This window comes from Coptis chinensis, chromosome 6 (genome assembly GCF_015680905.1).
Source record: "Coptis chinensis isolate HL-2020 chromosome 6, ASM1568090v1, whole genome shotgun sequence".
Taxonomy (NCBI): domain Eukaryota; kingdom Viridiplantae; phylum Streptophyta; class Magnoliopsida; order Ranunculales; family Ranunculaceae; genus Coptis; species Coptis chinensis.
In genome coordinates, this window is record NC_141461.1 from 91551067 (window position 1) to 91623155 (window position 72089).

A 72089-nucleotide genomic window follows, 5' to 3' on the forward strand; every position below is an offset into this window, starting at 1 on the left:
GCTTGCCGCCAATGCCTTCTAGGATCTCATCGTGAATGCCATGTCACCGTTTGTGAGGCTCTTGGAGCAAATGTTGCAGAGGTGTCCCATGCTGTTGGGAAGGACACAAGGATCGGACCCAAGTTTCTAAATGCTAGTGTTAGGTTTGGAGGTTTATGCTTTTAGAAGGATATCCTAATGGTCTCCTTGAGGTAGATAACTATTGGAAACAAGTTGTTAAGATCAATGACTATCGGAAATTGGATCGGTGAGATCGGTGATGAACCCAACCAATCAATCATGAAATTGGATCGGTGATGAACCCAACCAATCATGAAATTGGATAGGTGATGAGAGAACCCGGTCGGGTCCGGTCGGGTTTTGAGTTTTGAGTTTTGAGTGCTAAAGTGTGGGTTCGACTTCGGCGAAGAAGATGAGGGTTGGCTCAATAACATTATCGAGATCTGCTAAATCAAAAATCTAACGGTCACATGATTTAGATTGTAATATCCAATCATATCTTGACATGTGTCCAACAAATTATACAACTAGTGATCACGGACATCGCGACCAAGGGTATTACGGTCATATCAAAATAATTAGCAGATTGACCACGGTCACTGTGGTGTTGGTGAAATATCAAGAACCAAAACTAGGACTAAACCCTAATATTCAAGCTTTTCTGGACCAAACCCTAATAAACCCACTATTGTTAGGACCAAAGTCTAAATACCCCTTTCATTAACCCTTTCTATTTCACCAAAAATTCATTATCCATCTATTAACCATAAATAAATAATCCTACCTAGATGATGAGTATGAGAAATAGGATGAAGTTCAGAAGAATGAAGAGAAAAACCTTGTCACAAATCAAAATCAGTTACCTGCTTCAGAAGAAAAGAAAAAGAAAAATAGAAATATATTTCCAAAAATAAAAAGAAATATCAAAATTAGAATTCCCCCCAAAAATCAAATCAAATGGGAATACAAAAGCTTGAAAAATCCAAGTATGGAAACCCATGTTAGAAGCAGGAAAGAAAATAAGGATTTCTCTAGTATAAATATCTCGAAGACCTTATTCTCTCATACTTATCATTTTTTGAATTTTCTATTCCATTTTCTTCTACACTACCTCCTAAGCCCCATAACACCTAATAAATACCTCTAGCTCAATTAGGAGTAGGATAGTGTGATAATAAGTAGTAGTTTGGATTTGCTTCGACCTCGGCCTCCTCGATTGTCATTGAGTATGTGAGGAAATGTGTGCCCACTTGCTGCAATGGAGATAGCAAAACATGAGTGAAAAATAAGAGAGAAATTATGTTTTGACACATACACCGAGAACTTACTTAAAGACGCTATCCAAAGGATCCGAAACGCCCCGCTTGTACATTTCATTATAAGATCACTGCATCCATGCTCATGCATTAGATGTTTTGATTATTGTATGTATATTAACTTGAATTTCGAAAGAATTAAATCCTTGTTTCCCCCGCTAGTGAGGTGTATAGATATCTGGGAATAATTAAGGAAACAAGCCTTTGTTACTGAGTCGTTGTAGTATAAATGAAGTTTGTGAGTATCTTCTCTAGAAAACTCTCACGAGGCTATAACTCGTCTACTAGGGAATTCCTAGTGGTTCAAGGCCTTGTTGCATCTGATCAATCTGTGCAGCGCTGCGAAATGAGAATTAGTTTAGGACAACACATTTTTGACCACTTATCATTTTAATGTCTCTTCTTTGCTTGAGGACAAGCAAAGTGTTGTTTGGGGGTGGTGTGATAAGCACCCAAAACTGTAATATTAAACCCCGAGAGACATAGCATTTTGGTCGATTATGTGTTTAATAATCATGTAATAATTGTATTTTCGTACTTTTGCAGGTTTCCTCAGTTAACATGAATATAATGATAAAACATGCATCGAAGTACGGGAATACTAGAATATTTGAAGTTTTTCACTCAACCCAGTGAAGCCCAACAAAGCCTGACTAGAGCAGAAGTTTCCAAAAGAACAAAATCAGTGCAGAACGGGTCCACATATAAAGAAGCAACAAACTTCCCAAGCTCACATTTGATAAATCTGGATGCCGGCGTTGGCTAGTGAATCTGCCAGGCGACCCGAGTATGAACTTAACTCTACTCAAAAAGAAAGTTGTAAAAATGCCAAAATTAAGCGCCGCATCGAATGGACACACTAAGTGGACCCACTCTGACGGGCCCAAAGGCATGACGAAGTCGGCAGATAGGCGGTGGCAAGTGATAGTCACAATTTTGTGCCACCTTACGTAAAGGAAAAGACAAATATCAATTCAATGTTTGAATTGAAATGAGCAATGGAACAAAAGCAAAACACAAAAGGACAAAACATTAAATGAAAGTTTTGTTTCATAAACAAAACTTTGGATCAAATTAATTCACATGCAGACAAAACTTTGTATTTCAAAGTTTTGAATCTCTCAATTGAGAAACGGACGAAACCTAATTAAAGGCTTCACGAGAGATCAGCCTATATATATGTAAAGGGGTCTTCAATATTCCTCCTTCAGCATTTTCATGTTTTAGCCTCCGCTTAGCAGTTAGTTAGTTTTCATTCCAACACTTACATTCCGTCCTTTTTATTTCAGCAGCTTAAATATTGTAAGTCATTTATTCTTAATAATAGTCATTTCTTTTCAAGTTTAATTCATGTCCTGCATTTATTTATTTAATGTATACAGCAAGTTTAATTATTCCTTCAATGACCATGAGCTAATCCCCCCCCCCTCAGGGGGAGGGTTATACTGCTCGTGTGAGAATCCGGATTGACTCTTTAATATTCTAGAATCACTGCTTAGGAATTAGGTGTAGATTAGACATCCGGTCCCAAAATGACTAAGACTGTACAATTTTGGAGTGCTGGTGCTTCAGATCAATCTCGTGCGTGACCCAAAATGTCTCGCGCGTGACTCTATGGTGTCAGACAGCTCTCCAATTTATCCAGCTGATGTAGAATCGAGCCAGGAGCTAAAATGATATTCCAGAGATGAAATATTAGTTCAACTCCTCATGCTAGTGTGATGCGGCTCAGAGATGTGCGCGTTTCGCTAGGGATCAATACTCGACGTCATCTCGGGTTTGTCTATGAACTTCGAGGCAATTAGAAGTTTGTAGTGATGTGGTAATATAAACTGTTAAAAATGATTCTTGCATGAGTATGATTAACCCTCTCCCTGTTTCTCTATTTTGTTTATTCACCGTTAGTAAATTACTGCATTACCGTTAATTTAATTAAACCAACTAAAAAACCTAAAATCCTACTCACCAAAAGTTGTAATTCCAGTTGTGAACCTTTCCGAGCCCTAAGGTTTGGACGATCCCTTACTCGACCTATCCTACCAAACCCACGTGAGTAAGGTAACTTGACTGAACGGACGACTATATGGACTTTGGACTTTGGAGTTTGGTCTTCGGACTTCGGACTGTGGACCTCGGACTTAACCAAGAAAACCAATATCGTGAAATCAGCGTTTTATCACTAAGCTCTTTAAACCTCTAACAAAATTTCTAAGGTCTTTTTCTGTACAACCAATATTTTCTATTCCACCCGCTTCCATTGAAAGAATACTAATTTGTTGGTTTATAGGTATATTAGCAGATGATAAAAGATTGGACAATGACTTTTTTGTATCAGATACACCACGGTGAGATCTTAATAGATGTACTTTATGAGGGGTCGAAAGTGAATGGTTGTGGACCTCGATAAATTGGCTGACACTGTAACCCGACTTCAATTTATTCTTCAAAACTGACAATTTTACCGTGCAACCCTCACGAACAATCCCCCTTTTCTTTTCTCTCTCATTTTCTCGTTTAGGTTTTCCCTCTTTGAAACAACAATACTCCTTCCTAGTTATTTCATTGCTTTCTTTATCCCTTTTAGTAGAATTACTTCGTATTCTAAATCCAACCACTTTTGCATAATTGTTGTAAAATTCATAATCTTCATCCAAAGAGTGAAATTCTTGTCCTATTTTCAGTTTGCAATCTTCCTTTACTTCAGGCATATAAACCATATCAGACTGTTCTTCTTCATTTGAGTCTAAATGTTCAAACTCCATATCCATTCAATAGATGCTACACATGCATAATAATTTCAAAATATGAGCAAAATTATAATTAGTTGGCATTTAATAATAATTTTTGAGAAATTAAATGTATATATAAATTGAACATACCACTTCAATATGTTGAAAACGAAATATAATTAATTAGCATTTAATAATAAATATTTGAGAAAAAAAAAACCCATGGAAAAAATTGAGCGCACCAGTGTACTGATGCTGAAAAGCAAATATTGTCTAGCGTTGGCTAATTTGTTCCACGTTGGAACACTCTTAAAAAGTGGAAAAAGTGTGGTGGTGATATTGAGGTGAGAGTGTAAAGGTGGGGTAGGAAGTTGAGAAGTGTAGATAAAATAATTAAAAGAGAGAGAGAGGAGAGAGGAGAGAGGAGAGAGAAGCAAAATTGGAGAGAGAGTGTGTGGGGTCAAACAAAATTAATAAAGTAGTGAAATAAAGTGTTGGCTAATTTGTTCCACCGTTGGAACACTCTTAAAAAGTGGAAAAAGTGTGGTGGTGATATTGAGGTGAGATTGTAAAGGTGGGGTAGGAAGTTGAGAAGTGTAGATAAAAGAATTAGGCGTGAGAAGCAAAATTGGAGAGAGAGTGTGTGGGGTCAAACAAAATTAATAAAGTGGTGAAATAAAGTGGAAAGAGAGGAGAGAGTTGAGTTCACATGAAATAAAGTGGAGAAAGAGAGAAAAGAGAGAGAGAGAGAGAGAGAGAGAGAGAGAGAGAGAGAGGTCACGTGAATTTGTTTGGTCCTGAAGTTTTTTTATCCGGGAAGTCCTGACTAGAGCAAAACTATATATATATATATATATATATATATATATATATATATATATATATATATATATATATATATATTTTTTTTTTTTTTTTTTTTTTTTGTCAATGTAGAATTTGTAAAAAAAATGTCGATGATTGGTGGTTGTGCAATTGGAAAGAATGTGTAGAAACAAGTTGAAATGTGGAAATGGTTCTAATTTTTGTGTGTGTGTTTTTTTTTTCAATAAAAAGAAGTGTTTTGCCACAGTTCAAAGCAGTGAGCAGTGGTTGTGCAATTGGAAAGAATGTGTAGAAACAAGTTGAAATGTGGAAATGGTTCTAATTTGTGTGTGTGTGTGTTTTTTTTTTCAATAAAAAGAAGTGTTTTGCCACAGTTCAAAGCAGTGAGCAGTGGTGAACATAGTATACCCCATAGCCTATGCATCAGCTTATTGAAGGCAAAACTTAACTTTTGCTACAAAACCTTCCACAACTCAAGGTTGATGCTATAGCTACAACCACAGATTTTGCCACGACAATGACCAATGCGACCACCTTGGCTATTGGTTGGCTTTAAGCACCGCCATTGACTGCGGGCAGACCATTGCCGAGTGTCGACAATCAATTCAAGAAGCCCACGGTTGTGCGACAGACTTTGACCATGCTAGCTAAAAACCTGTTTTCTTGTAATATAGAGTCATTGGCTAGTGTTTTCTTTTGAATAAGTTTTGGGGTTGGGGGCAAACTGATAAGTGCTCAAAAGTAATGATTTATATCCCCAATTATGTGTATGCTAGTCTCCACTTTATATTTAAATGTTCTAATATGATGCAATTTGAGTTTTTGCAAGTCAAAGAACCTAAATGTGAAATTTGGAAGGAAAAAAAAATCAAACAAGTCAAAAAAGAGTCATTAGGAATTACAACTAAAGGCATAGGGCAAAAACGTCATATTTGTCTCCAACAGTGTCAAGCCTAATGGGACTCTAAAAGAGGATAATAATTGAGTTAGAAGAGTATTAAATCTGATCTCATAGCCTTCATTTTGAATTCATGGGATCGGAATAAGAGATCAACATGGAAAAGAATTCAGAGTTTCACAAGAATTAGAAAACTGAAAGCTGTCAGAAGTTGCAACTTGGGAAATAGCATGCACGAAAAAGTGGGCCACGTCTGACTTTTGTGCAACCAAATCCAACTTTTCCAGGATTTCTTCTAGAAATATTCTAGAGAGTTTGACACCAAATAAATATATGCTTCGCATCTCTATCCAGACGAACTTGTAAGCCAATATATAATGCACAAAAACCCTGGTTTTATATCATCTCGGAAATTTAGTTTTTGCATCTTAGATCTGGAATTAAGAGAGAATAAAGTTCAGACCTTTTTCACTATTACCATCAATAAAGATTATTCTTTTTCATATTATGTTCATAGCATAGTATGAGGAGCTAATATCCCTTCTCTTGGGAGGGGAGATGAAATATTTTTCTTATGTTTTAGTTTAGTTATTCTTCTATCATGTTCTAGTGTAAATCCCCCATTGAGTTTCTTCTTATTCATTCATTGATCTAACGCTCCTAGCGGAGGTTAGGAGGCCTTAGGGTAATTCATGATTGTGTAGAGCCAAATACCACAAACATTATATTCTTTTCTTTTAGTTTTTAGTGTTCTAGTGTGATGATTAAATTCTTTATGACACCTCAATTAGTTGTAAGGCTACTTCCTGGACGTGTCAAGTAGTTGCTGTAAAAATTTCAAAATTTTTGGACTTGTTTTGCTTGCTGCAACCCTTCCACCGTTAATCTCCTATTAGCGGTTTCATAATTAGCATTAATAGTTAGTCTCATATATTTTAATAATATAATTTAGTTAATTAAGTGTATATTAGATTTGTTTATATAGTTTCATTGTCTAGTGCATGAAAACTTGGTTTCGTGATTCACCTCGCAAACGTTTAATTAGAAGAGCAAGTTCATGCAACAATCTTCCCATTTTGGATTTTGAGGAGACCACACCGTTGAACTCAGGGTCCGATTTTGAACCTGACACACACACACACACACACACACCAATATATATAATAGACTTAGTTACACCACATACACCATCTACACAATCTCCAATATCACATAGCATATTCAACGACAAGTAGAGAATACACGGAGAGTGACATTAGGCGCAATGGTGATCAAAGAACTCTTAGCACTTTGTTCCAACCTATCACGCTTTAACCACCGAACTGTATAATGATGCCCGATAATAACAATAACTATGAGATTAAGCCCACCATTCTTAATATGTTGCCAAGATATTATGGCAAAACAAATGAAGAACCGTATAATCATCTAAGTAAATTTTTGAGCATATTAAGTACTTTTAAAGCACCTCATCTTTCCCCTGAAGAAACTAGATTAAGGTTGTTCTGGCCTCTTGACTTTTGAGGATGCCGCACTACATTGGTATAGATCCCTACCCTTTAATTCTATAACTACTTGGGAGCAACTATCACAAAAGTTTATGAAACAATATTACCGATTACGTAAAACTAAAGCCATGCAATTGCCTATTTCAACCTTCAAAGGAAAACCTAATGAAGAGTTTCATACAACATGGAATAGATTTAATGATTTACTTGTCCGTTGTCCACATCATGGTTTTGACAAACTTAATATAGTGCATTACTTTATAAAAGGTATTTCACCTATGAACCGTCAATTAATTGAATTAATGAATGGAGGAATATTTACTAGTCTTACTCCTGATGAAGCCTACACCTTTTTGCAAAACTTTTCTGAGAGTTCTAAGGATTGGGCCAATGGTGGTGACCATGAGGACATGGCAAGAGTAGATGGGGGGGTGAGCTTTAAGAAACCTAGTATGTATGAGGTTAAAAACGAACTTAATGAGACACTTGAAGCTGCCATTGCTAGTTTATCCACAGACATTCAAACCTTAAACATACAAGAATTTTATTCATTCATTTTAAACCCTCCAAGGAATAATCAGCCTCAACAAACAATGAGCGTCAATCAATTTTGTGAAAGTTGCCTTACTACAGATCATGACACCTCAGTTTTCCCTATGTTTGTTGTTCAAGGCACCGATGATGTTTGCGCTTTTAATACATTTAAAAGACCTATGCCAAATAACTTTAGTAATAACAACTATAACCCAGATCTTAGAAACAACTCAAACAATTCATGGAGACAGAATATGCCTCCACAACAAAACCAATATGGATCCCACGGTTATCAAGGGAACAATAGACATCAATATATGAATAGAGGCACATTCTCCACAATATTACCCACAACAACAACAACAATAACAACCAAACATGAATGAGAAATTAGCCCCATGGCTAATTACCAAACCCAAACCATTACCACATATGAAACGAAGACAATAAGAGCTTTGACCACCAAAACCGAGAATGAATTCAAAAGAATTGACCAAAATTCAATGTTATGGCTTAACAAGTAACACAAAAAAATTCTCAGGTAACTCAACAAATAACTCAATAGATGAGCCAACAATTCAATAAGATACTAGCTAGTCTAGCAGATAGACTCAATGGAACCTTACCAAGTCAACCTGAACAAAACCCAAAATGAAGAAATATTTACCAAGTTGAAACCACCCCTACATCCGCACCCACAGAGGTAGTTAACTCGATATCCACCCTTAGGTCAGGAAAGAAAGTAGATAATAAAGTTGATCGATGCCGATTCTGATACATTAGAGAAGACAACCGAGAAAGAAAACCAAACGGAAAGTGAGAAACCTAAAGAAAAGAAAATTGAGAAAATTCCACCCGCACCATTCTCATCTAGGTTAAAGGATAACAAAAAAGAAGCACAATATAATGAGATCATGAATATTTTTAAAGATTTACATATCAACATTCCTCTTCTAAGCTCAATTAAACAAATACCTTCGTATGCTAAATTTATAAAGGACCTGGTGAAGAAGAAAACAAATATTCCTAAGGACGCTTTTATTGCACAAAGTTGTATATTTTTTTTACAAAACCAAGCTGTGGTAAAGCATATGGACCCCGGTAGTCCGGCCTATAGTTACGTGTAGAATAGGATAGGACTACACTGATAAAGCGATTTAGGTGCCAGTGCTCATCTGCAAGTCAAAGTGTCTAATTCAATTGCAAACTGGAGTACTAAAAGGAAGGACCTACTGAATTTATTACCATACTCAGTTTATATACAACTAGAGTTAAAAGACTTGAAACCAACAAATGTTAGACTGCAATTACCTAATAGATCCATTAAGATTCCACAAGGGATAATAGAGGACGTGATTATTAAGGTTTCTGATTTTTACTACCCCGTCGAATTTATAGTTCTTGACACCTTACCTACAAACGGAAACCAAATTCCTATCATTTTGGGTAGACCTTTCTTAGTTACAGCAGAAGATTTAATTAATTGTAGGAATGGAAACATGCGATTCTAACAACTTCTGTGGATTATCGTCTTTTACCAGAAGCTCATTGCCGAAACTTTTCACTTTATATTCATAAAGCAATTTGGAAAGAAAACCTGATAGGCTTTTTCATTTCAAGGCTGATCAAGAAAATCATTATAGTTTCTTTGTAAGGGCTACACTCAGAATTTCCTTGAGCATATTTGATTTCAAAGTAATTGCAAATCTTTGTTGGTATTTGTTAGAGCAGTATGTTATTTGATTAAAATCAAAACTTTAATCCTTAGCATACTTTATTTTAACGTTGATGGCCAGATAAATTAGTCAAGAACATGTGCAAGTTCAAATGTTATTTGGTGCAACGTTTTTTGTGTCAGTGGCTAACATTCCATATCATACCTTAGTCTTGTTCTTTACAAATAAAAATTCACCGTCTTTGTATAACACGTGCAACGCAAGTGCCTAGTTTATATAACACGGATAAGAAGTATTCTGTACTTGTGGCTTTAAAATCATTTTGCAATATCCAACGTATCCTAAATGTCGATAAAATCATATGGAGCTTCTCAGTTGACGCGCATCAGGAGTCAGGACCACTAAGCTATGAAGAGTTGTAGACAACAATTGAATAGAGTTTAAGTAATAACGGTGTGTCATATTGAAAGCTACTCCACTGTTTTCATTTTCCAGAATGTTAGACTTGGACACGAAAAGTCTAGGAGTGATTTCTTCTTCCTCTCATTTTCTTCTTGTTATCTGGAACGTAGGACATTGGTATGAATTTGGCCAAATTCATTTTGGAAGAGTCCGCCCACTCACTGCTTTAGGAGTAAGAATGTAACTCTCATCGGTTTGTTCCACAAGTGAATGGACTTTGGATTTGGGTTGCTCCATTCTCTTCATTGGTGGTCATTGTCACTGTAACAACGCACTGTAAAGTAACAGACTACATATTGGAATTTATTATCTTCTTCAATACAGAGGAAGGAAAATAACAATTATATTTGTAATTTTTCATTTTGTGGAAAGAACTAAAAATGGATGTGAAAAAATAATTGTGAAAAAAAAAATGATTTCGAGAGAATGAATCTTGGAATTGGTTAGTTATTTATTAACTATAGTTAATCAATAATTGAAGAGTACACATAGGTGGAGATATGATAGAGAGAGTAATCTGATGGAGATGTGCTGGAGACTTTTCGCTCATTGTCGTCGAGTGAAATTTTTCTCGTAGAAGGTGCTCACAATGCTGTAAGAAGACTTGACATTCAAACATGTTTCCTAGGTTCGTTTGGTTGTTTTTCTTAGCCAGTAGCATTGCAACTGCCTTAGAAGATCATGGTTTTAATTACAACGGCTTCAAAAATGCTAATTTGAGCCTGGATGGCCTAGCGGTGATCACAGGGAGCGGCCTCTTGAGGCTAACCAACAACACCAAGCAAATGACAGGTCATGCCTTCCATCCGAAACCATTTCAGTTCAAGAACCTGTCATCAAATGGTAGCACTCTTTCCTTCTCTACTACTTTTGTGTTTGCAATCGTCCCCAAATATAGTGATGTAAGTGGTCACGGTATTTCCTTTGTTATTGCACCATCAAGAAGCCTAACAGGAGCTCTACCAAGCCAATATCTTGGCCTTTTCAATGAGACCAGTAATGGAAATCCATCCAATCATGTTGTTGCTGTGGAGCTTGATACTATCTATAGCTCAGAGTTTGGTGACATAAATGATAACCATGTTGGTATTGATCTAAATAACTTAAGGTCAGCCATATCTGCTCCTGCAAAGTACTATCTCGATCGTACTGGTGACAATTACAAGAATCTAAGCCTAATTAGTGGCCAACAGAAGCAAGTCTGGATTGAGTATGATGGATTGGAAAAAAAACTCAATGTTACAATTGCTCCAATTAAGCTACCTAAACCTCAAATTCCACTTCTGTCTTTCTCACATAATCTTTCATCCATCATCTTAGACTCCATGTACGTGGGATTCTCATCGTCAACAGGCACAATTCTAACATCACATTACATCCTAGGATGGAGTTTCCAGATGAACGGGCAAGCACAGGAACTCGATCTATCACGACTTCCCAAGCTCCCTCGAGTAGGACCTAAGAAGCAGTCCAAGGCTTTGACGATTGGACTACCTATCATTATACCCGTTTTTGTGGCAACCATCATTTCTATCACATTCTTTGTGATAAGAAGGAAGAGAAAGTATGCGGAACTATTCGAAGATTGGGAGCTTAGTTCTGGATCTCATAGGTTCTCATACAAAGATCTCTACATTGCTACTAAGGGATTTAGGGACAAGGAGCTCCTCGGTATTGGTGGCTTTGGTAGAGTTTATAAAGGCGTATTACCCTCTTCGAAAATTGAAGTTGCAGTAAAGAGAGTCTCCCATGAATCCAAACAAGGGATTAAGGAGTTCATTGCAGAGATAGTAAGTATTGGCCAGCTTAGGCATCGAAATTTGGTGCAACTTCTTGGATACTGCAGGCGAAAAGGTGAGCTACTCTTGGTCTATGACTTTATGCCTCATGGAAGTCTAGACAAGTTCCTCTTTGTACAATGAGTTCAAGGCTTAACTGGAGCCAAAGATTTCGGGTCATCAAAGGTGTAGCCTCTGGGCTAGTTTATTTGCACGAAGAGTGGGAACAGGTTGTGATTCATAGGGATGTCAAGGCTAGCAATGTGCTAATTGATGGTGAATTTAATGGAAGGTTAGGTGATTTTGGGCTTGCAAGATTATATGACCATGGAACAAATCCTCAAACGACTTCGTATTGTGGGGACGCTCGGCTATCTCGCACCTGAGATGACTCGAACTGGGAAGGGAACCACGAGCACAGATGTTTTTTCGCCTTTGGAGCTGTTCTTCTCGAAGTTGCATGCGGAAGGAGGCCAATAGAGCTGCGAGCATCTGATGCGAAGACAATTCTGGTGGACTGGGTGGTTTCTTGTTGGAGTAGAGGGACAATTCTTGAGACTGCTGACCCAAATTTGGGAAGTGATTACATTACGGAGGAAATGGAGTTGGTGCTGAAGCTTGGTTTGCTTTGTTCTCACAGCGTACCCGCAGCTAGACCAAGCATGAGGCAAGTAGTGCAATTTTTGAACAAAGACGTTCCTCTTCTGGAGTTATCGTCGTTTGGTTTTATTGCCGGTTCTCTAACATCTGGACAGGAAGGTTTTGATGAATTTGTTTCGTCATCATACCCTTCTTCGGATCTAATAAATTATCTGGGATCATCTTCAGTTGCAGAATCACTCCTCTCATCTGGTGGTTGATGCTTCTATACAGTACAATTTAGAAACACAATGTCCTTTGCAGTGCTTAGTTCATTTGGTGCAGGCTATGAATTATTAACTATCCATGTTTTGAAGTCAACAAGATGCACTTAAAAACAAGTTAAGCGAGGATTAATATAGTCGGCTAATGAATAGTGAGATCTGAGGCCTGATGTTAGTCTTGTGCAATAGTGAAATCAGGGAACGTAGCAGATTGTATAGAGCAATTGATTGGTGTTCTCCACTAGTTCTGTAAACAAGTAGTAGTTTTAGTTTGATGAAAAACTTTATTTCTATTATCAGGTTGATTATAGGCATCTTTATTTTTTAAATATACTCTCTAAATTAATAAGATAAATTTGCTTAAAAATTCTTTTATGTTGTGTAATTATTGAAGATCTTGTGTTTAGCTTCCCATACCAAGTCTACTGTGAGTCTCTATGAAGTTAATTTTGTTCTAGCTCACGTTTGCTTTCATCGAATACTGGTCAAGGAAATTATTCTCGGATAAGGGCAGATCTTTCCCTAGGTTCCAAGTGTTATATCCTGCCATTCATGCAAATCAATTATCCTATTAACTTCTATCTGCTTTAGAGTTTTTAAACATGTGTATACATTCTTTACAGGAAGGGAAATATATATTCAGGTACGCCCATGAAAAATGACAGGAGCAAAATTCTGTACTCTGGCATGATAAATTAGAGAGAGAGATTGACTGAAGAGAATATTTACTTAATGATTATATGAAGATTACAATATGTTTATATAGAGATCAATACAAGAATCTAAAATAGGAAGTAAAACTTAAAACAGTTCTAAAACAGTCGGTGGGTTTCTAATCAATACGCTAGTGCGCTTCGTGTAAAAGCGAGTCGCTACCGCGGTGTCTCTTGTCCATAGAGGCCGAATTCGTGTGTAAAACGCAGTCGCTAGTGGCTGTGTCATCTTGTCCATGAGGCTGTCGCTTTGTCGAGCCCTTGGTAGCTCTCCTCTATGACTGCGAGGAACTTCTAATACTCCCCCTCAAGTTGGAGAGTGAATATCAAGAACTCCCAACTTGCGAATTAATCTCAGAAAGGTGTCCTTGCCGCCGAGAGGTTTAGTGAAGGCGCCGACCACCTGATCCGAGGATGGAACGAGCGTAGGAGATAGTAACTTGGTCCGTATCTTGTCGCGTAAGAAATGACAAATTCAATTCAATGTGCTTCGTTCGTTCATGAAAACTGGATTTTGAGAGAGATGAAGGGTCGCTTGATTATCCGCGAGAACATGTTCATCGGAGAAGAATGAGAGATGCCTAAGTCGAGAGAAGATACTTCAACCATTGAAGTTCACATGCCGAGTAGCCATGGAACGATATTCGGCTTCGTGAGAAAGAACGTGATACTGATTACTCTGTTTCTTTGTTTTCCGGATATAGGGCTAGAACCAAGAAAAGTGCAATAACCACTAGTAGAACGACGAAGTGACCGGGCAGCCAAAATGTCCAATCAATAAACCGAGAGATGTGTAAAGAACTATTAGCGGATAAGAGAATCCCTTTGTTGATCGAACCTTTAAGATAGCGGAGTATACGATGAGCGGCATCTAGATGTGGAGTCCGGTGGGGACCGCATGAAACGGCTGAGAGATAATTAACAGAATAAGTGATATCCGGACGGTAACCGGAGATATATAAAGAGCGCCAATCAAAGCGACGATAGGCGGTAGGATCCTCAAGTAATGTGCCATTATCGGTATGGAGGTTGATATTTTGTTCCATAGGGAACTTCGAAATACGACCACCCGGTGGTACCATTAATCGATAGAATGTCTAAAAGACATTTCGCGGTAAGAAAATAATCCTTCTTTGGAACGAGCAACCTCGATACCCAAGAAATATTTTAGACGTCCCAAGTCCTTGATATAGAACTTTGCTTCTAAAAATTTCTTCAAGTTCGAATGAGAGATGGATTGTTGCTGTGTGATCGAATGTCATCCACATATACAAGGACAAATGTAGAATCATAACCACAAATATTAGTGAATAGAGAATAGTCGGACTTAGACCGAAAGTGAAGCCGGCGATGATAAGAGTGGTAGATAGTTTGGCAAACCATTGTCGAAAGCCCGCTTGAGTCCATATAAGGACTTATTGAGGCTTACATATCCCGTTCTCCCTGTTTGGCCTTAATCCGAGGAGGTAATGTCATATAAAATGGTTTCATCCAAATCGCCTTGGAGAAAGGCATTGTGGACATCCAACTGATGAAGAGTCCAATGTCTGATAGCAGCAATGGAGAGAAGTAATCGAACGGTGACTAATTTTGCAACGGGTGCAAAAGTGTCATGATAGTCTTGGCCTTCAATCTGATTGTAACCCTTGGCAACAAGACGAGCTTTGTAACGTTCAATAGAACCATCTGAATGATATTTAATCTTGAACACCCATTTACAACCAATAGGCTTATGATGAAAAGATGACGGAACAAGAGTCCATGTGTTATTTTGTTCCAAAGCTGCAATTTCAGCAGCCATAGCAGCTCTCCATTCTGGAATTTTGACAGCTTGAGAAAAGGATGTAGGAACGACTGAAGAAGACACTTTAGACAAAAAAGCTTTATGACAAGGAGAAAAGTTAGTGTCAGAAACATAAAAGGCCATAAGGTATGGAGTGGAAGACCGTGTTACCTTAGAGTCCGATTGGAGGAGATTGGCCGAACGAGGGACTGTATGTGCCTTGGTGAGAGTAGGACAGTGATAATCTTGAATGAGGAGTGGTGGTGGTTGTCGCATTCTAGTAGATCGAGTTGGGGCAGGAGGATTGAGATGGGATGGCTGAGGATCTTCCAAAAGGGGGTGGCGGATTTGGAGGAGTGGGAGTTTGAGCTTGGTAGGTAGCGCTCCATCCATTGAAATTACATGAGATGATTGAATGTCGAAGGTTTCATTGTCCAGGATAGGTAAAGGGAAAACAGGAAGATGTGATGGGGGGGGGGGGGTTGGAGGGGGGGAGATAAATGTTGATAGGGGAATACAGTTTCATAGAAAATCACGTCACGTGAAGTGTAAATTTTCTTGGAAGATAAATCATAAATGCGATAGCCTTTTTGAGCGTAAGGGTAACCAATGAAGATGCCAGGTTTTCCGCGATGATCAAACTTATTTTTAATGGAAGTGTTGTGAGCAAAACATAAACAACCAAAAACACGAAGATGGGCAAGAGTGGGAGGTGATGTAAATAGAAGCTCATGAGGTGATTTGTCTTTTAATAAGGTGCTAGGAATTTTGTTAATGAGATAGCCTGCGGTGAGAATGCATTCACCCACCCCAGAAGGATAGTGGGAGGTGGGCTTGAAAACGTAATGCTCGTGCAACATTGAGTAAGTGACGATGTTTTCTTTCAACAACAGCGTTTTGTTGGGGAGTAGCAACACAGCTACGTTGGTGAATTACCCCATGTTTTGAAAAGAATTGTTGCATGTTGTGGGATATAAATTCAGAGCCATTATCGGAACGAAGGACTTGGATTTCATGAAAATGGTCATCAATGTTGCTATGGCCAGATATGAGTGAATGTATTGTAGAATGAAATTGAGTATGAACCATGGCAAAAAAAGATTGTAAATGCATGGCCATTTCAGATTTGACAGTCATAAGATAAATCCATGTAGCACGACTAAAATCATCGACAATAGTTAAGAAAAAACGAGCATTAGAATATGATGGTAAATGAAAAGGACCCCAAATGTCACAATGAATCATTTGAAAAGGTCTAATGGTTTTTATTGAACTATGAGAAAAAGATAAACGAGTTTGCTTAGCTTGCGGACATCTGATTTAAAGTAGCATTATTTGAACTAGAAATGAAAGGAAACTGCTTAGCTAAAATCTGCAAAGGCGTGGAAGATAGATGTCCTAGGCGATAATGCCATAAATTATTTGTGGAGGAGTTGTGGGATGAGCAAACTGAAGCTAGTTGGAGATGGTAGAGTCCCCCATTAAGCCGTCCCAATCCAATCTTCTTCTTCGTTAACTGGTCCTGAAAAAGGCAAGAATCATTAGTGAACGTGACAGAGATAGGGTGAGACTTGACTAGTTCACTAATGGAGAGCAAATTAAAATGAAAGGTGGGAACAAACAGAACGTTGTCAAGGCGCAAAAGGGGGGAGAGAATAACACTACCAACATGAGTAATTAAATGGTCTGTTCCATCCGGAAGTTTAAGAGTAGAATGTGTTAAACAAGTATGATAATGAGAAAATAGATGTAATGAAGAACAGACATGATTGGTAGCACCAGAGTCAATGATCCATATGGATTTAGAAAAACGAGAGAGATATACACCGGGTGTGCTTGTGAAGAGGTACTACTGAATCAAACAAAAACCGAAGTTGGTTGTATTGTGCTATGGAAAAAGCGGGAGAATTGAGTCCAGTAGCAACCCTAATTAGCTTCTGGCGAGGCTTGGGTGGATAACCGTGCGGTTGTAGCATGTACCAATATGATGTCCAACTTCGGTTACAATGGTTGCAGAATGGACGAGGCGCTGCGTCTGCTGGGGCTTGTATCTGGAGTGCGCGCTTCCGAAAGTGTGGCGAACCACCGTTCCTTCTTTGTGGAGGTTTAGACAAACCTGATTTGAAGAAAAGCCAGTTAGTCTTCTCAAAATGAGTACTCAATTTGGGCAAAGCCAGCAGCCCTGGAGCGAAGGAAGAGAGAGTGCATGGATCTCTTGTTGCTTCTCCTCTTGTCGGATTAAAGAATAAATCTTAGACATACGAGGAAAAGGATCCATCAAAAGAATTTGATCAGGGATGGATTGAAAACGGGCATCTAGGCCTTGCATGAATTTCATAGAACGACCGTCTTCAACCTTTTTGGCAAAAATAGATGCATGACCACAAGTACAAGCGGGGCATAGTAGATAAAGAACTTAATTCATCCCGAGAAAGATTTAAAGTAAAGTAAAATAAAAGGATACCGGACGATTGTCTTGCTTGAGAAAGAGTGACGAAATCCTTCGGGTTGAAAAACCTTGGGTGCATTAGTTTGTGAAAAACGATCACCTAGATCTTTCCAAATTTCGGATCGCGAGTCGGCATAGAGGATGCTACCACGGATATCCGAGAATGTAACAGAATTGAGAATCTAGGAAGCAACAAGGTCATCACATCGCGACCACTTGGATTTTTCTTTGGGAGTGCTGGGAGGAGTAACAGAACCATCGATGAAACCAAACTTATTCTTTGCTCGAAGGGCTCTAGAGATAGACCGTAACCAAGTTGGATAATTGTCCCCTGATAACAGAGGAGATACGAGAATAGCCGTGGGACTATCTGAGTGGTGAACATAGAAAGGGTCATTAGAATCTGTAATAGAGTCATTATTTGGAGTACGTAGAATCCATTGAGAATTGAAAAGAGGCGGAAACTGATAGAGTTTAGGATTAGGGTTTGGATCAATATTAGGCTGATACCATGATAAATTAGAGAGAGAGAGATTGACTGGAGAGAATATTTACTTAATGATTATATGAAGATTACAAGATGTTTATATAAAGACCAATACAAGAATCTAAAATAGGAAGTAAAACTTAAAACAGTTCTAAAACAGTCGGTGGGTTTCTAATCAATACGCGAGGCGCGGTCGCGCTCGTGTAAGGCACGAGTCGCTGTGTCTACTGTCCATAGGGCGCGGGTCGGCCTTCGTGTAAAAGCCTCGCTGTCTGTGTCCATCAGGCTGAGGCCATGAGGCTTTCGTCGAGTCGAGCGCGCGCTCTCCTCTATGACTGCAAGGAACTTCTAATATGGCAGTACGATGAATTCCAACCAACAGGAAGAAATTAATAATCGTACAAAACTACAAACTACCAAGTGAATGATTATTTATGAATTTGTATACGAGTAACAGCTTAGCTGTCGCCTGGTCTTCAAGAACATAGTCGCTCCTTCAACAGTTGAAACAGCCACCACAAGTTCAACTTCATAACGATTACATTATCAACCTGATAATCGAAATAGGAAAAGGTAAACCATTTCAAATTCGTTGATTGAAATCAAAATTAAAGTTGAGAATGTCGGTAAAAGTATAAAGATGGGCAATCATTTAACAGAAATAATATTATTGGTATCAGCAGACAATTAACATGTCCAAAGCAAAATATTTATCCTAAACATCCAAAAATATATATGAACATGCGTGAAACTTTAAGGATCAGCGCTTAGCAATAAAATTTCCTCTCACAACCTAGAAAAGAAGAAGAATTTCAAGCAACCAAATATTTATTAGTCTAACTTTCCTTCATCACTTTCTGGTATTGAGCAATTCTTCTCTGTAAATCATCCTACAAAGAGTTCAATGATCATGGCATTTTACCCATCAAGTACGTGTTTTACATAAGAAAAAGTGCATAGGGATGAAAAGCCATGAACACGAAGTCTCTGGAGGTAGATGGAACACCATGAAAAATTGAAAGGGATCTAGTAAATGACAACAACTAATAATTATTCATACAACAGGGTGAATTCTTTGGAACTATATATAGGCAGGCAGGCAGCCCACTTTATACTGGATCAATGAATCTTACACCTCGTACAAAATCGCGCCATATTTCAAACTGGGTAAGATAATAACTACAATTCAATGATTGAATGTATCTGGTCACTCTTACACTATATATACCAACAGCAAATTGGGATCTAATATAAATGTAATATAATGCTTATGAACTATTTTGTATGTACTTGTGGCTTTAGAATCATTTTGCAATATCATTAGCAACAACGTATCCTAAATGTCGATAAAATCATATGGAGCTTCTCAGTTGGCGCACATCAGGACCATTAAACTATGAAGAGTTGTAGACTCTGAGTGAAAAAATGTGTAAGCAATAACGGTGTGTCATATTGAAAGCTACTCCACTGTTTTCATTCTCTAGATTTGATTTCTGGTGAAAATTAACAAGAACGGACAGGGTCATGGTCCTCAACTCCCATTTTCTACTATTTAAGAAAGCCAACTTCAACATCCCTTTTAGGGATTCTGAAAAAGAAAAACCTAATCTGATACATGGCTTAGAGACTTAATCAAAGTGCAAGATGGCGATTTGCTGCTCAAGAGAAAACAGGGAACTGTACTTGGCCAGTTGGGCTATTACAATTATATTGCTTCAAACATATATATAGGGGGTCTCTGCCTCTTTGGTACATAGGTTACAGTTCATCAGCTTCAACAATTGTGTTGCTGTAATCGTTCAATCGCTTACTTGCTCTAGATCACTTCACTCTTTTATAACAAGTATGTTTTCTAACCTGTATACAATTTACACAAGAGTGCCTTTGCGCCAAAGGACCCGCACCACACCCATTTGATCATGAATACCTTGTAGGCCTACTTCTTGTAGGTAATTGAATTGTATTGTAGGACTAACCTGCTCGATAATCATTACAGAAACGAAATCCAAAAAATCTTTAAGAGTCTCAATCATTAGAACTAAATAATTTATCAAATGGGAATTTGATGAGTCACTCGATTCTTCAAGATTTGGTCAGATGTACAGGAAGGTTCGTATATGACACTTACTAAGTCCAGATTGAATCTTTAGAAGTCTTCTAAAATAGAAAACTCGAATACATCTTCTAAATCTGGATTGTTTTATTTAAACTTTGTTTTCTAGGAAGTTTTACTTGACTTATTACTGCTTCTAAGCTAAGCAGTTGCAGTTTAATGGTTTTCCATGTTTCATAAAAGTCAACATCATAGTGTATCATTTTACTGAGTATCTTGGAAACTGACGAAATGCTTGGAATTTAGTTATTTAAAAAGGTGCTTATAATTCTGTAAGAGGACATGACATTCAAACATGTTTCCTATGCTCGTTTGGTTGTTTTTCTTATCCACTAGCTTTGCGGCTGCCTTAGAAGATTCTGGTTTTATTCACGACGGCTTCAAAGATGCTAATTTGAGCCTGGATGGCCTAGCGGAGATCACAGGAAACGGCCTCTTGAGGCTAACCAACAACACCAAGCAACAGAAAGGTCATGCTTTCTATCCGAAACCATTTCAGTTCCTATCATCAAATGGTAGCACTTTTTCCTTCTCTAGTACATTTGTGTTTGCGATTGTCCCCATGTATCGTGATTTAAGTGGTCACGGTATTTGCTTTGTTGTTGCACCATCGAGAAGCCTACCAGGAGCGCTTCCAAGCCAATATCTTGGCCTTTTCAATGACACCAATAATGGGGATCCATCCAATCATGTTGTTGCTGTGGAGCTTGATACTATCTATAGCTCAGAGTTTGGTGACATAAATGATAACCATGTTGGTATTGATCTAAATAACTTAAGGTCAGCCATATCTGGTCCTGCAAAGTACTATCTCGATCGTACTGGTGGCAATTACAAGAATCTAAGCCTACTTAGTGGCCAACAGATGCAAGTCTGGATCGAGTATGATGGATTGGAAAAAAAACTCAATGTTACAATTGCTCCAATTAAGGTACCTAAACCCCAAATTTCACTCTTGTCTTTGTCGTATGATCTTTCTGTTGGAGTTATCCCTCACATGAGGAGAGAAAACAGAGCTGGAGAGAAACGGGCTTAATTCGCATCGCGACATGTCGAAGCGCGCCAGATCGATAGAATTCGCCCAGCCTTCGAAGTTCGATATGCTAGAACCAACCATAGCTCATATGAAGCGCGACGCCTCGGAACTCGATCGTTGAGCGCCACAGCTGACCACCCGTCGAGTCTAATTTCGTGGGCCTTTGCTACAGTACCCGCGAAATTTGGTTTTTGGATATAAAACCAAAATCAAGGTTTTGGAAAACCAAGTCAGAAGGATTGGAATCCAGACCAAAACAAAGAGAGAGAAACCCAATCTTGAAAGCTATCAAGATTGAGAGATAACCTTTACAGAGATACAACCCTGTAAAGAGATAAGAGTGATCTAGTAAGGTGAGAGACTGAAATAAGATATTGTAATCTTCCTTCCCACTTTATAAATAACTGGCTCTTGTGGAAGTATGCATCATTGGCCGAACCACGGTAAATCTTTGTGTTGTGGTTTGCTTTTACTGCTTTACATTATTATCTGTTGTTAATAGTTGTTTAGCGAGTTGGGCATGTTAGTATAGATTGTAGTTGATATTTAGATTTTGTCCGGAGTTGAATTGTGTTCAAATACAAGTTATCTGTGTAGTGGGGAATCGATTGGTATTGGTATAATCCCCAACAAGTGGTATCGAGCCAAGTTAGAATAGCTTTAGGGTGTTATCCGAATCTTGGTCGGAAGGTGTTTGACCTAAATTCACGAGAGAAGATTTGAGGTTAAATAACTTGTAGAGATGGACCATTCCGTGAACACTTTCGTATGATGAGTCCGAATAGGAAGAACTACAATCATCCGAAAGCCAAGATGGAAGACTTGCTATACCGCAAGGACTTGGCACTTCCCATTGAGAATGAGGAGAGTAAAACCGAAAAAAGGCCCGATGAAATTTTGAGAAAAAGCTTGACGAAAAGCGATTGGATACATTCGACAAAGGATTGGCGATGATTATCTTTCACCATGTGTCCCGAGAGACTTCTGACGCCCCGTCACCGCGGAAGAAACTTCGAAGACACATGAGAGGAAGTCGGGTGGAAACAAAGTGCTAGTCGTTAAGAAGTTTGCAAACACGAAAGTACCAAGAAGGTTCTTCAATGTCCGAAAGCATCTTAATGAAGTACGAATATCATCAATCGGATGCATTTGATGAAGATCAATTTGGGAGACGAAGTTGAGGCTTTGTCTCTATTAGCTCTACCCGAAAGTTGGGAGACATTAGCGGTTTCCTACATGGAGCAACCAAGGATGGAATTGTTACCATGGAAATGGCTACCATGTCTTTGTTGAATGAGGAGACTAGAAGGAGTGGAAGAAGCGTCCTCCTCACCGGAGATCCTTTCACGAGAAACGGGGAGAGGTCGAAACGAGAAAAACCATCTCGCTCTGGGGGTGATGATGACGTAAATAAATCTAGGGGTGAAGCTAGAACTTCTAAGGCGAGAGGCAATGTTACTATTGTGCCACCAAAGGCCACTTCGTGATATGAGTCGCGAACAATCGCTAAGGATGAAAAGAATAACCGCGTGTACATGAAGACATGGTGCGAGGAACGAAACACAAAAGCGAGATACTACCGCGACTAGTCGATGACCTAGTGAATTGTGTCGATTGTGGTGTGTGCTTTGCCTTAGTACCTCATGTCGGGATACATAGTGGGTGATAGATCACGAGGATCATCTATCACGTCACACCGCCGCCGGGGGATTCTTCACTACCTACACCTACGTGGTGAATATGGTGAAGTGAGGATGGGTAACGATGGTGTCTCAAGATTATAGGCATTGGAGATGTTCATATAGAAACCAATGTCGGCTACACCTTGACACTCAAGGATGTAAGACATGTCCCCGACATACGGTTAAGCCTAATTTCGGCCGGGAAATTAGATGATGATGGCTTTGTAAACTCGTTTGGTAGCGGGGTATGGAAACCGAGCAAAGGTTCCATTGAAGCAGCCTAGAGAAAAGAAAACTCTCTTTTACAAAACACAGGCTAGTTTGTGCGTAAAAGCGAATAATCTTGTGAAGAAGAAGCTTCATCCGAACCGGGGTACGCCTGAGGCGGTCACACGGGCATAAAAGGGATGGAAGTTCTTGCTAAGTAAAAGGCCGCGCCGCACATTAAAGGTACACATTTAAATACATGTACTCATTGTTTGGTAGGAAAGCAACACGGTGTCTTTCCAAAGATTCCCGTCTCACGAAAGACACCGCCCTTGAACTAGTGCACTGCACTTATGTGGTCCTATGAGAGTAAAGTCCCACCAGGGAGTTTCGTACTTCTTGACATTCATTGATGATCGTCAAGAAAGATATGGGCCTATAGTCCTGAGACCAAGGATGAAGTACTTGGCGTGTTTGAGAAATTCCATAGCATGGTGGAAAGAGAGATGGGAAGTTGTTGAAGTGTATCGCCGGATAATGGGGGAAAGTACATTGGGCCATTTGAAGAGTATTGCCATAGTCATGGGATTCGCCATGAGCGGTCGTTCCCAAGACACCGCAAATGTAATGGAATAGCGAGAGAATGAACCATACCATTGTAGAGGAGGATGAGATGCATGCTATCTCACTCTAAGCTACCTAAAGCTTACTTGGGTAGAAGCAATGCGCATAACCGCATGTGATCAACCTATCGCCGCAAAGCCTCCGGAATAGTGATTATCCGGAGAGTATGGTCGTCGGAGATATTGATTATGGATACTTGAGGTATTTGGGTGCGGGGCATTTGTGCATATTCCGGCGATGATGAGATCCAAGCTTGATGACAAAGCCAAGCGGTGCATTTTTCCGGGTTATGGAGATGAAAAGTTTGGTTACAAACTCTATGATCCGATTAACAAGAAGGTAATCCGAAGTCGAGATGTTGTGTTCTTAGAAGACCAAACCATAGCAGACTTTGAGGAGGGTGAGAAGCCGAGGCTTTCACCAATGATCTTGTTGATTGAACCGGAAGTTCCTACCGTGGAACGTCTGAATGCATTGAGAATCGAGAGAACCATGAGTTTGAAGCTCATGATGAGAATCCTATTGCTCGTGATGGGATAGAACCTATTGGTATAGAAGATGCGATGAGATGCATGAACCACCACCGAGAAAGCGAAGTGCAACCTCCCCGAGGCACCGGCAGATGAGGCAAGGAGGTCCGACAGAGGGAGACTAGCTTCAACGGTATCCACCACATAATGCGTCGTCGCTACTATCGGATGGTGGAGAACCTATGTACAATCAAGAGGCACTTGAAGCGTACGCACAAAAGAAAAGTGGTTGAAGGCCATGCGATGACGAGATGGATTCTTTGCATAAGAATCACACTTATGAATTAGTTGAGAAACCCACAGGGAGAAAAGTTCTCAAGAATAAGTGGATATACAAAGTCAAGCATGAGGAGAACAATCCTCACCCAAGGCATAAAGCTTCGCCTTGTTGTGAAGGGATTCGGTCAAAGGAAAGGGATTGACTTTGATGAGATTTTCTCTCCCTGTAGTGAAGATGACTTCTATCCGGTGGTATTGGGTATGGCCGCAAGTATGAACCTAGAGGTTGAGCAGCTAGATGTTAAGACGGCTTTTCTTCATGGAGACCTTGAAGAAGATGTCTACATGGACCCGACCCGAGGGTTTGAGGTCAAAAGCGCAAAGAGCACCTAGTATGCAAGTGATAAAAAGAGCTTGTATGGGTTGAAGCAAGCACCGGTGACGATGGTACATAAAGTTTGACTCCCTTTATGGCGAAGCAAGGATACAAAAGTCTACTTAGATCATTGTGTGTTTGTTCGAGATTTCCGGATGGGGATTTCATAGTGCTATTCTTTGTATGTGGATGATATGTTGATAGTTGGCCCAAACATCAACAAGATATCCAAGCTGAAGAAAGACTTGAGTAAGTCCTTTGAGATGAAGGATTTGGGTCAAGCTAAAAAGCGATACTTGGGATCGCGGATCACCGTGACGAAAAGAGTGGGAAGTTCGCGGCTTCTCAAGAAAGCTACATTGAAAGGTGTTGAAGAGATTTAACATGGATCAAGCCGAAGCCGGTCCAGTTTGTCCGCTTGGTGGCCAGTTCGCATAACCAAAGAGATGTGTCCTAAGGGTGAGCATGAGCAGAGTCGATGGAAAAGATTCCTTATGCATCCGCATTAGGCGCTTTAATGTATGTCATGGTGTGTACTAGGACGGATATTGCTTTTAGCGCCGTTGGGTCGTAGCGATTTCACAAATCCGGTAAAGAACATTGGGAAGGTGTTAAGTGGATATTGAGATATCTCCAAGGCACTTCCAAATCATGTTTGTGCTTTGGTGGAAGTAAGCCCTTACTTGAAGGCTACACTGATGCAGACATGGCAGGTGATGTTGACTCGATGAAGTCCACTTCCGGTTATCTGGTTACTTTTGCAGGGGGAGCAGTTTCTTGGCAATCTAAGTTGCAAAAGTGTGTTGCCCTCTCCACTACAGAAGCCGAGTATATTGCAGCCACTGAGTGTTGCAAAGAGATGCTATGGATGAAGAGATTCTTCGACGAACTAGGGCTAAAGCAGAAACAGTTTGTAGTTCTATGTGACAGTCAGAGCGCCATCCACTTGAGCAAGAATCCGAGTTTTCATTCTAGATCCAAGCACATACACGTGCGTTATCATTGGATTAGAGAAGTACTCGAAGACAAGCATTTGTGTATCGAGAAGATCCATACCGACAAGAACGGGTCGGATATGATAACCAAAGTCTTACCGAAAGGTAAGTTCGATATTTGTTGTGCTACCACCGGAATGGTAGCAGACTCCTCCTGTTGATTTGGCAATTGCATGGAGGTATCCCCCCTCACTGTTCGGGAGGGGGAGATTGTTGGAGTTATCCCTCACATGAGGAGAGAAAACAGAGCTGGAGAGAAACGGGCTTAATTCGCATCGCGACATGTCGGAAGCCAGCCGCGGATAAAAGCACCACCGGCCAGTTCCATATATGCTAAGCGACCGCCATACTCCAAGATTGAAGCCACGCCAGTGTCTAATTTCGTGGGCCTTTGCTACAGTACCCGCGAAATTTGGTTTTTGGATATAAAACCAAAATCAAGGTTTTGGAAAACCAAGTCAGAAGGATTGGAATCCATACCAAAACAAAGAGAGAGAAACCCAATCTTGAAAGCTATCAAGATTTAGAGATAACCTTTACAGAGATACAACCCTGTAAAGAGATAAGAGTGATCTAGTAAGGTGAGAGACTGAAAGGAGAGATTGTAATCTTCCTTCCCACTTTATAAAGAACTGGCTCTTGTGGAAGTAGGCATTATTGGCCGAACCACGGTAAATCTTTGTGTTGTGGTTTGCTTTTACAGAGTTTGGGCCTAAAGCCCACAGTTCCAATTTAATTATGGATAAAAGACACCTGATTTTTTATTTATGTGTAAAGCCCATCCGGTTGACTTTTGAGTTAGATTACCACTTTGCCCTTTAAGACAAAACAAATAACGCCAAATATAAAACCCAGCTTAACTTTCTCATGTGAACTTTGTCTTTAAATTTTGTGAAATTTCAATCGGAAATTTTGTCCTTAAAATTTCCTATTGATTTCTCTCTCAAAATTTCTCCAAAACACTGCAACATGGATGTCTATTAATATTATAACAATCACTGTCAACTCCCACTGCAACATGAATATTACATTGTCAACTATACTGCAACATGGATGTTGCACTATCTATTACTACTGCAACAACCACTGCAACATGAATGTTGCACTGTCAACTATACTGCAACGTAGATGTTGCATTGTCTATTACTACTTCAACAACTACTGCAACATGAATATTGTATTGTCAACTCTACAACAACATGGATATTGCACTGTCTATTACTATTGCAACAACCATTATCAACTCTCACTGCGATATAGATGTTGCACTATTAATTCTTCTACAACAACATGGATGTTGCACTGACTATTACTACTGCAAGAATCACCACTGGCAACTCCTACTGCAACATAAATGTTGCACTGGCAACTCTACTACAACATGAATGTTGCACTATCAACTCTAATGCAACGTGAATGTTGCACTGTCTATTACTATTGCAATAACCACTATGAACTCCCACTGCAACATGGATGTTGCACTAACAACTCTACTACAAGATGAATGTTACACTGTCAACTCAACTGCAACATGGATGTTGCATTGTCTATTACTACTGCAACAACCACTGTGAAACTCACACTACATACAAGTCATTTTATTATACTCACACTAATGGACATACTTAGTAGAAAGTTTGTCGCTGAGATATGGATTAAAACGGTGACAGAATCAGTTGCAGTATTAAGGGATCCAAACATGAGACATTCTACAAATGACAATTTGTGCATGAGGAAGGTACTTGTAACAAAGCGTGGTATTAGAAAAGCAAATTATCTGGCTCTATATATATATTAACAATTAACGTCTAGACATAGCTTTCAGAACTGAAAAGGTTTAAGCAACAAAGTCAGGCAAGCTAACGATTATAGATATCCAAGGAACATTGTATAATTCATCTACTCATGCATACTCTATATAACTCGTTGATATATAAGTACTTCATGCATATCGATTATAAATTAATTATATGGTCTGCTTTGTACTATGCACCACCTAAGTGGATGACTAATATTGCACACCTAAAAAGCATCTTCCTTTACTAAACTTTCCAAAACACAAAAGTAATACTTCCACACCTAACTCAAATTCAACTGCAACACTCATTTGACAGCACGAATTCGATTCACACTTGAGTATTCTAACATTTACATCTTTAAAGTGATCAATCTCAAACAAATTCAAATGCAAAGCTCAATTGAATGCAAAACACCTAAATGTCAATTTGATAAAATACAAAGTAAATTGGACAACGTTAACTTCCACCCTCTGTAATTTTGACACACACAAGAAACACAAGAGTGAGTGGTGGAGAAAGCATTATCGATTGATGAATTAATTTGGGAAAGAGAGGAAGATGTTGATGTTGGTTATTAGGAGAAGGATTTTGTTCTCGAAATGGAATGACCTCTACCTTTCCATGATCAGACAATGGTCTCCGTCTACTTCTTCATCGTCTTCTCTATCTTCTATTTTCTTCCGGATCTATTGAGAGGAACTACTAACTCACGATAGAATAGAAGAAATGTTAAAACAGACATTAAAAAAACTAAAGAAGATGAGGTAGTTGGGTCAATGCCCTTATCCTACAACTTAATGTATCGGACCCTTTTAAATCATAACTAAAATAACCGGGTGAGCTTTAGCCGTAATTGCCAAAGTCAATGTCTTTTAAGCTAATTAATTATGGATTCAGGGTTTTAAACCTAGTTTTATGTTGCTTTTACTGCTTTACATTATTATCTGTTGTTAATAGTTGTTTAGCGAGTTGGGCATGTTAGTATAGGTTGTAGTTGATATTTAGATTTTGTCCGGAGTTGAATTGTGTTCAAATACAAATTATCTGTGTAGTGGGGAATCGATTGGTATTGGTATAATCCCCAACACTTTCATCCATCATCTTAGACTCCGTGTATTTGGGCTTCTCATCGTCTACAGGCTCAGTTTTAACATCACATTACATACTAGGATGGAGCTTTCAGATGAATGGGCAAGCTCAAGCATTTGACCTATCTCGGCTCCCTAAGCTCCCTCCAGTAGGACCTCAGGAGCAATCCAAGATTTTGACAATTGGATTGCCAGTAAGTCTTGCAGTTCTTTTGTTAACCGTGGCGTCTATCACATTTATTGTGATAAGATGGAAGAAAAATTACGCTGAACTATTCGAGGATTGGGAACTTAAATACCGACCACATAGGTTTTCATACAAAGATCTATACGTAGCTACAAAAGGATTCAGAGATAAGGAGCTCCTAGGCGTCGGTGGCTTTGGTCGAGTCTATAAAGGTATACTGCCCACTTCCAAAATCGAAGTTGCAGTGAAGCGAGTCTCACATGAATCAAAACAAGGGATTAAAGAGTTTATCGCAGAGATAGTAAGTATTGGCCAGCTTAGACATCGGAACATAGTACAACTTCTTGGATATTGCCGGCGAAAAGGTGAGCTCCTTTTGGTCTATGATTATATGCCTAATGGGAGTCTAGACAACTTCCTGTTCTGTCCATCAAGTTCAAGGCTCAATTGGAGACAAAGATTTCAAATCATCAAAGGTGTAGCCTCTGGGCTAGTTTATCTGCACGAAGAGTGGGAGCAGGTTGTGATTCATAGAGATGTCAAAGTGAGTAATGTGCTAGTAGATTGTGAATGGAATGGAAGATTGGGAGATTTCGGGCTTGCGCGTTTGTATGACCACGGAACAAATCCTCTGACCACACATGTGGTAGGGACACTTGGTTATATTGCACCAGAAATGAATAAAACAGGAAAGGCGACAACGAGCACTGATGTTTTTTCTTTTGGAGCTTTTCTGCTTGAAGTTGCATGTGGGAGGAGGCCAATAGAACCGCAAGAACCAGATGAGAGTATAGCTCTGGTGGACAGGGTCGTTTCTTGTTGGAACAGAGGGGTAATCCTTGAGACTACTGATCCAAGTTTGCAAAGTGATTATGTAACACAAAAAGTGGAGTTGGTATTGAAACTTGGTTTGCTTTGTTCTCACCCGATACCCACAGCTAGGCCAAGCATGAGACAGGTAGGGCAGTATTTGGAGAAAGATATGCCTCTACCGCAATTATCCTCTCTTAGTTTTAGTTCTGGAGGTCTAGTACCTGTACATGGTACTGAAGGTGATGACGATTTTGTCATCTCATCTCATTCTTCTCTAGATAGATCGTCATCCGTAGCAGATTCGCTCCTCTCAGGTGGTCGTTGACCACTATACAACTCGGAAAATATAGTATGCTGGGGGATCTTAGTCCAATCTGCTGCCACATATAACCGTCCGGTTTCCGTAACATGTACCTCAAACAAAATGACAAATGACTGATCTTACATCAGTTTTTTCTCAAAATTATTTTCTCCTTCAATATAGTTTTTATTTTCTTTAGAATGCATTTTGCATATATGTTCGGCAAATCTCGTGGAGCATACTTCGAAACTAAACCACCAAAACGATTCATATGATCAACATCTTTGCATACCGATCACCATCAAGTTGTCCAATACATTAACCATACATGTCTGGTTAACTGAGTGATTGTTCTGCTATGCCAAAAACAGGGAATCTAGCAGATACTAAACAACAACTGATAGGTGTTGTTCTTTTGGGAAGAGGGGGTTCCAACTTAGGTGAATTTGTATCTATTCTGATGTTAGTTAATAGTAGGAGTCTGGTATCAAACCATTGAGAGTCGACCATAAGATCTGCTCCTCCTTTCTCAGGATATGCCAAAGCCTACGTGTACCCACAAGAATAGGTGGAGCTAATATTTCAAGTTCTAACATCATTAGAATATTTCAAGTTCTAACTGCGTCAATTCTCATCATTTAATTGGTTGATCAGTGTTCATTGATTTAAAAGCATTTGAGGCATACGCCTCAAGGCGAGGGCATACCTAAAATGCCCTAAATGCATTGAGCAAGTCATTTGTGCACTGGAAGCGTATTCTTGAAGCGTACGCCTCAGTAGTGAGGGGTAAGCCTCCATCGCAAAAAAAATTAGACCATAATATCTTTTTTGATTTTTGATTTTTATATTTTTAGTGTAAGTGGACATCAACTTTAAAATTGTGAACTTCATTCTTTATCATCTTCTCTATTTATTTTCCATTTTAAGAGTGGAACTATCAACCTTAGACCAATAGAACTATAGAAGTCACCATTTTACAACTGAACTAATCAAAGTAAAATAAATTCAACCTCATAACTCAAAATGAACATGAGAAGTGCAAAAGATTAAAAAACTCCATTTCAAACGTCTCTGCTGAAGACTTCTAAAGCAGCAACACTGTCCCAAACGTCCATAGCTACCTGGACAATAAAACTTTAAACAATTACACTCTAACCGTATAGTAAGAGCTTAGCAATAGCATTTTGTCGTCTCTTACAAATCAAATGAAGAAAAACAATAAAATACTTAGCTCAAACTTTTCTTCATCCATTTCTGTGTTCAACCTGTGATTCTTTGCCTCGTTGAGAATCATCCTACAAAGAATTCATTGTTCATGGCTTTTCACCTGTCATGTGTTTTGCATAATAAAACCGTATACAGATGAAAAGCCATTAACACGAGTTCTTTGGAGGTCGAAGGAACACCATGAAAAAGATCTCGCTACACACATTATCTTTTTCTAGTACTATACGCACAAAGAGGATGAATACCTTGGGGCTATATATAGGCAGTAAAATGCTGGATGAATGAATCTGACACCCTGTACAAAATCATAAATTCGATCATACCCAGTTACCCACTATTCAAACAAGGAGAGACAAGTTACCAAAAAAAACAAGGAAAGACCATACCTATAAGATATTGGTTCAAAGGTAGGTTTTGCACCATGCAAATTCGGAAATATCGTAAGTGTAGATCAGTGTCAACATATTTCGTACATACTGAATTACTGATTACCGTTTTTGTGTAAACTGTTTAAAATAAATGAATCTTGCCATATCGCGTGAACATTTGTAATTGTCCCCCCAAACTTTTTCAGCGAACATTGACAGTGTCAAGTCTCACAAATGTCTGTCGGATTTTAGAGTCTCAATGAAATTGAAATTATTCGTCCATTTCATGTCTCCAGAGTCCAGATAGTGAATCAACATTAGAAACTACCAGGGTAACTAATATTCTAGTCTATATAGCAAATTCCAATTTCGTGCGGACTAATTCCATCCTCGTCCTCAAAACGCTTCTGTTGCACGCTTTTTTTTTACTTCAAAGTACGGGTAAGAAAATCACAACGTGCGAAGCTCAAACTAGATACCTCTGACAATTTGCTTAATACACAGAAACTGCTCATACAGATTTACAATTTAAATCGCAACTCTAAAGGTCGATTTTGGAAATTAGTTTGTTCCACATATACAGTCCTACATTGGGCATTAAATCCCTTCATCATACTAAATAAGATCCTAGGACACATTCATCATTGTAAGGTTTGTTTCCTTCTTGAAGCACTTAAAAAGCATAGAGATAACTGTTTCCTGGCCTTAGCTATCACGTACTCACCATGTACTGCTGGCGTCCAGAATAACTATCGCGTCTGCGTCTGGCGGTTAACTGTTTTCACCTATCCAATTTTACATAACTAATTGATATAGTGTACAGGTGAAAACTCAGAACAACGAGCTCTTAGCTCTTTGAAGGTCAAAGGATCGTACAACGTACGATACTAGAAAAAAAACGTACGTTACTAGAAATTAACAAAAACGTTAGTGTATGCAGCAGGATGAATTCCCAGGGACTATATATTAAGAGTACTGAATAGATGAATCTGACACCTAATACAAAGAGGACACCACAAGCACATATGGAAGATCATTACCGCAAATTAAATTGAAGGATTAATCTGGTAACACAGACAAACATCATACCATCCTTGGGAAAACTACAATTGTCATTTAATATGAAACGTTTTTTTTTTTTTAAGATTTAATATGAAACTTGATTACACTGAAAACTGCCAATAGTAGAGACGCACAATGAAAATGTAAGATCACAGATTCACAGCCAATATTCTATTGAAAGGGGTGTGGGATGAGACATCGACAAACTGGTATCCCTAGAAATAAGGTTCTTTAACAGCGGATCAAACTGAACTGATGAATTCAAACTGCAACTCTCCTCTTCCATAGATACTTGAGAATAAAGAAAAAAATTACTTCAATCTCGCTACGATGAACAATTCTCCAGGTCGCACAATCGCTATGATAAAGCCATGTATATACATTATGCCCCATTTGATGTTTAAACCTTGTTTGCTTAGTTTAGATAGACAAATGAAAAATCATTCCACAAAGTTGCAAACTGCTTAAACAAAGCGAAAAATGTCTTTCAACAACCAGTATCAACCCGAACCTGCTTTGTCCATTCTTCTTCGGAGACTAAAGCACTTCTAGGAATTTAAGCTTAACATGATTGCATTACCATATATATGGGTGGATCAAAACCAGGTTTAAATTGTTGTCTTGCTATATAAAATGTTCAGCTTTAAAAGCACGCAAATTAATAAATAGATGAAAGTGAAACCATCTTTTATCAGCAACCGCATCAAAATACCAGGGAAATACCGGGGAAGGTATCCCACCAGGTCCATACTTGCACCATTTAGACAAATCAACAAATGGACCTGGGGTCACTGTTTATCATAAATACACCAGAAATGGGAAAAAAAATAATAATAATAAAATAATATCAAACAGATGTTAAAAAGACAGCTACTAAATAACAGAGCACTGGGCTAACTGGTAATATGCACAGGGCGATTATGCACATCAGCAACTATGCAAATGCATATTTCCATTACAGCATATTGAACTCATCAGAAAGTAGACAGCAAATTTCTAAGCCGAGCCGATCTCTGCTTGTTCATGATGAAATCTCACCACAATGCAGGTGATATTGTCAGCGCTTCCACGACTGAAGGCAGTCTCAGTCAACTTCCTTGCTGCTGCTTCTGGCTCTTCTTCAGAGCTCGCAAGGGAAACGGCATCCTGAAGGGGAAATAATTGGAGTAGGAAAATACAAGAATCAGAAATAATGTTAGCATGCTCATTAAGATTTAAGAGGATACCTGAACTGGGAGCTATTAAAGAAATATATAACAGAATCCAAAAAAACGAAGAATACTGATAGATGTGCTGTCAAGTAAACATCAAGTCCTCAAGACTGTTTTTCCTGATAACTATACTACTACCATAGTTGGGATAATCACAAATAAAAAAACCCACAGCTTTCCGGCGCTATAAATAGTCAAGTGCGCTACACTTGATTAGAAAAGGAATATTGATATTTAGAGAGAGAGAGAGGATTGGCACCTCATTTGCGACCACATCCCACAGTCCATCACTGGCCAGCACCAGGAGCTCAAATTCATCGTCGATCTTTTGCTCCTGAATCATACAACAGCAAATTAATTAAATAACACAGCCACAGATTGTCTCTGTATCCATAACATTCATCTGTAGCTATATATATAATCTTACAAAAGTAACAAACTAATTAAGATAAATTTGCTTCCAATTATGCACAAATTGAGCAGGGGGGTGGGTGGGGGAAACACGATAGTTTTTACTCTTCTGCATACCAAAGAATATAAATATCAAAAGACAAAGATCAGCAGCCAACACAACTGGGTTAGGATATGCATCTGATCTTAATGCCTGACCGTCTATTTAAATATATCCAGATGACATTTGTCACATACCATCGTAAAGTCTTCAAACCAAATGCATATGAAATGTAGTAGGTAACATCTTGAGGAAAACTCCAACTTGTAGCATCTTCAATAACTAAATTACGGTATTTACTGGATTGTGCTACACTATATTGTAATCCAACACCATTTAATAAAACCTACTATATTACAGGAAGTCCATACCACTACCAGATGAAACTGACAAAAACACACAGGACTTGCAGAAAGAAATCTTATGACACTGGAAATTATTTCCTAACTCCTAATGTCAAAGTTAACTCAACTGAAAAAATTAACCATCCCATCTTCGAAAACATACTTAACTCAAAGAAAGAGCTTCTAGGTTTACGAGGTGTACATTTTGGACTTTACAAAACAATATTTTAGATTTATTTTGAGTTATCACTTGTCACAACTAACTTCAAAAAGCCAGTTGCAGGAAGAATGATTTGTTACCAAATTTAAGGAAACATAAACTATAAAAAGTGATCCAGGAAACTGTTTACAGAGATGAACTGAATACCTGAATCTCAGGCTCTGCCACAACAAACTGTTTAAGTAAACGGTTACCAAAAGCACGAGACATTGCCAGCACGCCTCCTACTCTCCAAGTACCTAATTGAACACATTGGAAACAAATAGCATGGTCATTTCATATATATATGAGTATAAAAGATTAAATATAGAAGGTCCAAACCAAACAAGGGCTGCAGCTTTATTAAGCAACATGAATAGACTTACCAGCCCACATAACGACTCCCCCAGCACTTTCAATTCTCTTCCGCTCATCAATTCTATTGGGTTTGTGATCATCAGAGAGAGGTATGGCTATCAAGCAGTAATAACAAAAGAGGATTAGAAGCAAGGACAAAAGAGAATTACACTTACATTCTATAATTTAGGTTCTAGGTACCTGGAGTTTAAATTAACCATGGTCGTATATATCTCAGATCTTTTATCTCCGTAGCTCTTTTTTTTTTTTTTTTTTTTTTGAAAATCAAGGCGCCATAAAACTAAATTGACAGACTAAACTAAAACACTCTGATATGCTCCCTAATAAGGAAACTATTCAATAGAATAGAGAAAACTATCTTGTAAGCTGCTGCAATAAGAATCTCTAACTACTCTCCAAAGTATGTCTCACTCTATTACTCCCAACAATAGGTGAACGATCTTAATAATCATAAGAACACGCCGAGGCCCTCGAAACATCATCTAGTGCTTCTTGTTTCTGATATTAGAAAAACTGAAATGGCATACCCTAATTAACATTTGTTTATTAAGCTCTGTCCCAATTCTCACCACTGTTACCTATCTCCCACTTTTCCCCGTTTTTAGTAGATTGATAACAGCAACCACAAGTCAAAATAAAATATACTATACCGATTGCATTTCATGTAGTACAAAATTCATCACTTAGCCACCACACACATGCAAGGTTCCAGTTCCAGTTGAAATGCAAGTACAAATGCATTAATAGTCTATATTTCTAACTTTTATAAAATTTAAAAGCTTCCCTACTAACATGCAATCAGTTTTACATGCAAAAGATCTGATAATAATCGAGTGGCAGTGATATGCATTATCATTTGTTCAATAATAAACAAAAATAGAAGGTGCTAAGACTACCTTTCCCTTCCTTCGATATAACTGCCCTTGAATCCCCTACATTTGCAACATAAAGTTGGTTACCAACCAAAACTGCTGTTGAAGCTGTCGAACCATCATCACGGTAGGTATTGCTTTCAGAGTCCAAGAAGTCCATATCCGTTTTTTTATATGTTTCACCTGCAAACTCGCAAAAATCACCATTACGAAATATAGCATAAACATCTTTGGAGAAACCCAGCTTTGACTGCCTATTTCAACTGCTTCGAACCAAACAAAAACATATCTAAACTTTTAACTCATGCTGGATGTCACAAATCACTTCCACCAGCAAATTTATCAAAAACTAATCATTTGTACAATAAATTTAAACAATTATAGCAATTGGTTAAGAAACATGAACTGACTTATGGCTGATTTAGTGTCTGTCATAAATTGTGGATGCTTCAAGAGATTCTCAAATAAGTATTCCTTCAAATATTCAGCAGCACGAGAACCACCGTGACCTGCCAAGGCAATCATATCATAAAAATGAATCCGAGAAACAGCAATGTTCTCAAGACAGATTAACAGTAGATTTTAAGAGCAGGCCAACAATGTAAATAAACAGGGTGGGTTTTAAGGAACAAGTGTGAACGAAATTCAATCCTTATATTCCACAAAGGAACATCAATCTTACGTAATGATCCCAGACCCAAACCATCCGGTCCACAAAGGAACATCAATTTTACATAATGATCACAGGCCCAAACTATACATAATTGCAAACTATTTTCTCATTCATATATAGTGCCAAATTTACTGTGAAACTGGCATAGTGGCATTTGTCAGATCAGATACATTATGTACCTACGCAATTTCTTGATACCAAAATTCTGTGTTAAACAGAAACCATGTTAACATATGTAAATAACTATCGTCCTTACTATTTCATATAACATAGGAAAGAGATCTAACCATCGAATATCCCAAACAAACATACTGTTTGACCATCAACCTTGGACATTTTAACATCGTAGCAATCCTCCATGGTGGCCCTCTTTCCTCTAAAACTCGAGTACCCACAGCTCAATTTTCCATCTTCACTGTGAATCAAAGGATCCATTAATAACGTAATTGTAAAGAACAATACATATTAATCACCAAATGAACATAGCTAAATCACTACTTGAATCTCATGACAACAGTCGATAAAAGTAACAGTATATTACGCGCTTCATAACTGCACATAATTGCACACTTGGAATGTTCTATAAATTGTCAATTACCATAAATGTCCCATCAACTTTTAACAAACCAAGATTCATGACCCCATCCTAAGCACCCAGCTCACACACAACAGACTGTCATTAAAAGTTTAAAACTATAGCCATGATTATTCACAAATCGAAAGCTAAGTCAAATTGACACGGATACGTGTGTCGGTGTCGGTGTCCGACACAGATATGGAGTATCTGACACGGTGACCAATATGAGTAAGACACAGGGACACAGCTAATAAAAAAGAAAACTGGTACTAATCTTTAGTCACACAACTAATTCTTTGGCTCGAGGCTTTAGAAAGCGCCTCCTTACAAATAAATAACCAGGAAAGTATGTTATTAGACATGGGCACACAGCAAAATAACAAATAAATACATATCATGGAGATTATTTTCTCATTCTCAAAATGTTTGTGTCCAACACGGATATTCTAACTGGCCACTAATCTTTCCACACTGAATCATATTCACAAAAACAGATTATCCTCGTCTTCTTATATTTAATCACACATTAAATACCCCAAACATACCATGTCAAACTCTACCTTTCTTACATGAAATAGCAAACAAATGTTTAACCCACAAATGGCATCTACGTGAACATATATGGAAAAAATCAAGACAGAAGATACCAAAACTACATTCTATCAAAAATCAACACAATAAAGTTTTGCAAAAGGCATCCTACTTCAAAAGGCTAAGCATTTCAACCAGGAGCAATAAAAACAGCTAAATATAATAACGAATGTGATAGCCATTTATATAATCAACACAAATGAGAACCGTGTATCACAGCCAAAGAAAGATGCAAATCCGTGAAGACGGTCAAGGATTTGTACTATTCATACTGTAGTTACTTGTATTATCAAAACCACACGGAACGTAACATGCAAACGAAGAATTCAACAAGGCTCATACTTCAATTTAATCTCAAGGGATTCAATTCTACTATAAAGGTGCTTGATCCAGTCCATCCCGTCATGGCCCTATCAAGCAATTTCATATAATGCTAAGGTTATATTCTAAGTGCTTTTGACAACATCAATCAGAGATAATCAATTGTTTCTTGTCATGAGAATACTTCAGAGGTACGTTATATTCTCAGCACTCCACCTAACCATCATAACATGAAATACAAAAGAGAAGACTTTATACAGTCGAATGAATTCCGCAGTCAGCCTTTTGGTTCAACCATAAGGAAGTAAAAAGCCATGGAGGTGTAGAAGTCTGAAGACCAATGGAAAGTGTGAAAAGTGTCTTATCCCTCACTCTAATGTAACTTAATACTTAAGAAAAGTGCATCAGCCTCAGGTAACTCGTTTTTTTCATTTCTTTTTTCTGTTTTATGGTTAACTACTTGAGCCCAACATGTCTAAGAATATACTGGAATAATTTTTCCTACTAGTGTGATATATGAAATAGGAATCATGTGAGTCATGGCTTATGTTGGATTCGCCAAAAATATCTATCTGGTTTATTAGATTTGGACCACGAATGCTTCTTGAATAATTGCAACTGCAAAGGAGAGAGTTGGTATATCATGATAGTTAACTTATACAGAGTCCATCATCCGATTCTTAGGTGGAGCATTGAAAATTTCTTCATTGGGTGAACCAAAACAATTGTCATCTGGTATTGGATTGTAAGTAGCTGGCATAAGCAAAAGTGAAAAGGCTTGGTAGCTTGCATGACTGAACCTCCTAAACAAATCCTTGATCAAGTATCCAGAATACTGAGTCCCCATGAACCATAACCCTTAGACTTGTCCATGCAATCAACCAACAGCAATGCTCACGCTTGCACACACAATGTCCTCTTTCCAAAAAAGAAGCAGTTGAGTATACTTGGTAATGTTGTCGGAAGCAAGTGGAGCCTATATTTAAAATTGTCTCAAAGTTGAAAAAATATTTGAAGGAATCTTAAAAGGACTTGAATTCCTTAAATACGTAGATAGAGATTGAACTCCTCAAAGCAAAACTGACCAAATTCATCCAAATAAGAAGCAAAACGGAAGGAGAAAACATATACACAAACAACCAAACTGCAACAGAGAGAAAATGTGAATGATCTTTCAATCCTTGATTGAGAAAACACCATCTTCTAAGTTCTCTTTCTCACATCAATTATAGCACCTGGCTCAGCTGTTAGACCACTATATACCATCATCGTTTTAAGGAGTGTGATTCTTTCAAATTTCGCCCAAAATCCTTAACCTTTCCTCTCACCAGGTTACCCAGCTTCCCAACTCCAATACCTACTTTCACCAACCTAACAAGCCGACAGCGCTTAAAAACAAATTCAGCACCACAATGACTTTAAATGCAAGAACTTAGACCAGATCCTACCCAAAAGAAACTGAGAAATCATTATAATGCCATTTAGACTCTGGGTTTCTATAGACAAAGAAACAAAAACCCAGCACCCCATCCTGGACATCCACTTGTCACATCTTCATTTGATAATTTTGTCACGATAACTCCAAGACGGGTTTAAAGTCGAGGGTCATCACGACCTCTTATAATCTCCTAGCTTTATGGACACCCCTCTACGTAACACACCGATATATTCTCATGTTCATGTATTAAACTAGACCGTTTTATATTCATTACAACAACTGTATTGATTCTCATCTTCATAAATGTCATTGAACTCATCAAATAACAAGATACGTAAATTCATTCCTACCAAAAATCAACACAATCAAAGTACAATAAAAAATCTAAAATATTAAAATTTCAACTAAATTTTGATAATCACCAAAACTAATAAAACTATCCACATCTAAACACTTACTTAAACATGCATCAAAACATCAAAAAAGTATAATCAGATCCATGTTAAAAAAAAAAAAAGGCTAGAATACCTTTTAAATCCACCGTTTACATATCCACCATCCTCAACAGTTTCTTTCTCATGTAAAACATCAACAACTACAGCTCCTTGTTCATTACTCGATCCACTATCAACCATCATACTTCTTATTATAGTATTACTCGATCTAAAATAATGATATCCTCTATTATTAAAATTATTACTCAATAATAATCTAAATCTTGCATTCAAATTCTCTCCTCCTCTTATCCCTCTCACTAAATTCCCAAATTTAAAACTTATTATACTCCTTAAACTTGCATTGCATAACATCAAATTATTTAATGCCAAATACACAAATTATAGATCTAATAATAAATCGAACTCAATTGAAATATCAGAGATCTCGAAATGAAAGTTTTTATATTTCGATTGGATTCAAAGATCTGAATTGAATTAGATCTTTACTTAATTATATATATATATTCTCTCTTGGGTCTGACAGACTCACTGACTGAAAGCGAGAGCGAGAGAGAGAGGGGGGGAGAGATTTGAGAGTGGTTATAAAATGTGTTGTGCTGATTTTAATGAACAGTGGAGAGAGAGAAAGAGACCGACTTGGCTGGTTTTGTAGGCTGGCACGAGAAACCAAGTGAAACGTGGCAGTGCTCAACCAAAACTTTTTTTTCTCGCTCTCACGTGTGTACCACGTGTGCTGACAATGCTAAATACTAAAAATAGGAAATGTATGACTGCTTCATTTGCTTGGCTTGCCAACATTTTGAAGTTTGTGTATCAACGTATATCGCAAGACGTGCCGGTGAAATTTCAGTTTTGAAGGGATTACGGCCCAAAGAAAAAGCCCAAGAATAGTTTCGCAATCTATATCTTAATATTAAAGCTCCCACAAGGGGTATTTTTCGATTCTACAAAATTCCACATCATCTCCTATTAAAACTTTTATTTCGAAAAACGGAATTCTCATTATAATGACATCCTATTAAAACAAATTATAACACTTCTAATTAAAGCGGGAGTTCTTCTCCTAATAAAACAAAATCTATTTTCCAATTGAAAAAACGGGTTTTTAAAACTTCATTTAAAACAATTTGTTAAAAAATTAAAACGGGTTAGCGACTAAAACGGTAGTCAATGGGTTAAAAAAAAATCTAAATGTTTTCAAAAGAACTGGTGCGTATGCACGGGCATACAAGCTAGTAAGTCATTAAGTCTAACTGAATTTCGGCTCAAAGACAAAACAGAGCTGACGTTAGCAATCTTCATTAATAATTTCAGTTTTAGGATAAATTGGACTGACATCATTATATGTAAATTTTGTGTAAATTTGTATTTATATATGACAATGTAAATTTACATCTTTATCAATGTAAATATAAATTTGCATATGAAAATGTAAATTTACATAATACATTTGTATTTACATATAATAATGTACATTTATATATAGAAATTTAAATTTACACGGTATTCAATTGAAGAAGTTTGTAAAATTATATTTACATAGTTGTTTTGTGTAAATTTAAATTTCCATATATAAATATTAATTTACATTGGCTGACATTAGCCTGTGTTTTTGTTCTAAATCCGTAATTAAAATTCCGGTGGACTTGGGGCGAAAAAAATTGGAAAATTGGGCTCTCAACCCAATTACTTTCATGTATTGATTGGGGGTTGGTAGATTAAGCCCAACTAGCTAAACCGCCCATTCATCATGGCCCGAAACTATTGTGGGCCTATGGTCTAGAAATTGACTAATACATGGTTTTGCATAGTGTTCTAAAAAACGCTAGGCGGTAGTCGGGCGGTGGGAGAGCGCCTAGCGCCTAGGCCTTCTAGACGGTGCCTGGACGAATTTAGCAAGGCCAGCGGTTTTTAATTATTATTATTATATATTATATAACCCTAAACCCTAAATATATAATAATAATAATAATTTAAAAAAAAACCACCTAGAAGTTAAAGTAAAATTAACTTTATATACTTTTTAAAAATACATATTAGTAATCCAACCACAAAAGTTAAGTAAAATCATAGCATGTCTCCTAACGGTCGTAACTCAAACAAAATGACATAAGATCAAAATAATCCAAATAAACATACAAAAAGATAACATTATGACTTCAACTACTCCACTAAGTCTACAATTCTTCCTCTCCATATCTTTCCATCACTCTCTCCCATCGATTCAAACTCATACTCTTCATCTCTCTCTCATCCTCGCTCGTCATCCGACACAAAATCTTCTTCATGAAGCTCTCTAACATTATTAAGCTCTTGATGATTCTCCAACCATACCACCTGTAAATCCCGAACCGGGATCAACTTCTTCATCATCCCCACCATGAACAATCCATCCTTGTGCCTTACTAGCTTCACTAGCAAGTAATACATCTACCTCTTCTTTTTTTTCTTTCCTATTCTTGTCGATGAGTTTGGCATTAAATTGGACATAGACTAGATGCTCCAACCTTGGTGCATCAAGTCTATTCCTTTTCTTTGTATGTATCTACACAAAAGAAAATGGAAGTTAAAATATTATTAGTACTCTGACTCTCTTAGTTTATTTATTTAACCACTTACTACAAACTTTCTGGTTAGTACTTACCCTCAAAAAGCGCCTCCAATTTCTCTCGTGATCCCGATGAACTTGTAGTCGAGTGAGGGATCCTTGAAACCATTCTTTGCAAGTTTGGAGTATGATTGCCATAGTTAGACCACCATCCAACTAGCCAATAGATAAGACAATAAACACAAATATAAATAGTGTTAGTGTGTTACTTAGTATTAAATAATATCAGGCGGAATGGAAATGTCAAATGAGTAACTAAATAATGAATATCTTACCTGGATCATACTTATCATCATTCTTGGCGAATCCCGCCGCGGCCAAGGGTCTACCAAATGCACCTTCTTTTTTCTTATACACCAATAACTCATCATTTGTGACTTTATTTTGCATATCAAAGTCACCATGGAAGAAGTGCTCCTCTATACAAAGAAAAATCCCGTTCATGACAATTGGATCCTTTCCAATATCTTGATCTTTGAAGTAGTAATAAGGATTCAAAAGGTAGGCAGCCAAATGCAATGGACTGTCGCTTCGACCAACGCCTTTTTCTTCGATAATATCTATGACCGATTGTAGTTAGTTAAAGCCACATTTTTGAATGTTTATTTGATATCTTTCTCTCGCTTGCTTTAGTTCACCATGTAAAAAGCCCATAGATGGCTTATCTCCTCAAAGAATCTGAAGCACTTTCACTAAAGGAGCAAATACTTTCAAGCATAGTGTTACCCCATTCCAAAAGTCATACTTAACACGGTGGAATATGCCATTTTCCCTTTGCGCTTGGACCATTTGCACTCCCCATTCATCACTAGTAAACATAGTTTTCAACTTCTCTTTTTTATCCATCAAACTTTGCAAAGTCAGGAAAGAAGTTGCAAATCTAGTAACTCCCGGCCTCACTATGTCTTTTTTTTTTGTAGCTTTCCTCATCATCGACAATGTTTTATGATGTGAATAAATGAAGATAGTGAACGCCTTTGCCTTATCAATCACTTCTTTGAACCTTGGTAGCTTTCCAATCCCTTCAAGCATAAGGTTCAATGTGTGAGTGACACATGAACTCCAAAACAAGTGTGGTCTCTTGTTCCTCAATAAAACCGCCGCGGCCATATTGTTCGAAACATTGTCAGTCACAACTTGAACTACATTTTCTGCCCCAATTTCTTCAATACACTTATCAACATAAGAAAAAATAAATTCTCCAGTGTGTGACTCCTCTGAAACTTCCTTAGAAGAAAGGAAAGTTGTGCCTAGCTTGCAATTGACACATAAATTCATGATGCTCCTTCTTTTTCGATCGGACCACGCATCCGTCATAATAGAACACCCACTAGTAGCCCATTCTTTTTTTTGCTTCTCGAGTGAACTTTTGGTTCGCTCATATTCTTCCTTCAACAATGGCTCCCTCAACTGGTATTGGCTTGGAGGTAGGTAACCTGGGCCAAATTGACCAACCGCTTCAACAAATCTTTTGAAGCTATCATTGTCAATAGCATGAAAAGCAATACCGGTTTCATACACCCATCGAGACAAATATTGATGCACGCTATGAGTTCTTTCCTTCCAAAGTGCATCATTAATATTTTGTTGGTAGATCTTTTCCTTGCATCAATTGAGGAATCGGGGAGTGATAGCGGATGCAAACTTATCCATAGGCCCTAGAGTATGTGGTCTCTTCCTCGACACCACCCCGTCATCTTCTTCATCAATAATTTGAACTTCTGCTCTTACTTCTGCAATGTGCTTGTCTTTCTTACCCTTTTTAACTTTTGCTCCTTCTAGTGCAGCTTTACACTTGGCTTTATCTTCGTCGTTAGACTTTGGACATGCTGTTACTTGTCCCTTAATGTTCGCAATGTGTAGCTTCATTCGATAAATGCCCCCACTAATTTCTTTATTGCACAGCTTACATTTTAACTTATCCTTGTTGTTTGCATCTCTCAACATCCCATACTCCCAACCAACATCGTCGGAATCACGTTTCAAAGGATCGGACTCAGATTCGGGCACGGCATTAGATGCCGTAGAAGAAGCAACATTACCAACCATTGAACTGAAAATATCACAGCATCATACAACAATTAATAACCCAAAAAGACAATTCAACCATATAAGTTACTGGTCGAACAAAATATATGAAATAGCTAAATGAGTTGTCATTCATTCACTTAATTTTCTCCAAGAACACACTACAGTGTACACTTAGGCTCATTGTTTGCATTTATACGATTTGTGAGATTTGGTCTCATGTTAGTTCCATACACGCATACAATGTACAAATCAGTTCATGTTATGTTAGATACAAATTTCTCATTATACAAATTGCTTAGGTACAGGGTCATATATATAATTTTGGTAATTTAGTGCTTCATTTATCTGATAGTTAGCCTCCTTAGGAACCACGATCATGGTGTGTCAGAAATCGAAGTAGTAATCTGGTCTTAAACATGGGAATCAAAGTGCATGAATTGAACGTTTTGATCCCATTTCTATTTATATAAGATGGAACAAGTGTAGGGTCTTTTATATAAGATGTATCACAGCACATTGAGAAGACTCATTATCGTGAACCTGTTGCCTTGTTTATATTAGAGTTTATTTTGTATACAATGTAGGAAAAACGGAAGATAAGGAAGTTAGTACCTTATCTTGAAAGTTGGACGAGCTGCTACGAGTTGAACGAAGTTGGACGAGCTGCTGAACCAAGTTGAATACGGGTTGAAGAAGTTGACGAAGTTGGAATTAAGTAATTTGACTAATTTCAGTAATTTGTTATAACTTATAAGCCCTATTGGGCCTTGCCTTGGGCATTTTTCAAAAAATCAAATATGGGCCCAACTAGACTGATTAGCCCCCGCCTAGACCGCCTGGACCGCCTAGCACCGCCTAGTCGGGTAACCGACTTGTCCACCGATTATAGCCTTAGGCGAGTCGCCTGGGCACCGCCTAGCGCCTAGCCACCACCTAGGCCGATTTTTAGAACAGTGGTTTTGCAACCGACCATTGTTCATTTCAAGTTTTTTTAGCTCACAGGACGCCCACAATGCTCACAGGGGTGACATGTACGTGTCACATAAAAATCAAAAAAATATTTAATACTTAGACTCTCTCCCAGCTCTTTTTTCTCACGTTTACCCGCGTTTCCTCCCCTTTTACTCTCCAGCTCTCACTTAATTTCTACTGAACTTCAAGTCCAAAATAATCCAATTCACTTTTTTTCAAAATTATCGATAAATAAAATTTGACTCAATAAAAATGGTAAAGAAAAACCATCTACAATGCAAAAACTTCGTTATATCTCATGTATGCGTTTGAGATATAAGTAATAAAATCCTTTTTAAGATAATAAACAAAACTACAAAATAGAATACCACTCTAATATTAACTTGACAATTACTTTCAACACTCTTGAAGTTATAACCACATAGTGCTCGAAATATTGAGAGCGGTTGACAACCTTGAGAGTGTGATTTAAGCTTCACAAATTTAAGCTTGAGTTGGACTTCATGAAAGGCTAAAGACACCATTTCAAACAAAGAAATCCACAAAGTCTAGCTTGCGGGCAGGTGGGTGGGATGATTCAGCTCTTGCCTACACCATATCCAAGAAGAATCAGTGAGAAATATGTATTAAATAATTAAAATTGGAGAAAAAAAAACAAAATATTAATCTTCATTTATATATATATATATGCTTGGTTATTGGGAAAGTCCTGTTGGATTATGTACTCCGATGGTCTGACTGAAGCCTACAACTTCATAATTTCAATTGTAGGATGCTCAACATACGATCGGATTTTAGTATAAATAGGATATAGAATTAGCAAACCTGTGAATAAAGCAAAGGGTGATTAAATGACATCATTGGCATGTTTGGGGGTCCATGCATGTTGATGAAATGGAAAACTTTGAGCCATTGACAAATCTAGATACATACACGTATTTAGGGGATACTAACCACTTGGACCATTAAATGCTTGTGGCACCCATGAATCCTGTTTCACAAGTTGCAATAAAATGAATAAACATGATAAAAGAAATGAATCACCAAAAATATAGTATAGAGAAGTCGGTATAAACCAAAGTGGATTGCACACTTCCATTAGTGGCACTTTTAGAATTTGATCTTCATCGATCTGGAAGTGCATTTGAGGTACCTAGCTACTTCAGACCAAGTTATTAATGAAACTATCTTAACTATATAGGAATGGTAAGTAGTTGAAAATAATTGATTACTAAAGTTAATATTACCAATTGGTGATTCAACTTGGTCTGAAGTCGTATTTTTCCTTTTTCTTTGTCCTTTTTCCAACACACCTTTGTGACGCCCTTTGTGTTGTCAAGTGCATTGTTTTGGTATCGGGTCTCGCAGTAATACATTTCTGCTAGGCAGACTCATGTTGCTCTCATCAACCTGTTTTCTTAGGCATTAAAGGTGCTAGCACAAAATGCATTCTGCTCCTCCATGAAAACAATAATCATGACAATATACATCTTACTGTCATCTTTAGAGAATTGAGGAGCATAATCATCAACTAGAAGATCCACAAAATGCATTTACATTGAGGTCACAAAATGCGTTCTCAATAGATTCTTGCTCAAAATATGAGATCTTCGAGATTGTGGGGGTCAAATATTTTCACTTATTTATGCATTGAAACTAGAGGGACTGAAAATTTGAACTTTTTGGAGTCCAATTTGAATGACTTTCTCTCTCAAACTCACACTAACTTCTTACGAAAAGGGGATTCTGAATGTTTCTTCGATTATTTGAGAGACAAGGAGAAAGAAAAATAGGTTATTCTTTCACAAAATTCGGACGGATAGTGGCAATCGAATTTGTGGTTTCTTCATTGTAGATGCAAAGTCAATGTGCGATTATGGTAACTTTAATTTGGAGATGTTGTGTGTTTTGACACAACTTCCAAACACAAATAACTACAACATGGTTTGTGCTCCAATTGTTGGAGTCAATAATCATAGGCAAACTGTTCTATTTGGTTGTGGTTTATTAGATAGTGAGACAACACAGTTGTGTGTACCCTACGTCATATTTCCGGTCCAAAGTATACTCGGACTATGAACCGCGTGTAAGACCAGTGGCGGACCAGTTTGGGGGCAAACACTTTGGATAATCCGGTCCTCTAATCCGTTAGAGTTCACAACGGATTTAGGGCCCATCCGGGTGGCCCAAGTTCGTGGACCCAAATCCGTCCCCGATCATTCCGATCCAAATACCCGATAAGATCCTAATGCAATCCGATAAGATCTTGCACAAGGATAGAATGGAATCTTAGAGAATGATCCTATTTTAGATAGAGTCATGATAGGATTCATAAAAGAATGCAATCTCCGAGAATCACTTTCTTGGCCGCCAAGGCAGGAGATTGCTATATATACGGAGGCTTCTGCATCCTCCAAAACTACGTGAAAAAGAGACTTGATCCCGGATTCCTCACTGGGTACGTAGGCAACCAGAACGTTGGTGCAGTCTCTCTTCCTCAAAAATCCCAATCCCCCATCTCTTTCGAGCCTTCGGAAGCACCACCACATCGGGAGTGTTGGGTTAACGTTTTGCCCCGACATTCTTTGGCGCCGTCTGTGGGGACCGAACCCACGACCACGTGGTATTCCGTTGGAGTTTGATATCATCGGCCTTATTTTTCATACGTCCCTTGTTACCATGGCTAAACAAATTGCGATGAGTAATACGTATCGCCACCGGGCGGTAGCAACTCGCAAAAACATGGAGACTATTCCAGCACCACTACGAGGTGGGGCGGTCGAGCCGTCGTAGATCTTTCTCTCGAAACGGAGGAAACAGATCGTCGGCGAGTAGTTCCACACACTGGAGCCGTTAGGGACTCGAATCTAATCCCCGTGTCCTCGCCGCATAATGATGTGCGAACACGAGAGTCCGAAATCCACGCCGGGGGATGGTCCCATCGAACCCACCCATGATGCTACTGCGTGACGTCCAATAAGGGGCCGGGGAGGCCGACATGCTAACCCACGCGCCTCCATCCGGAACTTGCAATACCAATCGAATCTAGCTCTAATCTCTCTTTTGACAAGAGTAGTTACGGAAAACGAAAAATTTGAGAAATCAACTAGGCACACGGCCTAGAGACCCTGCGGAGCACCAATCGGTTGAGTCCCCTTTGTCTGCACGTAGGCAAAGGCAACGGGCCGAACCGAGACAACGCGAAGATCCTAATAATGGCCAAAACCTTATTCACAATAATGGTCAAGCTAGAGATCCAAGCCAAAGCCAAATTGTCCACCCTATCGTGTCTGTCCACACTCATTCACAGTCAAACAATGTCTGGGATCGTTTGGGTACAAATCCTCGCACACACGATCCAAATAATCTGAACGCCAAAGAAATGCATTGAGTTCCAGTTCAGAAACGCCAGCATCCGTGGATGTGTCCGGATCAAGATATGAATCCCAACACACAAATCGGAATGAGAGTCCGCTACCTGCTAACAGAGTGGCAGGCAGAAGGCGGAGTAGAATCGAACATCAGCAACGGCCGAATCCCCTTCGAATCTTAGCCCGCGATGAACGGATCTGGAGATAAGAGAATCAAGATGAGGACAGCTGTGAGAATATGAATGAACAAAGGGTTAAGGAATTGATTAACCAAGCCGTGACCAGGCAAACCATCCGAGACGATCCACTCTTGGAAAGGGCTGTGCGAGGTTCAAAATTTTCACCCTTTGTAAATGACATTCGGGACTGTGCTCATCCTGAGGCATTCAAACAGCCCCCTCTTTCGACTTACGATGACGTGGATGGTTGTCCAAACGAGCACGTCATGAGCTACCAAGCGGCTATGACCTTATGGGAATTTCATGAGTCATTAATGTGTCGTATTTTTCCAGTGACGTTGAAAGGATACGCACTATCCTGGTTCAACAAGTTTTCTCCGCGTTCAATTGATTCATTTACCAAGCTCAGCGATATGTTCGTTGAACATTTTCAGTACAACATGAAGATGAAGAAGAGTTCGAGCACACTGTTCAATCTCGCTATGGAGAAAGGCGAAACAATTAAGAGTTTGGTACGACAGTTCAAGAAGCTTCACGCCGAAGTTCAGGATGTGAGTGATGCTTTCGCAATATAAGTAGTTCATCAAGCGTTGCATTTCGACAGAGATGGACTTTACAACTCTCTCACTCGAAAGCCGCCTACCACCCTTTCTGATTTATTCGCCCGAGTGGAAGGGTACGTTCGAGTGGAAGATGATCAAAAGTCTCGAGAGAAAAAGGATGGCGCAGATCCCGCTTCCAAGGACTCCACAAAGGATAAGATTGCCAGTCAAGGTAACAAGAGGAGTACTCAGAATAATACAAAGGCCCCAAATATAGAGGAAAAGGTATTCACCCCTTTAACTCTTGGCCTTGCGTGACTGCATCAAAAAAATCGAACTAAAAAATGTTATCGCCCGATTTCGGCCGCTACCGTAAGATCCTACGGTAGGCGGATAAAAATCGAAAATGCAAATATCACGATGATATTGGGCATGAAACAGATCACCGCAGAGCTTTGAAGAAAGAAGTTCAACCTGCGTTGACGAGGGACGACTTAATCGAGTTTGTTCAAAACAAACCTCGGTCACCCATATCAACTTGGCGTAACACAACGCGTTATCAATGTATGCCACGCGTGTCGATAGCATCTCACGCCATCGGCAAAGATAGAAACACACTTTTTGAAACTTCATATATACAAGATCATTACCAAGTCAATGCGGTTTCAATTTTGACCAAGGTATCAATACTGAAACCTATGAAGGTCACGAGTTGAAGTTCACCGAGAATGACAAAAGGGGTGTATTACCCTCACAATGACGCCAAGCGGTCATTATCGCATGAATAGGAATCTTTAGGGTGCGAAGATTCTTATCGACCACCAGAAGCTTCGGCTAGCGTGTTATTCACCGTATTTACTCCATAATGAAACTTTCGAGAGGACTTGATCATAGAAGACCGTAACCCAATCATTGGATTCAACGGCGAACCAGCCCATGCCATTGGAAAGTCCATCTCCCCTCCCACAATTGGGCATCAATCTGTCGGGATAAATTTCCTTTGATAGATTGTGGTTTTGTTACAATGCAATTTTTGGTAGGGATTGGATCCATGCAAATCGGTTGTTGTATCCACCTTCCACCAGCGTTGAAATTCCCCGCTTACGAGAGTATGTAAGATCCGGTGACCGGATGATGTCACATCGCTCATGATTTGGCACTAGAAGATACACGAAATCAAGTCCGGCAACACGATCCTCCAAGTTGATCACGCCAAATAGCAATTACAGAAATGTTGGGCTTATCGTGTGCGAAGCCCGACGCTCTGGAGAAGGTCCCTCAATCGATCAGTTGGAGGAAGTTCAGATAGGGGGCGAGAGCAACGAAACTACTTTCATCGCTGCCGGCTTACCTCCAACCGAAAAAAAAGCTCTAATTCACTTGTTATGGGATTATCAAGAAATATTTGCCTGGGATATCAACCAAATGCCCGTGAGTCGATTACGATGTCGCCACTTCACAGGCTCGATATTGACCCGAGATTCAAACCGGTTCGACAAAGACCAAGGCGGATGGCTCCCGAGCGAAAACTGAAGGTCAATGACGAGATTGGTAAACTGCTTGGAGCAGGGTTCATCAAGCCCATCCAATACCCGACTTGGGTATCCAATATCGTCGCAGTTCCAAAGAAAAATGGGAAGCTCAGGGTTTGCATTGACTTCACCAACCTAAACAAAGCTTGCCCAGTGCATCCATACCCATTACCTCGCATCTCGATCTAGTCGATGCGACCTCGGTTTCGAAAGCGCTTGTCGCTCATGGACGCTTCCTCCGGGTTATAACCAAATATCTCGCTTAAGGAGGACCGAGAACACACGGCGTTAGAATAACGGACCCAACTGTATTGCTTTAGAGTCATGCCATTCGGTCCGAAAAATGCAGGCCCACCTATCGAAGATGATGAATATTATGTTTGCCGATCCGATTGGGCTTTATCATGGAAGTTTACATCGATGACATGGTGGTCAAATCCAAAGAAACACCGATCACCTTCGAATTTACAAGAGGTATTCGATAGGCTCGTGACGATATAAACCGAAGTTGAACCCTTCGAAGTGTTCTTTTGGGTTAGCATCTGGAAAGTTCTTAGGTTTTCTGATGACTCGACGGGATATTGAGGCAAACCCTGACCAGATTCGGGCCATCCTCGAAATGTCCCCACCATCGAATAAAAAAGAAATTCAGCGGCTCGCCGGTCGATTGGCAGCCCTGAATAGATTTATATCTAAGTATTCAGATCGATTCAAGCCATTTTTTCAAACGCTGAAAGGTGCCTCAGTTTGGAATGAGGACTGTGATAGAGCTTTTAAAGAAATTAAAGCATATTTGGTATCACCCCCCGTCCTGGTTAGTCCGCGAAACCGCCAAGACATTGAATTTATTTGGCGACCTTCGAGATCGCATAAGTGCGATTGTTTGTTTGTGGACAACCCGAGGAGCCTTCCAATATACTTCATTAGCAAAATGTTGACTAGATCAGAGAGTAGATATTCTAAAATTGAGAAAATCGCTTGCCCCGGTGCATGCATCAGACGTAGACTTAAGCCATATTTTCGTGGACGTGTGGTTAAAGTGTATCTGAGAATATCCCCTTCAGAAGGCACTTTCGGACGAGCCGAAGAGTCCGCCTTTGCCGATTGGTCTAGCTACCTAAGTGCTTACCACATCTTATATGAGCCTCCTTGACCGCCGAAAAAGGTCATGCATTAGCTTCTTTGATGGCGGATTTCCGGTAGAAGATATCGTGGTTTCACCCGAAAGTTATTCAAGGAAGAACAATCGCCAGATTTTCCCAACCACCACCGACTCCGTTGAAGAGAATTTCACCGAGGCGGTATGCGGGTTGTGTATACAGATGGTTCAAGTAATAGGAAGGGGTCCGGATCGGTTGTGTGATAGTCGATCCAAACGGTAGCCGAATCAAGAGGTCCGTCCGACTTTGCTTTCCTGCTTCCAACAATGAAGCCGAATATGAGGCAGCAATATTTGGAATGAGAGCGGCGCTCGAAATGGGAGCAAAGGAAATCAATATGGTAACGGACTCTAAGCTAGTTGCTTGTCAGTTTGGAGGGTCATATCAAGCACGAGATGAGCGAATGGCGGCTTATTTAGATGTGATACGCGATCTCGCTGCAAAATTTGAGCGTATCTCAATTTCGCAAAGACCAAGGAATGATGTTCGGCACGCTGATGCATTGGCCTACCTTTCAGCAGTAGTTGATTCAATTGAACCTCGCAATATCAGGGTAGAGGTCCAGTTACTGCCTAGCATTGACCTCCCATTGCCCGATATGGCTGACGTCTACGCTGTCGAATGCGCGGCATTCACGCAGATTTATGCGATCACTCTGCCCGAAAAGCGCCGACAAGCACCAAGAGCATCCCACTCAGGATTCTCCTCGCAGCCATGAGGAGGATGCTGACATCTCCCCCACGGTGGATACTGACTCTGCAGTGGCGGAAAACGAGGTTGTACAGAAGGAAGACTCTGCAACTGATTCCGAAACGGATCTTGCTGACAATGCTCCTGAAATACCAGATGATCAGTTTTCCAACATTGAGTCAATGGAACTTCTACTTCCCGATTGGCGTCAGAATATGGTTGAATTCTTACGAACTGGAGAACTCCCCTTAGACAGGGCTTTATCTGACAAAGTCAAACGGGATGCATGGCAGTTTGTGTTGTTACCTACCTGGGGGGGTCCCGCCTTTTCTGAAAAACCCATGGGTTCAGCCCACCTCCGGTGCCTTACTCCGAACAGGGGACAACAGATTTTAAAAAGAAATTCATGAAGGCATTTGTGGTAATCATTCCGTGGTCGAGCCTCGCCACAAAGCTCTCACCCAAGGATATTGGTGGCCATATATGCAAAAAGATGCCAAACGGTTTGTCCAAATATGTATACCATGCCGGAAAACATGCTTTCGGATCATTAAGCTTCCTCGCGAATGAGCTTCATCCCATACTTAGCCCTTGGCCATTTGCTAAGTGGGGACTTCGACATTGTGGGTCCTTTACCTAAGGCCCCGTGTAATGTGAGGTTTCTCTTGGTGGCAACCGACATTACTTCACTAAGTGGGTTGAAGCTGTATCCTTGAGTCGATTCAGTCTTCGACGCCAAACGGTTCATCCGGGCGCGATATTGTGTGCCGATTCGGTGTCCCAGCTGAAATGGTATCGGACAACAGCCGCCAGTTTAATTCTGCTGAGATCCACATCTTCTGCAAATCCCTGAAGATACGTCATAACTTCTCCGCACCCTATTATCCCCAGGGAAATGGACAGGCGGAAGCAACGAACCGGGTTATTCTGGACACGTTGAAGAAAAGGCTTGAATCAGCTAAAGGAAACTGGGTTAAACAATTACCAGGGGTGCTTTGGGCTTATAGGACAACCCCCCGTCGTTCAACAAGAATGTCACCCTTTTCATTGGCATATGGAATGGAAGCAGTACTCCTAACTAAAATAATCACCCCAACAGTGCGCTCACAAGCCATCTCCACAGAGGTCAATGCTGACATCTTGGCTCGCGACGAGAGCCATGGTGGAGGACCTTAGAGATGAAGCCCCGCTAAATCTCATGACTTACCAGATTCTATGAAGCGCAGTTATGACAAGAAATTATGCGCATCGAGCATTCAAACCAGGCGATTGGGTCTTACGCATAAGGAAAAGGAGTAACGAAAGAACCCAACGATGGGAAACTTCGGTGAGAACCGGGAGGGCCTTTTATCATTGAAAGGCTCGCATCCAAAGGTTCTTATTTTATCAAGAACTTGGCTGCGATGTCCTAACCAAACCATGGAACGCAGCACCATTTGGCGCTTTATTTCACAAGTAATTTACTTATCATTAGTTCCACCAATAAATTTCACATACATTGTACTTTCCTTCCATTTTTCATCAATAAAATTCTTTTCCATTTATGTTGTGTTTTAATTTAAAATTGGTCATTTAGTTTTAAATTTATTAAACCCGGGTGGCGAAGGCAATCCTGCACTTCGGTTTCGGCTTGCGTGGTGCAGTGTGCCTACGCCTGGCATCATGGTTCGACAATGAAAATCCAAGAACGATAATGTATCGCTTTTGGTCTGGGTGCGATTGTTTAGAGTACATCAAACGTATACCCTTGGTGGCGGAGTCTAAGCTACACTCTGATTTAAACCCAACTACTGAGGCACTTCTGGGTTGTCTGTTGGTCTCCTCAAGGATCGTCTATGGGAGAATCTTTGCATTGTAACTACGCTTGTTCGTCAAGTGACTTAGTGACATTGTTATCGTCGCAGCAACGGTAGACCACCGTATAATATTTTATAATGATATTACACATATTCTATCCGTGTTACGTCCACTTTTGCAGGTTCTATGAAGAGAATCTTACGGATTAGTGTCGAATCGGTTGGAGATGTTGTCCCAATTCCAAAGATTCCATTTCTATTTCTCCTGATTTGGCTTCCATACTTTCATCTGCTACTGACTTTGTTCTTCACACGACACGGATGCAGCATTCGGTTCATTAGATACTATGTTATTGGGTGTTATTCCGCGTCACAAACCCCATGTTATTTCTAATGATGAGCTATATACCGGGCCGTGTAACACAAGCAGGGGCATCTTAGAGTGACCTTTATGAAGTCAGCCATGTCGGCTAGATTTGCCGCATAGAGCATATATAGTTTAAGGCTTGATTATCAAATAATTGATCAGCCACAAGCCTAGTCGTTCAAGACATCCGAAATTCATTTTCGAATAGCCTCCCATGTATTCAACAAAGCCCCATCCAAAGGGCCCATTCTTAAAAAAAAAACCCTAAACCCTAAACCCTAAAATATTACTTGAACAGTGCACCACCCGACCACCGGCCACCGGCGACCGGCACCGGCCGGTTCAAGCATTTTTCCACCGGTTCAGGTGGTTTCCATCCGGTTTTGACATTTTTTCAGCCGGTTCACTCTTTTTCCAGCCGGTTCAGCGTTTTCCAGCTTTGTCCGGCGGGTTTTCTCTTGGGTCCAGCCGGTTCCCCCCGATTCAGTCGGTATACATGCCGGTTCCAACAGTTGCCAGGCCGGTTCAGGCCTACTTTGATCTGGGTCTGATGAATTTCCTACATTTTCAGGCCGGGTCATCATTTTTTCTTCCTGGGTCAGCAGTGTGCTCACTGGATCAACCGGTTTTCTAGCCAATTTTAGTCTTTTTTCGACCAAGTTAGCCTCTTCCATGGTCATATCATTTAATTGGCCACTCGTTTTACCCACTCAAGTGTTTAAGCTTTTCAAACTTTCTGGCCTATCTCCATTACTCGTTCCTTCTTACTTCATTTTGGTTTTTTCGGTACTTTAATTATTCAACACATCATCTTCATCTTCGTTTTGATCATTTGTTGAAGAGGGGCAATGTGTGTACCCTACGTCATATTTTTCGGTCCAAAGTATACTTTCGACTATGAACCGGTGTAAGACCGGCCCGGACCAGCTTGGGGCAAACACTTTGGATAATCCGGTCCTCTAATCCGTTAGAGTTCACAACGGATTTAGGGCCCATCCGGTGGCCCAAGTTCGTGGACCCGAATCCGTCCCCGATCATTCTCGATCCAGTCACCGATAAGATCCTAATGCAATCCGATAAGATCTTGCACAAAGATAGAATGGAATCTTAGAGAATGATCCTATTTTAGATAGAGTCATGATAGGATTCATAAAAGAATGCAATCTCCGAGAATCACTTTCTTGGCCGCCAAGGCAGGAGATTGCTATATATACGGAGGCTTCTGCATCCTCCAGAACTACGTGAAAAAGAGACTTGATCCCGGATTCCTCACTGGGTACGTAGGCAACCAGAACATTGGTGCAGTCTCTCTTCCTCAAAAATCCCAATCCCCCATCTCTTTCGAGCCTTCGGAAGCACCACCACATCGGGAGTGTCGGGTTAACGTTTTGCCCCGACAACAGTCATTTGCTTGGTTCTTTGAAACTTTTCTTGAAGCTATGGGTGGCAAGCATCCTATTACGATTTTTACATACCATGCAATGACAATTTCTAATGCGATCGAGCAAGTTTTACCGAATACACGTCACTGGCTGTGCCTTTGGCATTTATTCAACAATGCAATCACACACTTATCCAACATAGACAATAAGTTTGAAACATTTTTACCTGATTTTAGGGAATGCATATATGAGTAGGAAAATGATGTAGACTTTGAAGATGGTTCTAATCATTTGCTTACTCACTATGGTCTCAAAGAGAATAAATGGCTGAATAATATGTACCTTAACAAAAGAAATATGGGCACAAGTCTTTGTAGACAATACTTTGGTATTGGTATGACAACAACACAGAGGAATGAGATAAAACATTAAAAAATTTTTGCAAGAAATCTCATTTTGAAAGAGTTTGTGGGTCAATTTGATAAATTATTGGCTAGTCGTCATATGAAAGAAAGGTTGCAGCTGATTCTAATAATTGGAATAGTAGGCCCAATTTAGTTACTGGGTGGTTGAGCGAGAATCATCTAAGAAATACACCATAAAAATATTCAAAAATATTTAGGTTGAACGCGTGAAATGCTTTGTTCTAAAATTGGCCTCATTTGATGATAATGGATTGACACGTTGTTACATAGTAAGAAAGATCGGAAAACCAAATGCAAGGACTCGCAAACTTAGTTTAGCTTCACAGCAGGTGGTGAGTTGTAGTTGCAAAAAAATTGAATTCCAAGGGATCTTGTGTGCACATGCCCTGAAGTTAGGTTGTTTCTTGAATTGGATGTGTCAAAGTTACCATCACATTACTATTTAAGTAGGTGGAGCATGAATGCAACAACCAATATAATATCGTGTACGATTCTCGAGGAGAAATAATTCACACTGACTTGGATCCATTAGCTAGGAGGAGGCATAGCGAATTATCTCATCATGCTCAAACTTTGGTGGCAAAAGGTACATGGACAACTGAAAAACATGCTTTAGCTATGTCTGAAATGCTCCTTATAATTAAAAGTTTGAATTCAATTAAGGAACAAGGTAACACATTTTGTGCTAGCACCTCTAGTGCCCAAGAAAAATAAGTTGATGAGAGCAACATGGGTCTGCCTAGTGGAGATGTATTATTGCGAAACCCGATACCAAAGCAGTACACTTGACAACACAAAGGGCGTCACAAAGGTGTGTTGGAAAAAAGAAAAAGATAAATAAAAAATACTACTTCAGACCAAGTTGAATCACCAACCGGTAATATTAACTTTACTAATCAATTATTTTCAACTACTTACCATTCCTATATAGTTAAGATAGTTTCATTAATAACTTTGGTCTGAAGTAGCTAGGTACCTCAAATGCACTTCTAGATCGATGAGGATCAAATTCTAAAGGCGCCACTAACGGAAGTATGCAATCCACTTTGGTTTATACCGACTTCTCTGTACTATATTTTTGGTGATTCATTTCTTTTATCATGTTTATTCATTTTATTGCAACTTGTGAAACATGATTCATGGGTGCCACAAGCATACAATGGTCCAAGTGGTTATGATCCCCTAAGTACATGTATGTATCCAGATTTGTCAATGGCTAAAAGTTTTCCATTTCATCAACATGGACCCCCAAGCATGCCAATGATGTCATTTAATCACCCTCTGCTTTATTCATACTAAAATCTGATCGTTAAGCATCCTACAATTGAATATTGAAGTTAATTTGTAGGCTTTAGTCAGACCATCGAATACATAATCTAACAAGACATTCCCAATATTCAGGCATATATAAATGAATATTAAGTTTTTGTTTAATTTTTTATTCCAATTTTAATCCTTTAATACATATTTCTTATTGGTTCTGTCACACCCCGAATTTCGACAAAATCGGAAAAATAATATTTGTTCTCGACTCTTCAATTTTTGAGGTGTGATGCACTTTCAACTTCCAAAAACCCATTATTCGTTTAACTATTCCAATAATGTGAAACCAATAACATTTTTGAAATAAACAAAAGTCCTCTTCATTACAAAAATTCACAAATATGATTACGTTACAAATTTCCTTTAAACAGCTCTTTAATTATAATTACAACTAAAAATACAAAAAAACATTGTCTCAACTGAAAATCTATTGCACCTCAAGGGAAAACAAAACATATCCTGTTATGAACACTAACACAAACCACAAGCAAAGAACCAACCTTCTTCAACACTAATCCTGTCAAGATTTATCAACAATTCATTTTATAAACACACCCGATAAGCAAACATGTAAATCGGTCATAAAAAACAAAATATGAGTAGCCATAAAATACAAAATATATTATATATATATATACACACACACATAAATAAGGCAGTTAGTTCCTCCACCGAGGCACCTTAACTTCCAACGACTAATACAACATTCTCAATTACAATAATTAAGGCAGGTAGTTCCTCCACTGAGGCGTCTTAGCTTCTAATTCAATAATATTAAAGGCATTTAGTTCCTCCACCGAGGCGCCTTAGCTTCAAACCGTACTAAATCAACTGCATCTAATAATAAATTAACAAAACTAAAATTTACTCTATACTTACACTGGTGTAAGCCTAACCACATAGTGGGTCACATATGCATAAATAATCAATTCAACCCATCCTTTCTACAAAACCATTGTGAATGCAACATAACTTACAATAAATTATTTATTATAGATTTAACGTACACTTTGATATATCATCACAATTATTGTTTAGAGTTTCTTCAAGTGTCTCTAGAATCATGTCATCTCTATGTCTTACCTAGTTTTCTTGGCTACCACAATCGTTTTCCAATGCCGAACATGTACAATTATTATTTATAGATTTAAAATATCGCGCGTCTCGTTCTTATTATATGAACGAGATAATCAAGCCACTATTCGGCTACGATTGCCCTACACATGGGTCAATTAACATCTCATACGCCCTATACAAGGGCTAATTATATCACATACACCTTACACATGGGCCAATCACATGAGTTGTGGTAGCTAGGTTATAGGATTTTTGTTACGTAATTTATTCAGGGGTATTTAGACTTTGGTCCTAACAATAGTGGGTTTATTAGGGTTTGGTCCAGAAAAGCTTGAATATTAGGGTTTAGTCCTAGTTTTGGTTGTTGATTGTGGTCAATTTGTTTGTATTTTTGAAATGACAATAATACCCCTCGCGTGCAACATCACCGAATATATAAGTTAGACTTTGATACAAGAAATAAGGTCATTTTCTAGGACTTGGTCCCTATTGTTATTTGACAAATTAGAGTTTAGTCCTACTTGTCAACCATTAAAGAATGGGCCGAAACACTTATGCTCTCTACAATCTGAAGGAAAATTAAACTTCTATATTCACTAAATGAGGGACGAAATTGCTTTCAGTGAGGTTGATTTGAAATTGCTTTACTATGATTGACACTTTGACAGAAGGGTACTACGAGCAGCTTGAATTGGTTGATTGAGGAGCTATTGAAGATTATGTTTTGCCTTAACATATGTTGTATTCTCTTTATACAAAAACCATCCAATATTCCAATGCTTACAGAGTTCTCTGAGGCACACGACAAGCTGTGAAATGATTATTTGGCACTAAGAGACATTCATAAATCATAATTGACTGTTTAATTCAATTTTTAGATCAATTTACAACGCGTTCAGAAATTGCTCGCCTCCATCCAAAGAAGAATCTCAAATTTTATAAAACAAAATGTCAGTCAAAATAAAATAAATGATTAATTAGTGACTTTACTTCACACCGTTAAGCAAAATAAGAAACAGGTGAAAAGCCATGACCCTTGTACAATGACTACAGAGATCAAAATTCAAAAATTTAGTTAGCACACAAACTTCCGATTAGTGGAGTGGAGTGAAAAAGAAAATACACTGAAGAGAGGCTAAACACGTAATACCGAGCTTCCCGCTTCAACCAAATTTGAAGCCACCAGGTGGAGGTGGTTTGTCATATCCAAAGTTAAAGCCTTGTGGTGTGCCATCTACACCATCTTGAAAATTCTGTTCTTCCTCTTCATCCTCAAGCCAGTAGTTCTCCAGTAACTTCACAGCCTTTTCGTAGATCTCATTGTTGTCATGGTTCTACAGATTTTCTATCTTATCTAATCCCCCACAGTCGTCAACTATCTGTGCAAATTTGTTCACCCCACCGCTTTCACCCATCTCCTTATCAATTTCGTCTTAGTCCTGGTAAACAGGGAGAGAGCTTTGCTTTCTTCATAGTAGTCAAGTCATATTATCGCCTCTAGTTGTTCAGGCCCCTGTTTCGACCCATTCTTTAATGGCTGACAAGTATGACTAAACTCTAATTTGTCAAATAACAGTATGGACCAAGTCTTAGAAGATGACCTTATTTCTTGTATCAAAGTCTAACTTATATATTCACGTGATGTTGCATGCGAGGGGTATTATTGTCATTTCAAAAATACAAACAAATTGACCACAGTCAACTTAGTTGACTAACAATCAACAACCAAAACTAGGACTATACCCTAATATTCAAGCTTTTCTAAACCAAACCCTAATTAACCAACTATTATTAGGACCGAAGTTTAAAAAATCCTTTATTCATGTATCATACATTTGTATCTCATAACTATCCCACTCTATCACGTGCCAAATAAATTATTGCACTAAGCCACAATATTTGGAAATATCCACAATTACTATCATACCTTATAGTAACATCTCACAGATATAATGATGGAGCGTTTGCATTTATTTCTCCAAAAATATTGTAGTTAATATATATCCTAACATATCATATCATTTAACATAACAACAATTACAACATACTACATAGTGTCATAATTGATCCAAACATGCCGCATAACATTTTTATAGCATTTTAGGAATGTCATGTCTCTTAAAATTTCACTCTTGTCACGTGTCAATAATTGCACAATATCAACGTCAAATCTTTCTTAGATAATGACCAACTAGTTTATACAGGCTTCCACAATATTCTACCATTGGATTAGTCCATAAAATTTAATATATAAAAATATAACACAATAAATAATCAATAGTCAATGGTCAATGGTCCCAGTCAAAGGGCCAAACCCAACGGTCAACGGTCCCAGTCAAAGGGCCAAACCCAACAGTCACCAGTCCCAAACCGGTGTTCTTCTAAACGGGTCCTAACCCAAATCCATGTTTAAAACAGTTCAACCCATTGTCCTAATCCAATTAAACAAGACAAATCCCCAAAACCAAGGACCAAAAGTCTAAACACTTAAAGATCCAATTAGACCCATTTTAAGTCATATGAACCGCCCAAAACAAAAATAGAACTGGCCCATAGAAGCCACTAATTAGTTTTGGCCCAAAGAAACAAACTAAGCTATTCCGGCCCAAAGCCCAACTAAGACCCAACTAAACTAAGAGGTTGTCTTCCTCACCAACATCTCTCCTCCACCACCAGCCACCACGAATCTCCACTCGTCCGACACTCCAAAAATAACCGGCAGTTTGTTTTTTAACCCCAAGGAAAACCCAACCTCTAGACATAACCAAAACTTGATTCCCCTCACATCCCAAAACTGAGTTTGACACCCTGCCCAAAGCTTCCACCGATCAGCCACCATCACACACCCAACTCTGGTCACCATAAACCCATCGATTTTAATCTAGATAAAAAAACCCTACAACTTTAATTAACACAAAATATCGATTTCCTCACAATTCACATCACTTACTCTTCCCTCAACTAGATCGCGCCGCCATTAACGCCTCCTTCAAGCTTCAACAGCCCCACTATCCAGTACTCAATCACCCACTACAACCCACCATTCATCAACCAAAACAACCTACAATATAGATTACATTGACAACCCTTCCTCCAAACTGGACTGGCATTAACACCCCCCCTTCAACCAATCATCAAACAACCAACACAACAACAATATAACAATTCAAAAATAATATACAGGACGATGTTTGGGCTCACGCCATCATTAACACACATTACAGAGTTTCAGCAATATTTCAGCAAAACCATATACCAACAGTGAACCATTTTTAACTATACGACAAGACCGTAATATACCTATAGAAAAAGAATAATAAGCAGAAAAATACTGAGCATAAACCTTTGACAATAAAGTTTTTTTTTTTTTTTTATTTTTTTTTTTTTTTATACGTGAAATAGAAAAAAAGAAATAACTACTCACCTCTCGTATTGCCGAAAAAGAGTATATAGAATATCAAAGAGAACCGATCCCAAGCTAGCTAAAAGATGCACGATCCGTGTCTTCGTTCTTCTTTATTTTAGTTGTTTAGTTCTAAGAAACTTATTTTTCTAAAAACCCTTAATTTATGATAAATCATTCCATTATAAAGAATTTATATTATGTTTAACATTTTAAAAACTTCCTATTTTACCAAATATCTCTATTCCTAACCATAGAATATTTTTTCTCTATTATAAGTACTATATTTATTATATACCTTATATTAATATATCTTTTGAAAACTTTTCAAATAATTAAAAATCTCTAAACCAAAAATTCAAAATACAAAATACTAATATTCCCTCATTTCTCTTTCTATCAAAAAGTCAAGCCACATTTACTAGCCCATTGACCAAGAAATATATATCAAATTTCGAAATACTAAATATTGTTACGAAATAATGGAAAAATAATTTTGGGTCTTACAACTATACACATCTCGAGACGAGATTCTTTTGAGATGTGTATAGCTGTAAGACCCCAAATTATTTTTACATTATTTCGTAACAATGTTTAGTATTTCGGAATTTGATATTTATTTTCAGGGTCAACGTGCTATTAAATGTGGGTTTGACTTTTTGATAGAAAAAGAAAAGAAGGAAAACAAGTATTTTGAATTTTGAATGTTGTGTAGAGATTTTTAATTATTTGGAAAATTTTCAAAAGATATACTAATATAAGGTATATAATAAATATAGTACTTATAATATAGAAAAATATTCCATAGTTAGGAATAAAGATATTTGGTAAAATAGGAAGTTTCTAAAATGTTAATCATAATATAAATTCTTTTGAATGGAATTATTTATCATAAATTAAGGGTTTTCAGAAAAAAAAAAAAAAAAAAAGTTTTTAGAACTAAACATCTAAAACAAATAAGAATGGAGACATGGCGGATTTGTGCACATCTTATCTAGCTAGCCGTGGATCGGATTTTTGGCGTTCTATTATATATATTTTTTCTGCAGAATACGAAGGTGAGTAGTTATTTTACTATTTCATCGAACCTATAATTTTACGTGTATACAGACATATTTATCTGTCCCAGGGTTTCTGTCCATTTTTACTGCTCATTCTCCTGTTATTATTTTGTGTCTTGTCATATTGTTAAAACTTGTTATATGTTAGCATACTGATTTGCTGAACTATTGAAATTTGAAATGTTGAAACTCTAAAGTGATGGTGAATCATCCCTCTGAAGTGATTGTTAAACTCTGTCGAAACTCTGAAATTCTGAGACTGAATTGTTAAACCTCTTAAGTGATTGTTAATGGTGTCGCGAGCCCAAAATAAAGAAATTGTCTTGCATTTTTTTGTTTGAACTATTTTTTGTTGTGGTTTTGAATTTGTTGGTTGATGTCGGGGGTTAAGTGTTTGATGTTGGTTGTTGGTTGATTGGGTGAGTGATGTTGAACCTCTGAAGTGATTGTTAATGGAATCATACTGGATTTTATTTGAACCTTTATTATGTTGTTGTTTTGGTGGGTTTATGTTGTTGTTTTAGTTGGATTATGATTGGTGATAGTGGGGTGATTGAGTGATGTAGAGAGGTGATGTTGAAGCTCTGAAGGGGCGTTAATGGCGGTCGAGATCTATGGTTGGGGAGTGATTTCGAGATTTATGAATTAGAGTTTTCATGTTAATTAAAGTAGTTGGGGTTTTTCCCCTGAGCAATTTTGGTCAGCTTAGGAGTGTCGAGTGGGTGGAACTTGTGGTGGTTGATCCTGTGGTGGAGGGATTTGTTTGAGGGAGGTAAAGAGAATGTGATCCGGTGCTCCCGGGCGTATTCTAGTTTCACTATATATGTTTAGACTTTTGGGCTTTGGCCGAAACCAATGGGTTTGTTTTCTTTGGGGGCCAGTTGTTTTTGTTGTTTTTGGGCCGGTTTCTACTTTTATGTGGGCTGGTCCTGATGTCCCCAATTGGGTCAGGTTGAATAAATGGATTGGTTTTAGATGTTTGGTTTTGGGCTTTTTCTTTGGTTTTGGTTAGTTGGGTTAGAGCCATGGGTTGAACTGTTTTAAACATGGGTTGGGTTAGGACCTTTTTGGATGGCTACCGGTTTATGACTGTTGGGTTTGACCTATTGACCAATCAACTCTTTGACCATTAACCTTTGACTATTAACTGTTTATTGTGTTACATTTTGTATATATTAAATTTTATGGACTAATCCAATGGTAGCATGTTGTGGAAGCATGTATAAACTGTTTGTCATTATCTAAGAAAGATTTGACGTTGATATTGTCCAATTATTGACATGTGACGAGAGTGAAATTTTAAGAGACGTGATATTCCTAAAACACTATAAAAATATTATGCAGTACGTTTGGAGCAATTATGACATTATGTGGTATATGGTAATTGTTGTTATGTTATATGATATGATATGTTGGTATATATATTAAATGTAATATTTTTGAGAAATAAATGTAAACGCTCCATTTTTATATATGTGAGATGCTACTATGAGATAGTATGGTATTTGTGGATATTTTCCAAGAGATTTTGGTTTAGTGCAATAGCACGTGAAAGAATGAAAGTTGTTAGGAGATGTATTGAGATATTTCCAAATATGGTGACTTAGTGCAATAATTTTATTAGCACCTGATAGAGTGTGGAATGATTATAAGATATACGTATGATACCTGAATAAATTACATAACGAAAATCCTATAACCTTGCTACCACAACTCATGTGATTTGGCCCATGTGTAGGGCGTATGTGATATGATTAGCCCTTGTATAGGGTGTATGAGATATTAATTGACCCATGTGTAGGGCAATCGTAGCCGAATAGTGGCTTGATTTTCTCGTTGACAAAATTAGAACGAGACGCGTGATATTTTATGCTGAATAGTGGAGTACCCACATAATGACGTTCGTATGCGATATCCTGCTTAGGGTAATTACGCACATAGTGGTTCATTATGTGAGGGGAGGCATGTAGATGTACATGTTCAGCGTTGGGAAGTGATTGTGATAGCCAGGGAAACTAAGTAAAACATAGAGACAACGTGATTCTACAAACACTTTAAGAAACTCTAAACAATAATGGTGATGATATATCAAAGTGTACGTTAAATATATAATAAATGATTTATTGTAATTTATGTTGTATTCACAATAGTTTTGCAGAAGGGTGTGGTTGAATTGATTATTTATGCAGGTGTGACCTACTCTGTGATTAGGCTTACACCAGTGTAAGTATATAGTAAGTTTTAGTTTTGTTATTTTAGTATTATATGCAGTTGATCTAGTACGGTTTGAAGCTAAGGCGCTTCGGTGGAGGAACTAAATGTATTATTATTATTGAATTGGAAGCTAAGGCGCCTCAGTGGAGGAACTACCCGCCTTAATTATTGTAATTAAGAATGTTGTATTAGTCGTTGGAAGTTAAGGCGCTTTGGTGGAGGAACTAACTGCCTTATTTATTATTTATATATATGTATAGGTATATTTTGTATTTTAGGGCTACTCATATCAGCATTATTTATAATGTTGACCCGATTTGCATGTTTGTTTATCGGGTGTGTTCATAAAATGAACCCAGTTGATAAGTCTTGACATGATTAGTGTTGAAGAAGGTTGGTTGCTGCTTGTGGTTTGCGCTAGCGTCTCATTACATGATATATTTTGTTTTCCCTTGAGGTGCAATAGATTTTAATTGAGACAATGTTTTTAGTATTTTCAATTGTGATTATAGTTAAAGAGTTATTGAAAAGAAATTTGTAACTTAATCATATTTGTGAATTTTTGTAAGGAAGAGGACTTTTGTTTATTTAAATTTTTTATTGGTTTCAAATTATTGGAATAATTAAACAGGTTATGGGTTTTGTGTTTTGGAAGTTGAGAGTGTATCACACCTCAAAAATCGAAGAGTCGAGAACAAATATTGTTTTTCTGATTTTGTCAAAATTAAGGCAGGTAGTTCCTCCACTGAAGTGCCTTAGCTTCCAATTAAATAATACTAAGGCATTTAGTTTCTCCACCGAAGCGCCTTAGCTTCAAACCGTACTAAATCAACTGCATCTAATAATAAAATAACAAAACTAAAACTTACTCTATATTTACACTGGTGTAAGCCTAATTACAGAGTGGGTCATACCTGCATAAATAATCAATTCAACCCACCCTTATGCAAAACCATTGTGAATGCAACATAACTTACAATAAATCATTTATTACAGATTTAACGTACACTTTGATATATCATCACAATTATTGTTTAGAGTTTCTTCAAGTGTCTCTAGAATCACGTCATCTATATGTCTTACTTAGTTTTCCTGGCTACCATAATCGCTTTCCAACGCCGAACATGTCCATCTACATGCCTCCCCTCACATAATGAACCACTTCGTGCGTAGTTCCTTAAGCGGGATATCGTATACCAGGTAATCCCCACACGAACGCCATTATGTGGGTACTGCAACTATTCAACATAAAATATCGCGCATCTCGTTCTAATTTTGCAAATGAAATAATCAAGCCACTATTCGACTACGATTGCCCTACACATGGGTCAATCAACATCTCATACACCCTATACAAAGGCCCAATCATATCACATACGCCCTACACATGGGCAATTCACATGAGTTGTGGTAGCTAGGTTCTAGGATTTTTGTTACGTAATTTATTCAGGTATCATACATTTGTATCTCATAACCATCTCACTTTATCACGTGCCAAATAAATTATTGCACTAAGCCACAATATTTGGAAATATCCACAATTAATTACTATCATACTTCATAGTAGCATCTCACAGATATAATGATGGAGCGTTTGCATTTATTTCTCCAAAAGATTGCAGTTAATATACATCCTAACACATCATATCATTTAACAAAACAAAAATTACAACATAATACATACATAGTGTCACAATTGCTCCAAACGTACCGCATAACATTTTTATAACGTTTTAGGAATGTCATGTCTCTTCAAATTTCACTCTTGTCACGTGTCAATAATTACACAATATCAACGTCAAATCTTTCTTAGATAATGACCAACTAGTTTATACATGCTTCTACAACATTCTACCATTGGATTAGTCCATAAAATTTAATATATAAAAATGTAACACAAAAAATAATCAACAGTCAATGGTCCCAGTCAAAGGGCCAAACCCAACAGTTACCAGTCCCAAACCGGTGTTCATCTAAACGGGTCCTAACCCAAACCCATGTTTAAAACAGTTCAACCCATCGTCCTGATCCAATTAAACAAGACAAAGCCCCAAAACCAAGGCCCAAAAGTCTAAACACTTAAAGACCCAATTGGACTATTTTATGGTCATATGGACCGGCCCAAAACAAAAATATAACTTGGCCCAAAGAAACCACTAATTAGTTTTGGCTCAAAGAAACAAACTAAGCTATTCCGGCCCAAAGCCCAACTAAGGCCCAACTAAACTAAGTGGTCGTCTTCCGCACCAGCAGCTCTCCTCCACCACCAGCCACCACGAACCTCCACTCGTCTGGCACTCCAAAACTAACCGAAACATTTCGGTTTTGAACCCCAAGGAAAACCCAACCTCTAGACATAACCAAAACTTGATTCCCCTCACATCCCAAAATCGAGTTTGACACCCTGCCCAAAACTTCCACCGATCAGCCACCATCACACATCCAACTCTGGCTAGGGGTGATAATTTGGCCCTCAGGCCCTCAACCCGGCCCGACCCGGCCATCAAAAATACGCGTCAAAACCCTCAAAAGTTGGCCCTCACAGATTTGAGGGAGGGCTAACCGACCCTCAAACTAGGGTCTAGGTTCCGAGGAGTATAGGCCCCGCCCAAGATTTGGCCCCTTCCAAGCCCTCACTTGGCCCTCAATATTTTTTTTTTCCGATAAGATATATTTTATTTTTTTTACATTATATATGTAGGGTACCACAATTATCCCTATTTAAACTAAATATTTTCACTACAAATGATGTTTAATAATAGTAGTTTACCATATATCATATGGGGTATTTTATAATTTGAGTAAAAGAGGTCAAATATAAAAAGAAAAGTGAACTATGATTATTTTGTGTAAACCCAAAATAGGGGTGATAATTTATGTATTATACTATATATTTGTGTAAACCCTAAAAGAAAACCACATTTTCTTGTTATTTTACATTATATTTATGTATTATATTATAATTATCTAAATTGTATAAAAAAATCATTAAATTAGTTTTCAATAGGGAAAAAATTATAACATAATATAATATATGCACTTTTGTAGTTGATTTAATGATATGTATATAAAGCAAAATGTAACAACCTAACAACATAAAGCATAAAGCAAAATCCAACCTAACAACATAGTTAAGTATGCAAAATGTAGATATTTTAAGAATATCATCTCTTCCACCATTTCTATCTATTTTTTTTTCTAAAGATATAATAATTAGTTTTGTATACTTATATGCATATTATTAAATCAATTGCAAAAAAAATAAAAATAAATAAAATTACAAAAAAATAGTAAACCAGTGAAGTATAATTAGATCGGGCCCGACCCGGCTCTCAAAAATGAGGGTCGAGGGGCGGGTTAAGGGCTTGAGTTTTCATGCTTGACCCTACTCGACCCGGCCCTCAATATCATCAAAGAGGGGCGGGCTGACCCAACCCTCAATCACGAGGGCTTTTATGGTTTGAGGAGCGGGCTAGCCCGGCCCGGCCCTTTTATCACCCCTAACTCTGGCCACCATAAACCCATCGATTTTAATCTAGATAAAAAACCCTACAACTCTAATTAACACAAAAATCGATTTCCTCACAATTCACATCACTCACTCTTCCCCCAACTAGATCGCGTTGCCATTAACGCCTCCTTCAAGCTTCAACAGCCCCACTCTCCAGCACTCAATCACCCACTACAACTCACTATTCATCAACCAAAACAACCTACAATATAGATTACATTAACAACCCTTCCTCCAAACTGGATCGCCATTAACACCCCCCTTCAACCAATCATCAAACAACCAACACAACAACAATATAACAGTTAAAAATAATATACAAGATGATGTTTGGGCTCGCACCATCATTAACACACATTAGAGAGTTTCAATAGTATTTCAGCAAAACCATATACCAACAATGAACCATTTTTAACTATACGACAGGACTGCAGAATAACTACAAAAAAAAAATAATAAGCAGAAAAATATTGAGCGGAAACCTTTGATAGTAAAGCTTTTTCTTTATATACATGAAATAGAAAAAAAAAATAACTACTCACCTCTCGTATTGCCGAAACATAGTATATAGAATATTAAAGAGAACCGATCCCAAACTAGCTAAAAGATGCACGATCCGTGTCTCCGTTCTTATTTGTTTTAGATGTTTAGTTCTAAGAAACTTATTTTTCTGAAAATTCCTTAATTTATGATAAATCATTTTATTCTAAATAATTTATATTATGCTTAACATTTTAGAAACTTCCTATTTTACCAAATATCTATATTCCTAACTATAGAATATTTTTTCTCTATTATAAGTACTATATTTATTATATATCTTATATTAATATATCTTTTGAAAACTTTTCAAATAATTAAAAATCTCTATACTAAAAATTCAAAATTCAAAATACTAATATTCTATCATTTTTCTCTTTCTATCAAAAAGTCAAGCCCACATTTACTAACCCGTTGACCAAGAAATAAATATCAAATTTCAAAATGCTAAATATTGTTACAAAATAATGGAAAAATAATTTGGGGTCTTATAGGTTCTTACTTGGATATGGTGTAGGCAAGAGCCGAATCATCCCGCCCACCTTCTTGTAAGCTAGACATTGTCAATTTCTTTGGATGAAATGGTATATATCTTTAGCCTATCGTGAAATCTTACTCAAGCTCTTAAATTTTGTTCACACTCTTAAGGTTGTCGACCGCTCTCAATATTTCGAGTTCTCTGTGGTTCTAACTTCAAGAGTGTTGAAAGCAATTGTCAAGTTAATATTGAAGTGGTCATCTATTTTGTAATTTTGTTTATTTTCTTAAAAAAGCTTTTGTTACTTGTATCCCAAACACATACATGAGATATAATGGATAATTTTTTTTTATTGTAGATGATTTTTCTTTACCATTTTTAATGGTTTAAATTTTATTTATCGGTAATTTTGGAAAAAAAATGTGAATCGGATTATTTTGGACATGGAGAGAAAAAGGAGAGGGAACTTGGGTAAACGTGAGAAAAAGGGAGCTAAAAGAGTCTTTAAGTATTAAATATTTTTTTGACTTTTATGTGACACATTTCACCCCTGTGAGCATTGTGGGTATCAATGTTGAGCAAAAAACAAAAAATTGGTTCCAAGGCTTATTTTTCAAGCGAAAATCACTCTTTCAACCAGCGTTTTCTTTTAATCACTCTCAAGGACAATTTTTGGGTGAAAATAACTTTGAAAACAAATTTTCGAGTGAAAATAACCCATAAGAACAAATAGCTCGGATTTGAAAAAAATATTTTATGATTTTACCATTTTTGTTGTTTTACTATGAACAATGAATGTTCATAGCTTATGTTGATGTATGAATAATGAGTGTTCGTAACTTATGTTGATGTATGAACAATGATTGTTCATACCCAAATAGGTGAACGTACCTCATACAATATATTAATATATGAATAATGATTGTTCATAACTCATGCTTAGATATAAACAATGATTGTTCATACTCCAATAGGTGTTCTTACTGATCATACATTGTGTTGAAATATGAATAATGATTGTTCATACCCCAAATAGTTCATATGAATAATAATTGTTCATAGTTCATGTTGAGGTATAATAATGATTGTTCATATTCCAATAGATATTCTTACTAATCATACATTATATTGAGGTACGACTAATGATTGTTCATATCCCAAATAGATATGAATAATGATTATTTATAGCTCATATTAAGATATAACAACCCAAATAGGTATAAACAATTAGGTATGAACAATGTTCATTGTTCATACTCTTATCAT

General features: G+C 38.1%; 4 protein-coding genes across 4 annotated transcripts; 2 read left to right on the forward strand and 2 right to left on the reverse strand.

Moving 5' to 3' along the window:
* The first annotated feature begins 10453 nt into the window (after nucleotides 1-10453).
* On the forward strand, nucleotides 10454-12956 carry LOC147495389 (L-type lectin-domain containing receptor kinase IV.2-like). Its single transcript, XM_086564046.1, is given in 4 exon segments — nucleotides 10454-11859; nucleotides 11862-12075; nucleotides 12077-12152; nucleotides 12155-12956. Coding segments are annotated over 4 exon segments (2016 nt in total). The 5' UTR covers nucleotides 10454-10565; the 3' UTR covers nucleotides 12587-12956.
* A 7338-nt stretch (nucleotides 12957-20294) lies between these two features.
* On the forward strand, nucleotides 20295-30137 carry LOC147495390 (L-type lectin-domain containing receptor kinase SIT2-like). The gene is made up of 3 exons (XM_086564048.1): nucleotides 20295-21113; nucleotides 25485-25497; nucleotides 28709-30137. Exons 1-3 carry the CDS (start codon nucleotides 20430-20432, stop codon nucleotides 30013-30015), a joined length of 2004 nt encoding a protein of 667 aa, XP_086420174.1. The 5' UTR covers nucleotides 20295-20429; the 3' UTR covers nucleotides 30016-30137.
* A 3181-nt stretch (nucleotides 30138-33318) lies between these two features.
* Nucleotides 33319-40783, reverse strand: LOC147495391 (Protein phosphatase 2C family protein). The gene is made up of 8 exons (XM_086564047.1): nucleotides 40232-40783; nucleotides 37064-37191; nucleotides 36514-36612; nucleotides 36128-36286; nucleotides 35240-35326; nucleotides 35022-35113; nucleotides 34119-34193; nucleotides 33319-33794 (listed from the first exon to the last, which is right to left on the reverse strand). Exons 1-8 carry the CDS (start codon nucleotides 40510-40512, stop codon nucleotides 33645-33647), a joined length of 1071 nt encoding a protein of 356 aa, XP_086420173.1. The 5' UTR covers nucleotides 40513-40783; the 3' UTR covers nucleotides 33319-33644.
* A 2655-nt stretch (nucleotides 40784-43438) lies between these two features.
* Nucleotides 43439-44818, reverse strand: LOC147495392 (uncharacterized). The gene is made up of 2 exons (XM_086568367.1): nucleotides 44459-44818; nucleotides 43439-44371 (listed from the first exon to the last, which is right to left on the reverse strand). Exons 1-2 carry the CDS (start codon nucleotides 44816-44818, stop codon nucleotides 43439-43441), a joined length of 1293 nt encoding a protein of 430 aa, XP_086424493.1.
* Nucleotides 44819-72089: the final 27271 nt, after the last annotated feature.

Bases quoted from the DNA above. Each gene is read 5' to 3' on its own strand.
- LOC147495390 (XM_086564048.1), top strand. From the start codon at position 20,430: ATGTTTCCTATGCTCGTTTGGTTGTTTTTCTTATCCACTAGCTTTGCG.
- LOC147495391 (XM_086564047.1), bottom strand. From the start codon at position 40,512: ATGTTATGCAATGCAAGTTTAAGGAGTATAATAAGTTTTAAATTTGGG. The intron at 34,194-35,021 runs GTATTCAGTTCA...TGTATGATTCAG, and splicing joins TGGCAGAGCCTGAGATTCAG to GAGCAAAAGATCGACGATGA. The intron at 33,795-34,118 runs GTGCCAATCCTC...TTTCCCCTTCAG, and splicing joins GGGATGTGGTCGCAAATGAG to GATGCCGTTTCCCTTGCGAG.
- LOC147495392 (XM_086568367.1), bottom strand. From the start codon at position 44,818: ATGGTTGGTAATGTTGCTTCTTCTACGGCATCTAATGCCGTGCCCGAA. The intron at 44,372-44,458 runs GTGGTGTCGAGG...AATTGATGCAAG, and splicing joins TTGATGAAGAAGATGACGGG to GAAAAGATCTACCAACAAAA.